Below are 60948 nucleotides of genomic sequence, written 5' to 3'. Positions count from 1 at the left end.
AAAATTAACGTAAAATAAATAAAAAACCAAAACAACAACAACAATAACAACAACAGAGAACAATTCTTGAAGCTATTGCGAGTCTGGTCCTAATTTTGGGAGTCTTATCGTGATTGTTGTGAGTCTGTCGTGATTATTGGGATTATTGTCGTGGTTGTTAGGATTATTGACGTATTTATTAGGAATCTGGCTGTGATTGTTAGGAGTCTTGTCGTGATTGTTGGGATTTTTGCCCTTGATTTTTGGGAGTTTTGTCTTTGATTGTTGGGAGTCTTGTCCTTGATTTTGGGGTTATTGGCGTCATTGTTGGGAGTCTGTCGTGATTGTTGAGATTTTTGTCCTTGATTTTTGGGAGTCTTGTCTTTGATTGTTGGGAGTCTTGTCCCTGATTTTGGGGTTATTGGCGTCATTGTTGGGAGTCTGTCGTGATTGTTGGGAGTCTTGTCCTTGATTGTTGGGAGTCTTGTCTTTGATTGTTGGGAGTCTTGTCCTTGATTTTAGGGTTATTGGCGTCATTGTTGGGAGTCTGTCGTGCTTGTTGGGAGTCTGGTCCTTGATTTTGGGAGTCTTGTCTTGATTGTTGGGAGTCTTGTCCTTGATTTTGGGATTATTGGCATCATTGTTGGAATCTTGACGTTATTGTTGGGAGTACTGTCCTTGATTATTGGGAGTCTGGTCCTTGATTGTTGGGAGTCTGGTCCTTGATTGTTGGGAGTCGTGTCTTTGATTTTGGGGTTATTGGCGTCATTGTTGGGAGTCTTGACGTGATTGTTTGGAGTACTGTCCTTGATTATTGGGAGTCTGGTCCTTGATTATTGGGAGTCTGGTCCTTGATTGTTGGGTGTCTGGTCCTTGATTGTTGGGAGTCTTGTTCTTGATTTTGGGGTTATTGGCGTCATTGTTGGGAGTCTGTCGTGATTGATGGGATTTTTGTCCTTGATTTTTGGGAGTCTTGTCTTTGATTGTTGGGAGTCTTGTCCTTGATTTTAGGGTTATTGGCGTGATTGTTGGGAGTCTGTCTTGATTGTTGGTAGTCTTGTCCTTGATTGTTGGGAGTCTTGTCCTTGATTGTTGGGAGTCTTGTCTTTAATTGTTGGGAGTCTTGTCCTTGATTGTTGGGAGTCTTGTCTTTAATTGTTGGGAGTCTTGTCCTTTGATTGTTGGTAGTCTTGTCCTTTGATTGTAGGGAGTCTTGTCCTTGATTGTTGGGAGTCTTGTCCTTGAATGTTGGGAGTCTTGTCCTTGATTGTTGGGAGTCTTGTCCTTTGATTGTTGGGAGTCTGTCCTTGAATGTTGGAGTCTTGTCCTTGAATGTTGGGAGTCTTGTCCTTGATTGTTGGTAGTCTTGTCCTTTGATTGTTGGTTAGTCTTGTCCTTTGATTGTTGGTAGTCATGTCCTTGAATGTTGGGAGTCTTGTGTCCTTGATTGTTGGGAGTCTTGTCCTTGAATGTTGGGAGTCTTGTCCTTGATTGTTGGTAGTCTTGTCCTTTGATTGTTGGTAGTCTTGTCCTTTGATTGTTGGTAGTCATGTCCTTTGATTGTTGGGAGTCTTGTCCTTGATTGTTGGGAGTCTTGTCCTTTGATTGTTGGGAGTCTTGTCCTTGAATGTTGGGAGTCTTGTCCTTGAATGTTGGGAGTCTTGTCCTTGAATGTTGGGAGTCTTGTCCTTGATTGTTGGGAGTCTTGTCCTTGATTGTTGGGAGTCTTGTCCTTGATTGTTTTGTTAGGAGTCTTGTCCTTGATTGTTGGGAGTCTTGTCCTTGAATGTTTGGAGTCTTGTCCTTGATTGTTGGTAGTCTTGTCCTTTGATTGTTGGGAGTCTTGTCCTTGATTGTTGGGAGTCTTGTCCTTGATTGTTGGGAGTCTTGTCCTTGATTGTTGGGAGTCTTGTCCTTGATTGTTGGGAGTCTTGTCCTTGATTGTTGGTAGTCTTGTCCTTGATTGTTGGTAGTCTTGTCCTTGATTGTTGGGAGTCTTGTCCTTGAACGTAGGGAGTCTTGTCCTTGATTGTTGGGAGTCTTGTCCTTGAATGTTGGGAGTCTTGTCCTTGATTGTTGGGAGTCTTGTCCTTGATTGTTGGGAGTCTTGTCCTTGATTGTTGGTAGTCTTGTCTTTAACTGTTGGGAGTCTTGTCCTTTGATTGTTGGGAGTCTTGTCCTTTGATTGTTGGGAGTCTTGTCCTTGATTGTTGGGAGTCTTGTCCTTGATTGTTAGGAGTCTTGTCTTTGATTGTTATGAGTCTTGTCTTTGATTGTTGGGATTATTGGCGTCATTGTTGGGATTATTGGCGTCATTGTGTTTTTTAAGCTTCTATGAGGGTTCGGAGCTTTGTCGTCATTCTTGTAGTATTGTATTTATTTATACTTTGGATTCTTTCATGTGAGGAAGCTATCCAGCTAGCTTACGGAACGTCGGTGGTTCTACTCAGGTGCCCGTTCGTGCCTGAAATAATGCACGGAAGGGCACCTGAGGTCTTCCTCCACCAGTAAAGCTGGAACGTCGCGAAATGACCTATACTGTATCGATGTGACGTAAAACCCAAAACAAACAACAACAAAAAATATAAAATATTCTTCGCAATTATTGTTCTTCGTCAGTTCTTGATGAGATGGTTGCAATTTTGAAAATGATTAATTTGGTGTATTGATTTAGAATATTTTTGATAGCAGAGATAATGAATCTGAATAATTTGGTATTGAGTTTTGGTTCCTTTGTTCAAGCATACTTTCGGTTTCAATCTCAAATTAGTGTTAGATTGTCAACTGCAGGAGGGCTAGATCTATTAAACTTTGAAACTTTAAAACTTAAGATAAAAATGAACGATTTGTGAATGGTTTGACGTTCAATAAACAATGCGTCATTTAGAACAAAGATATGTGTTCAATTCGAAATCTTTCGCATTGCGGTTACACTGTTGTAACGTATTTCATAAACAAATCTTCACCCCACCACGAGCCCATAATGTCCGACTACACCATTGACTTTTGGCAAATAGTATTATTTAGATCCTGTTATGGTGTACTATAGCGCCGAACTGTCTGGGAATTCCAACGGAAATAGTTGACATTGCTTCATGTAATCGTCAGTACCTTCTGTAATAAATTAACACTTCATGATTGTGAGGACTGATATTTTAATAATGATGTGACCGTTTTAACTGAAACATGATTAATAAGATTTCCGTGATTTAAAAGTACATACAACAATACAAAAACTACGTGACTTGATTTAATAACGGGTAGATGGTTTAAGGGTACGATAAATTCACACTGGTATCCTTGTATAAACTGGTACCTTTTTTTACATAATTATATTTCTAATCATTTTGACTGACGCCACATCAATTTACAATTCAATTAAACAATAAGATAGTGGGCGTTGATTGATTAATCATTTAAATTCATCTTCCTTTCTCTTATTCAATGTCCTTCGTTCATACACGTTTTGTCCTCTTCCTGTGTTGGTTTTTCTTTTTATTTCCCCGTTCGTAAATTACTTCTAGCATTCTTTTCTTCTCATCGCCTGGTTGTTGTTTTATTCCATTAGAATAATTTTGTCCAATAATTATTTGTTCGTTTGTTCTTTTATTCGCCAGTTATCTATGCACTGTTGTCAGATAGTTATCTCACGAACACTCTTTATAACTCTGTAATTACAAAAATGTATATTAATTCAGCACTTTGTAGGTTTCCGATGTTATCAAAGATATACCTCTTTCTGTGAATGATAATATTACTAACGTAAAATCAAAGTTTGTAATAATACGACAATTACACGATTATCGTCACGTATCGATTCGCTTCTGTAAGGAATATCGAAATCGGATATAACGCAACTTGAAATGTCGAACTCGAACTAGAAAAGTCGGTTTCTAATTTGACGAACAACGTCAAGGGTATGTCGAACTGGAATATAATCAACTCGGAAAAATCAAACTCGGATATAAAAGAAAAAAGCACATGTATATGGAAACATCAAATGTCAAACAAAGGCCTTAACAATATTTGTATATGTATGTACAGAACAGTTGTAAATGTCTGTTTCGTTATCCGTGTCTATAGTAAAGGATGCATTCTAAGTAGTAGCAAATAAATATGACAAAAGTGTAATAAATTCTTTATTTCATCTTTCCGAAAGAAAAAGGTGACTTCACATTATATTCAAAAGTAAAATTTAATGTCGATTCGTTTTAAATTCGAAATTGGTGTATACATTTTTATATCATAATTATATATATCAAACATACAAAAAACATTTCAACATTTTACAAATTTGGGAAGACCATTTATCAAAATGAATTCATAAAGACATAATATGTTTTTCTTTATCTATAATTATTTTTAATGAAAGAATGCATGCACATTTGACATTTATTTTTTTTACAGTTTAAGATATCTGCATGATTTGCTTTTAGCTATATGTGTGCTTATAGCTTAACCAATTATCAAATATTTAAGATAAAATTTTGTGAACATATTTGTAATACCGAAGCGTTTTTTACTAACTAACATCAAACGCCACGAAGTCAAATTTAATTCATTTTAGCAAATTGATCGTAAACATTTTCTTATTTTTTTCAAACAAATAACATATTTTCATGTCTACAATGCACTGTAGAAGATTATGTTATCTGCTGAAATCGACGTTTAACGTAAATCGATTAAGCAGACGACATAATGTCGTCTGGAGACACATTTTAACAACCTGGCCATATCGGAATATCAGATGTTTAAGATATGCTTTTTTATTTTTTCAATTAAGCATTGATAAAAAATAGTAAGTATTAAAGTACTATTACAGTAAATTATTGTCTATGCAAGCCACCTTGCGTCAGTAATCTTTGTCACGTCTGTACCCCCCTGAATTGCACTTATGCTAATTTTTAAATGCAAAATCATTGAAATCACTGATACAATTATTTACATTTTGTATGGAAAAAATGTTTGTATGACAAAGCGTTATGCAGGGAGAAAACGTAAAAAAGCTATTTAAACAACCATAAGTATTTTGGGATCACGTGACATCAGCAATATTTTTGTCAACATTATAAACATGTATAAAACCTACTGGTTTTTTTTTAAAGAAGACCCTATAACTATATCTTTGTATGCATTATTCAAGTACAAGCCGTAAGCATAAAGTACAAGTCAGTTTGTATGAAAACTTGCAAACAAGAATGGATTTGTCTTTTCCAGAATTGTTGGTCTCTCAGAGAAAAGATGTATTTGGTCCAAATAATGCCAGAATATTGTAAAGGGTCATAGATGGACAATAAAATGTATATATTATTATGTATACATTTATGTATCATGTACTTGAATAGCATTCAACCCACTTGTTCTTCATCGATGTAGGATCGAGTCCCACCAGTCCTACCAGGGACTCTTACATGTGAGGAAGCAGTCCAGCTTAGTTACGAAATATCGGTGGTTCTACTCAGATACCCGTTCATGTAAAAAAATGAAGTGGGGGGCAACCCTGGGGGTAATAAATGAGGGGGGAAATTCTGAGGTGGTTTTCTTCCCATAAGAAAGCTTGAAAGCCCGCCATTAAACCTTTAAAGGGGCCTGGAAAGGGACCCCCCCCCCCAAAAATTTCAACAAAAAAACCTTTTAGGGGAATTCAGCACAAACAAAAAAAAAAAATTTTAAGGTTTATTTATATTCCAAAGGTTTTGGGATTAAAAAAAACTCTATAGGGGGGTGTTTTCAAAAACGAAAAATTTTAATTAAAAATTTTGGGCCCATTTTAAAACAGATAAACTTAAAGAAAATCAGTTCAAAAAATATTTTACGAGGCCCTTTGCTAAATTTAAACATGTTGGTAATATAAAATGTTTTGAAACAAAAAGTTTCCCCCAAATAAAAAGGGATTCTTTATTTTTTTTCACATTTGTATTTTTTCTATTGTAAAAATGAATCAGGAATGCGAAAAAGACAAAATAATGTTGGAACAAAAAGAAATAACAAAAAATTTTTTTGGGTTTAAAATTTTTGAAAAAGAAAATCTTTTTGTTAATAAATTTCCCTTAAAGGAGCAGGGCCCTGTGTCCGGGTTTTTTTGAAAACAAGACCTCAAAACAATTTCGAACAGTAACCCTTCTGTTGTTATTTTTTACCATCTGATTCGGTGCGTCAAAACATGAAGCTTTAAGATAGTTAAAAGAACCCCACGCGAGGAAGGACAGGCAAAGGTCACGGGGTTATCATCTGATGTCAATAACAGAAGCTTTATAGATCTTAACTAAGTCAACATAATTGATTATAGAGATAAAAGATACCGCATTCCTTAAAACAATGCGAGCTGTATTCAGTGGTATTCGGTGTTTTTTTTAGACAGTTCAGTTGTATTGTTAAAGCTGTGTTCTGTTTAAAATTCAAGACCTGATTACAAAACGGAAGCGCACATTCATACGTGCATGCAAATATTTTTTGCAGTCGAAATATTTTACATTATACATGTAATAACATTACAGAAATACAGGTATTTTATTGGCAAGGTCCTGTTCAGGGTTAAGTCACAGTTTGAGGGGTGAGGACGGGCAGTGGGTTGTATGTGGTACCTTTTTTCGGTTGATCGATTGCTTGGCCGTTGCGGCCAATGGACTCTCATCCATATTCCATCTTTAATGTTTAAAACAATTGGCGTTAGCAGGGTTAGGTCTCTGTACATCTGCATATCAAATGGCTTTGCAAATAGCGTAAAGAGGAAATGCGTCTATCATACTTTAGCACATATACAATGTATTATTACCCATTTTTACATACATAATTATTAAGAAGTTGATTTTTGTTCTGTTGTATTTGAATTGAATTTCATGCCACACCCGAAACACCAAAAGTAAAGAATACAATAATTTTATGTAGCCCACCGCCACTTATATCTATTGCAGGACCTTGAAATGCATACCTTTTACATCCATGATAATAATGAATTGCTACGCACTATCTTATTTACCTGTTATGCTCTGTTATTCTAAACAGTGACAGAAATAAATTTCTATGCAGTTTTCTGTTAATTTGTTTACTTAATTAAGTAGATGAATTGCTTTCAGTCACCAGGCTAGGGTGTGTTAGGTACATTTATCTTCCTGTTTTTTCACAATGTCTGGAATATTTCACATTCATTCATTGTAGTAAAGATGATCTGGTTACACCCTGTACCTGCACGAGAATCACGTGCATATGTTTGTTTCTCAAGCACTTGGCATGCATACTGAAACAGAAGGATTATCCGACGAATTTAAATCATCTGAATTCTATTTATAGTAAGTTTGGTTAAATATGTGGTTTGAAGTAAGGTCTTTGAGGGCATTTGGAAATATTTTAAAACAAAACAAATACAAGCATAGCTATCTCTTTGTAAACATGTCAATAAATTCGCACATGATAATTTCAGAGGAAAAATCTCCTTATTTCGCATATTTCAATATGCACACTATTATTTCATTATAATTGTGCATTATTTCGCACTTGATGATTCTATTGTTAATATTCCATAATAGTAAGTTAATAACCATTTTATTAACATCTCTAACGGTCGTTTCGTATCAAAGTGGATAACCATGTTATTTATTGTAATCTTGCAGAGAGGGTGGTAACTCACTAACTTAGTAACTAACTAAGTAACTAACTAAGTAACTAACTAAATAACTAACTAAGTCACTCACTCACTCACTCACTCACTCACTCACTCACTCACTCACTCACTCACTCACTCACTCACTCACTCACTCACTCACTCACTCACTCACTCACTCACTCACTCACTCACTCACTCACTCACTCACTCACTCACTCACTCACTCACTCACTCACTCACTCACACACTCACTCACTCACTCACTCACTCACCATCTCACGCACTCACGCACTCACTCACTCACTCACTCACTCACTCACTCACTCACTCACTCACTCACTCACTCACTCACTCACTCACTCACTCACTCACTCACTCACTCACTCACTCACTCACTCACTCACTCACTCACTCACTCACTCACTCACTCACTCACTCACTCACATCACTCACTCACTCACTCACTCACTCACTCACTCACTCACTCACTCACTCACTCACTCACTCACTCACTCACTCACTCACTCACTCACTCACCACTAACTAACTAACTAACCAGAGCTGCATTGCCCCAGCAAGCCAGCCAACCAACCAACCAACCAACCAACTCACTCACTAAAAAATGTTCAATCGGAAAATACAAAATGTAACTAATAATTTATGTTACAATTCACAGGCAGTGAAAACCAGAAACTGTGCATATCGTACGCACTGTCAATTAGTAAGTTAGTGTTTCTGGCAATCTAGGCAACGATGAAGCTTAGTAAATATTAATGTTCTATTCAATGATAGTTTTCAATCAGATAAGCTCCATCATATACCCTAGACCTGGCATTTTAATACTCATTACTTTGCTTTCAATGTGTGTTGTCTCCATTTCTGACAAATTGCGGCCATTACAATTATCTCGAATTTTTTTTTTCTAAGACGACGATTTAACCATTTCATTTTTTCTTTGTTCTCTGAACAAATCTTAAACTGTCTAGACCAACCGAGACCTGCAATTAAGATCAGGTGATTTTACAATAGTAAGTTAAAATAAAAAGATAATTAAAAAATAAAAATGGCAATATATGTCATATAAATCTTTGATTTTGACATAGAGTGACACAATTACTACAAATTGGAAAAAAAGAAACAAAGGAAAATATTGCTGTTATACCAGTATTATATAGCGACCCGGCATGATCTGAGCTAGGGGAATAAATCGCGTTTATACATCATTATGTAAATCATAAAATTTGACAGAATTAATAGCATACTGATAGATATGGAATTCAAAATTGTACGAGAAAGTAGGTTCACTAATTGAATTTAATTATGGGGTTTACAAATTGCGCGTCAGACTACGATAGGTAAAATCGTGTTACTATCATATTTATGACGCCATTGGCACATTTAATTGAGACATTTTCTCAGATTTAATATCAAACACGAAGAGTTTCATTTTAACAAGCATTTTTTGCTATTTGTTAAAAATGATTTATTGCCACTACTCAGACAGACCGTGTCAAAATTAACAAACGTGTAGCGTATTTAAGAGAAAATAGTGTAAATTAATACTTCTCTTTACTATATTGCTGAATTTACAAACGTATTGCGTAAAATGTGGTCTGAAGTGAGGTTATCTTTTTTATTCCGGGTCCTTGGAAAGTACATGGGATTTCAAAATCAAAATACAACATTTGAGCTACTAACAGTATATGGAGTCCTGGCTCCAAGGTTTTAAAACCTCTTCCTGAGATCAAGCTTGAATCGCAGGATTTTCATTGGTCAATTCACATTCTGTGCCTGTTTCTGACCAATCAAATACCTGAGATCTGAGTTTGTGCTTAGACTATTTCTTTATAACCTCGGCCACTGAAGCTTCATCTGAAGGCACAGATCTGCAGGCCTACCTAGATCTATACCTGTAGCAAAGACTTATTACATTGGATACTTACAGATTGAGAGTTAAAATACTACATTATAGTTTTGTTGGTTATTATAGTTTTGTTGGTTCAATGTATGTGGCCGGAAGTTGTTTTTTTTACGAAAATATCCTTTTACCAAAATGTTTACAGTTTTGATAAAAAGTATGTCGCAAAACGAATTTAAGTGCCATAGGTTTAGGACAGGCTGATGATTCATACGTATACTAAGCGAGATGAAAACATTGATGAGGAACGCTTCCGGATACTTGTAAGAACGTCTGCTACGTCACAAATGTAGATGTCTTTTAACAGATTGCAATCTCGGATGGTATGCGAATATTCGGTTATATGGCAATGACCCATTATCATCTATGTAAATATGTTGTAGATGATTCTACGATATTGTAGAACCACCTTGATGGCATCCGAACATAAATCCGTCAGACGCTTGAATGGCACGTGAACTATTTCACATATGTCGTCTGTTATAACTTTTTTATAACTTGCAGAAAAAATAGGATTTTATTGTTCAGACGTCACCTGGAGAAATAGAAAATGTTGCCAACTATTACATCATTGATGTACACGTTGTAATATTAGTATGGAATGCTTTTTGAATCGTCATCATACTTAGCATTCTTCACATAAGCCATGCTGAACAACCTTTTTATATCTTTAATTAAACATGTCATTCTAAAAATAAAAAAACAACTTTGACGAGCTTGTTTGTGGTGAAGGCCATAGAAGTTAACATGTATATTAGATATTAGATGAATAAGAATCAGAACTGACTTCTTCCTTAGTATGTTGCTTTTTTTAGTGGAAACTCGTGATCTAGATAATGGAAGTTGGATTTTATACACTCTACTACAACCGTCAACTCTCCATTCTTAAAATCAAATTCCCTAGTAGGTACAAGAAACCTTATTACATGATTAAAGTTGGAAACCCCCCAGGGTCGGCGTGACTTCAGAACCCCCTCCCCCAAACATGCTGTACATGCATACATGATAGATATTTTTACCAAAACTGAACACTTATCAGTGACGTCTCTCATAAAGTTTTAAATACGCAAAAAGTCGAGAGGCTTGAATAGCGCATAAATAATCAAAACTATGATAAAAATTACAAAAATCAAATTTAAATGAATACCTCCTAGAAAGTTTATATATACTTGCAAAGTCATTTGTCAAACCGTTTTTTCCCCTTTTTTCCTTCTAGAAATCGGGGTATTTATACAATTTGAAAATATTTGTTATCAATTTTAACCAATCATTTAAATTATATAATACAAAACTACATAATATATTGACAGAAATGCTTTACAACTTTACAACTGAATCTGCATTTTAATCATGCAAATTATTTTCACTCCACTGAATATATTCTATACAAATCAAATTTAAAATTATCTTAACAAAAACTGTCTTAAAAATCATTTACATTCCATTATGTGTGTTTAAAACCCTTTTATTTTTTTCTTTCATCTAACATTAATGAAAGAGCATTTATTTGAAATATGTATATAATTTTATACATTTGTACTTGCGTGGTATCTCTTCACTGTCTTGTCACCGTGTGAGAGGAAAATGGCAACAAAAAACATGAAAGGAAATTATTAAATATTATAATGTTTTATTGTCATTATTTCTATGTTAAGAATGGCAGTAATGATATTTTTACTTTTATTGTGTTTGTTCTGTTGTGTTTGTTTCTTTACTGTGTTTGTTTCTTTACTGTGTGTGTTTCTTTACTGTGTGTGTTTATTTACTGTGTTTGTTTTTCTTAATGTGTTTTTACTGTACATTTATTGATTGTTGTACATATGTTTTTGTTTTACAACATGTTTGTTGTACATTTACAGTTTCGGTGTTACCAACAACAACTCCAATATTTAAACCTGAAATTAATAGGCTATTCAATCACTGTATTACCCCGGATATTTAAACCTGAATAACCTGGAACTTGTCTGTCTGTAACTCCAATATTTACCATGTTACCCCGGTTATATTACTCCAATTATCAGTTTAAAGAGCTATACAACTGAATTATGGACAATGTCATACGTTAAAATATTCATTCTGATCGTCGTCAGTATCATCATTATCCTCCTCCTCCTCATCATCATCATTAACATTATGATCATCGTCACCACCACCATCATCAACATCATCATCCCACCACCGATATCATCATCATCGTCATCATCATTATTCTTTTCCTCCTCCGCATCATCATCAGCAGCAGCAACATCATGATCATCATCAATATCATGACCATTAACACCAGCAGCATCACCAACATAATCATCACCATCAGTATCATCATCATCATCATCAGTATCATCACCAGCTTTCCCTAGCGCATAAAATATATCGCCATTGTCATAATGATCCTCATCATTTTCAACTTTGCTGTCATCAAATTTATAATCAGCATCCCCAAATATTTTGATAAATAAGCTAAATGTTCTTAACTTATGCCACCATAACAACCAAGTAACATGTATATACATTATGACCGGTGAAAGTTCTTGTACTTTTTCTTTAAATATAGTCAGTATGGTATTATCAATGGTCTGAATAACAAAAAGAGAAAAGTGTTTGTTTTAAAGTTTTATTTTTTCTCATTTTAGTAAAAAAAAATCATACTTCACAAATGAGACAATAAATAAATGAGCTATGGACAAAATGACAAGAGATAATCGTTAGATGTGACAAAAATCATATTATAAAATGTTATTTATTTTAAACAATAACCCATACAATTAAACATAACTATACATGATACCGCCCCACCAGGTGGTTAGAAAAAAAGTTGTACAATGTAAATTAGAACACATAAGTTTTAGAGGAGTATTTTGTGCAGTTTTATATATAACATTTTGTACAATTTTTACATTTACAATAATACTTATTGGTTTGTTGTTTTGTTGAAGAAATAAAACAACCCGTTTGATAAAAAGTAAAAAAATACTTTCGACAAAATTTCGAGAAAACCGTGTGTCTTGATGGTATGAAAGCAAAAAACTTGCCAAGAAAATTTATCTGGCGATATCACATTGTTACTTCTGAAGAATTCCTTTTGAAACAAAAAGTTGTTTGCGTTAAAAAAAATCATAAAATTTGAAAAGAGCTTTGGAGAAAAAGTTCTGAAAAAAGTTTAAACTAACTAAAATAAGTCATATTGCACATTGCCTATGCCTTGAGGCATAGTTAAGAAAAAGTTTCTTTCTTATTATCTACCATGAATTATATAAATGGATGCCTTCTGTAACATTGTAGTATATCATTTATATTTCTAAATGTTGTAATACATTCTCTCCGATAGGAGATCGTTATTCTGTTAGGGAACCTCCCACCCCATTCCATTCTACCACCGCTGTACGTACTAGTCTATAAAAACGACACATTCACCCATTATCCAAAAATATATATAATATTGTATAATATTCACTATTTCTAACGCTGTTTAATGTCACAATATATTAAAATACATTGGCATTCAAGATAACACTTGGCCAGGGTAATCCCAGTAAAACTGTGGCTTAGTAATTTTAAGTGTTATTCAAATACAGAAATCTTATCATTGTAAAAATAATTTCATAGCACACTTATTGCCCGTTCGGCAAATACCGAATTATTCCGAAAAAATACCGGAAGTCAATGTTAAAGCAAAAGCAGTACGGCCGAAAAAATCAATGTTGTCTGGTTATATTTTTTTTCATTTCGGATTGCAGATTTAATGACAAAAAAGCTATAAAATTATTATAAATAAGCATAGGCCAATTTGGTTCATGTGATTATAAGAGCTTATTCCAACATAAAACATAATTAAAACCACAAATTGAACTATCTGAATGCCTCAATATATTCAATGTACGTCAAAAGTAATGAACCATATCACCGAAATCATAACCAACAGTTTTTTTTAAAATTCTGGTGTATATCTGTAAGATAATGAAATGTAAGTTTCAATTCGTGTGAATTTGAATTGTTGCTTGAAACTTGCGTCATAGTCATGTGATTACACATAATGGCCACGAGAAATTCAAGATGCATTAACGTTTACTTATGGCTGTTATTCCCCACCATAGTAAAAGAAGGCCACTACTTTTAAGTATAGTATTAGTTAATATTACCCACAAAAACATGTCAAATATTATAAAATCTTACATCAAGACTACATGATTGAGCGCTTGAGCCATTTTTATAAAGAAATGGAATTACAGTTTTGGAATGTTAAAATCACTTTGCTAATTGTTTTAGTAACGATATTTACATCTTGTAGATTTGTATTTGCTTCATGAATTAATTTCCAAGCATACTTCATGACATGTGTTATTCCAATGATTATTCAATGAACGTTTAATTTCAAGACAACTGATTCTTGACTTGGAACAAGGTCAATGAGTAAACTATGTACGTTACTGTCGTCTGCGACTCGTCGTCTGCACAAGGCATTATTTTCACGCTTGTAAGGTTTCCACTGTTAAAACCAAACAAGCGATCGTTTTCACTGTCACACTCACGAGCTGGGAACCACACCCCTACGGGTCCGGTCCACTCGTACTCCACTCCTAGTGTCATTTGAGTTTATCGCCATTCAGAATACTGGCCGTCGAGTTTCTTTTATATCACAGATAGAGCTATACTGGGCACTACATGGTGGATTTATCTAGGGCTGCTCTCTTGGAGATGTTTGTCTGTGGAATAGAAAATAGAACAATCATATAAAATCAGCATCTTCATCCAATCACAAACCACATAAACTTGAACCTTTCAAGTACTTTTAATAACGCATGAATGAAATGTTTGAAGATTTTTTTAAACTATCTCCAATACATAGTTTTTCAGTCAGATGTTTATCTTACGTACTTAAGTACATCATCTAAGCATAATTATTAGAGATGATCTTCTCGCTATATCTTAATTCAAAACATGTGTGCCTTTTTTCAAAGAGGCAAACAAGCAATGCTCTCAGAAAAAATTCTCCTTTTTACTCAATTTTAGAAACATAGTAGGCACGTCTAAAGCAGATAATTACCTTTCATATTAAACTGACGTTTACTTTTTGCAAGACATGAAGATTTGCAGGATGACTTTCTTGAAAAATTGTTTCCATTCGTCTTGCAACCGGTGAACTTTTCACACTTATTTGTCTTTGAGTTAAAATGCCATCTTTTCGTTTTATTTTCACATTTGTAAGCGTCTACACTCAAAGATAATTCACAGTCTGGATTTTGAGCTACTTCCGCTGATTTAAAAGCTTTCTGTGCGTTCTTTCTCTTCATAAAAGGGAATCTACATTGCTCTTTGCAGTATAGCTTTCTTCCGAAATTGTTGCCGGAAGTGACGCATCCCAAAAATCGATCGCATTTTCCAGTCATTGGATTGAAATACCAGCGTCTTCGCTTATGTTTGCAGTCAACTGCTGCCATTGGGAGTGCTTGTGAGCAAACATCAACGTCATTTCCGGTGTTTTTACTCAGCCATTGGTCAGGATCATCTAACACCGGAAATTCCAACCAATCTCCATACTCGTCCTTATTTACAGTATGTACATGTGTTGTCTCTTCTGAAGTAGAATAAAATAATATATAATCGATGCAAGAAATAACTGTCTATGAAGTTTTATGATTCTCTTTTGTCGAACATGTCAATGTTTCGCGATGGTTTTTGAAATATAATTTGTTCAACCTTTTTTCAGATTTAACGTTCTACCACCGTTTCGGTTGTGAAAGCATTCTATATTGTTTACAGATACATTTAAAAATAGCTAAGTCACACACTCTGACGATCATTTATATGACCATTTCTCTGTACAAATTTAGTATAATTTTACTTTTATAACTTGTGGCATACGTTTTGCAAATCATACTTTTACCACAAAAATCACTCGATTATTAATAATTTGTTTGGCGACTCTATTTTGATTTGCAGGGATGTTTTACAAATAAAAACGTCTGTTAGGCCTACACTGGGATAGGAATGGTATGTAACGAATTAGTGTCTGGAATTAAATAGATAATTATGTTTACCTCCGTATTTTTTCTATGTAATATTTACATACGATGGATATGAATGATTCTGTTTTTATGATTACTTACAAGGCAATCGTGATGAGTTAATATATAGATAATCCGTAAGCTTAACACATAAAGAGGATGGCGATTTATTTTTAGAAAGTTTACGTGCTTGAGATAGTATATTAAGACGCTGCCGTACAACTTAATTTTGTTTTTGTCCTGTTTTCGTGTTAAACTAGGTGTAAAATTAATCTGTGAATAAATAGTACAGACAAACATTTTCTGCCAAGTAGTTGATTATTAAGGTCAAATTCGCAATTTTTACATATTGTGAAAACTTGTTATCAGATGAAAATGTTCTTGGATTGAAACTGAAAATTGGAAAGTGCAAACAAATTTGATAAGAAATTTAAATCTTATTTGATACATTTGATAAATTTGGGGAGACGAAAAACAGATATTTTTGACATATCAATTCACGAATCTATTTATTCTTATTTCTTTATCAAAATAAGTGACCTTAAAACTAGGTCAACTCGGAATAAAGCTAATACGTAACGATAAAAAGATGCATTCTTTACTTTGATGACCTATATAAGAAAAAATATCTAAGTAGTGCAAGAAAATTATGTTAACAACATATTAACTGTGAATTTATAATCTCTTTATTGTAAAAAGCGTCTTTTAATACTCACGGTAAAGCGTTTAAATTACAATGATCTAATGTAGCAGACGATCATTAAAGTGAAAAATACAAAATTGATCTAAGAGTAAGAGGAATTTTCACAATTAAATTTAATGTGACACAGTTTACGTACAATATATGGAAAGTTTCTGATTCTCTTAAATACAAACATAGTGTTTTATGTATCTTGGAGTCAGTATTTTCTAATGTTTATATAGAGAGTTGGGCCACTGTATACTTAAGGGGTGCACTTATAACTTCAAATATTAATCGAACCAAAATGTTTGTAAATGGTAATGACACTATGATTGTGACAATAATGTAAAATTTGACGTAAAGCTACCTGAAATCAGTTCCATCTTTAATAAAATGAATGTGGCCTTTTACCTAGCTTGCGAATTATTTTTATTGTTTTGCTATTTTGAACAAGTGTTTGGAAAAAAACTGTCATTAATTTTGTTACAGGTAAAATATATTAAGCTCTTTTGCACCAGACTTTTTATAAAGATCTACCTTTTATTTTGTCATAGGTAAAATGAGTTCAGTTTCACGAGAAAACCAATGTAGTGGAGTCAGCTTAAGGTGGAGGCCTTAATGTAACGTTTGACTTCCAGCTTGCTCAATGGGCCTTTTGTTGAATACAATGAACTGAATTCTTTGTGGATGTATATACAAACAACCCGGGTGTCAATCGCTTTGTTAGAAATTGATTTATCTACCCTCAGATGTGTTATTTGGCGGAGTTTGGCTATCTCATTTCTGTTATGAACAAATACTCAGCTATTTGAACTCCTAATATACCTGACCTAATCGTAACAATAATAGACAATTGATATCTATTTAAGAAAAAAAAATACTGGGAGTAAAGTAGCAATTTTTGAACACTTTTAAGGTTAACAATCCTAGATTATCTCATCAAGAAACTTAAACAAACAAGCGTTTGATCAAATTTCAAACGTCTGTATGATACCGATCTGATACGAGCTACCCGATGGGCCGTAGAAAGTTTTGATGTGTGGTAAAATAAACACTACCCTACGAAGTCGGACCCACAGTGTTCTTTCAAAGCTCAAAATCGCAAAATAATTGTAAAAGGTCAGATGTAAACATAATTTAAACTTAATTTTTTAGTGATAATAATATAGACATCGCAAGAATAAGTTTATTTCAAAGGTAGTGAATACCTCGTATCGCCCTTATAGTTTAAAGAATAGAATACCGTATCAATATTATAATAGCATTGAACTTATCACTTTGTAACTCGAGTGAGTTTTAGATTGTAATAGTGAAAAATAAAATGTATACAAAGTTCTTAATTACATAGCGCTTGAATACAGAACATTTCGCGCCATTTACGTTAAGATTGTAAATGGGGAATAGGATTTACAAACAAAAAATAATAAGAAAAAATAAATGAATAAAAATAAAAAAAATAAAAAAATCCAGTATTCAAAGAAGTAAAGGAAAGTTTCAACCAAAAATAGATAATTCATACTGAATAGTTTGCCAAAGGTGATAATGGGTGGCATCTGAGAAAGGTTCGTGAATTACACGGATATTTAAGACGTAGTTCACAACGTTCAAACTACGGAAGCAAAACCGAGACACCTATTTATAACTACATCAGAATAGTTTATTTAAAGACACATCTGTGTTTCATACTGGTATAAATACAGTTTATATAAATAAGCCCATAGTTTATTATCAATTCAAGGTCATTTAATGTGGCCCGCTGGAGCAGACGATCATTTTAATTGCGATTTTTACAATCCAGGACAATTATTCGTGTTTTAAATCGACAATAAATCATTGCGCACTGTTTAGCTATATATCTCTACATCTTCAGTGACTTTCACTTTTTATATATATCACTTGAGATGTGTATTTACTTAAAGAGAGATAGCTTTAATATTTCATAATTTGATTTAATAATCGTCTTTTGAATCATATTAAAGAAAAGAAGAATTGGATAGTTATATAAATAGTAAAAACCGCTGTTTCGATAGGCGTGCCGCGTTATTGGATCATTTCACAAATATGCACATTGACGCCTTTTTGTTAAAAATTCGGAGACTGAAATCTTTGTACGGATTTAAAATAGTCAAATAATGAAACAGAGTATGTTTTAGTTGAATCAGTTGCCGTCTTATTTACGTTAGGTCATAATTCTAGTACTTGTGAGGTATATTTATAACACTTTAACAACTCAAAGTTGTTCCTAAACGCCTGACCTTTAAAAGTTCATAACTATTAAATGACGTAAAGATAGGGTTTTCCTACGATAAAATTTCATGCTGTCTGAAAAACAAACAGTATACTTTTTCTTTAATGATACCTTATATTACTTCTTATTGTTTCTAAGTAGCATTTAAAAACATGGTTCACATTTGTATTGAATTTCAACTACACCCATCCATTCATAAGGGCAGTTACAAGTCCCCAGTGCGTCAGCAAAATTTATATTGCCTTACAGAAAAATATGCCTCAAACCGCAAAGTCGTTGTCTTGTAACATATGCCTTGTAATATATTTTATTTATTTTTATTATCTACGAGCCTGCGGAATGCTTCTTTTTCATTCGCATATATAATTACGTGATACGCTCGTATATAGTAAGTATGAACATTGATAACGTTCGATTGGTCAAGTACGATTTTTCTACTGCAGTTTAGTCTTTGTATTAGAAATGTACACCGTATTTATGGCATGATATTGAATTATTGTGATGTAACAAATTACGACATATTTTATTTTTACAATTATTTTTATCAAATAATTTTAATTAATTCAAAAGATTTAGATGCGTGGTTTAAAGCAAAATTGCCAAACTTACCTATACATTTTGTCACTGGACGACAAGGTTCCCATCCGCAGTTTTTCGGCATTTCAGCAAAACAAGTAGCTCCTTGCAGACACATAATGTTCTGAAAAAGTAGAAAATAAAACCCTTGTAAATTCCTTAAACTAATTTGGCATTTTCTCTCTGACAGAACGACGGAAACAACAACAACAACAACGTTAACTCCTCCTGCATTCCCCTCGAACAAAAAAAAAAACTACAAAAAAAAAAAAAAAAAAAACAAAAAAAAAAAAACAACAACAAACCCCCCCCCCCAAAAAAAAAAAAAAAAAAAAAAAAAAAAAAGAAAAAAAAAGAACCACACATCAAACACACAAAAAACTAACTTCTGACTATTTTCTTAGTTGGATTTTCATGTCATGTATATTTGATATTTATACTTCCGATCATACAATATATATATCGTATACATCATGTATCATATTATATCATAATTTATATCACTTGTATATTGTATATATCATCGATCAATCTTATCAAATTTAATGAGGCAATTCATATGAATAACAGAATGAGAATGCGGCATGACAAATGCATAAAAAGAAACGAACAGCTGGTGTATGTTTTTGATGTGCAGGAGAGATAGTGCACCATACAAAAAATGCACGTGAAAATCACTTTTAAATTGTTTATGTCATTTCTATTAATAGCTTACCCTTGTCTCATCCCAATTCTTATCTAATTTTCATCATTATTTCAACTTTAGAGAAGATATATAATTGTGATAAATTCAATTTTCAAACGATGTAAGACGTACCATTTAATCTGTTTGCTAACAGCTTATACTTGAATGATTTAATACGTTTACATTAATATATATGATAATCTAGATGATGATGATGATGATGATGATGATGATGATGATGATGATGATGATGATGATGATAATTAGAACAATGATGGTTATGATTATAATGACGATATTGAACATGTTGATTGTTATGATGATACTGATCCTTATGCTTATGATGGCGCAGAAGATGATGACGAGAATAACTTTAGAACATAAGATTATCATTAAATACTGATGTTTCTGCCAATGATACCAAACATAATGGTGAAGACGCAAATGATGAAGATTAGCACATAGAAGAAGAAGAAGAAGAAGAAGAAGAAGAAGAAGAAGAAAAAGAAGAAGAAGAAGAGGGAGAGGAAGAAGAAGAAAAAAGACGAAAAAGGAAACAAGAATAGGAAAAAGATAACATGATTATGACTGAGACGACGAAGAAGATTTAACAGAAGAAAAAGATGTTGATGATTATGAATACAATTATTATGATGATGATGTTGTAAATGATTGTGTTATTTGAACATAAGTGAAATATATCAGATAACTTTTGTAATAAAACATTTATGGAGACAGTATTATATATCAGCAATATTTAGTTTGTTTTGTTCCCAAGCATGAAAAAAAATTTTCGTGAAGAAAGTTCATTAAGAGGTTAATCTTCACCATCAACTCCAATTTTTCATAAACAGATCGTAAAAAACGAGGGAAGTTTTGAATACTTATAACACCATAAAGTCGTCATAAAAACATATAATGTGTGCATAATGAATGCGACACGTGACCTTGCTATAATAAAACATCTCCGATGAGGTTATGACCTTACGTTAGTTACTTTAATACATTGCTTACTGGCCATCTAATTTGACTAAGTATCCGAGGCTCGGAACAATCCGGGAGATGTTCCACCACTTTTGGAGTCGTTCAAAGGTCTAATAAGTGTCTGCATAACCGGGAGGAACAAAATCATGTCAATAAGACGCTTTTAAAATTAAACATAAGAAACGGAAAAAAAAGTTTGCTAAACTGATACGATCTTTTATAGATATAATAGATACAAGAGAGACTCATTTTCTCTCATGCCGAACCCTGTACTTCTGAGTTCTACGCGTGAATTTCGTGCTATATCAGAACGTTTTATTTTTTAATTAATATTTTCAGCTGTTCTAGACTTTGACGGACAGATATTGGTCTTATTCAAATTTCATTTGATTTAAGAGTACAGGTTGCTCAAAACGACAAAGGCAAGCGTCTACAATACCAATCATTACAATCTAATTAAATCATTTACGGCCTTTGATGTCGCCGATGCTGCAGTAATTAACAGATAACCCGTGCTTATTTCAGTGACTCTGATAAAGATAATGTGTTATTTCGTGATGGTTAGGTACAAAGTTCAACGATATTTTGTAAACTTAATTAAGCGCCCACAACACTCAATAGTCTTTTGTGCTACATCTACAACAAATTAGCCTATTTCTTTCGTCCAAAACGCGTGAGGAACTTTGACACCATTATTAAGGGTGGGACATAATTATCATTAAATCTTCATAAAATCGGAGTTCTTTTCCAGGAAATAAAAAAAATTATATAATTACTTCATTTGTTTTATTAAAACGTTTAAGGTTGTAACATAACATAAATTGCTTACGTAACATAACATAAAGTGAAATATATACGTATATTGAAGATATAAATACTATACTCAATAGTTGGTTCAAATAAAAAAAAATAAAACAAAGAATTGGAACTGAATCTGGTGGTATTAACAGTGGATAAGCGGGATGGTCTTAATTCTGGATCATGTAACCATTGACATAAAGAACAGAGAATTTAGTTCTTTAAAAAAATGGTCTTAATAACGGGATGGTCTTAATTCCGGAGTGGTCTTAAGTAGGGATTCTACTGTATTGCAAGACATGACTGTATTAAGTCATGTCCAGTAAACTTGCAAATTTCATATAAAATAGTTAACTCGCATTTATGTGACGTGAGATGGACAAAGAGTATCACCACATCAGATCACGAAAATTAATAAAAATCAAACAAGTTTGATAAATAATGGATAACACGTGATAGGAATGTCTTGTAAGTGATTAATTGAGCATGGACTTTCTTCTACGTGCTCTTTAAGACTAATTAAAGCGTTTAACGATCTATATGATTGTCCGACATTCAATACTACAGGTGTTCAAATAACTTTATTGAAATCGCTGTTGTAATAAATTAGAGCAATTCCTTAATCGAAACGCTCAAATTGCACATTTACTATCGCGGTTTAGGGGACAGTCACTGGTCAACTTTCATCAACAAAGGAAAATGAAATATCTTCATCTAGAGAAAGAGCTATAAAGACAGGCAAATAAACAGACAGACAAACAGACATACACGCAGTTCAGTAGTAATAAGGGACGCGTTGCATCGCAGTGAGTCGGAATTAAAGCAAGTTCATTGTGAGATGTAGAGACGTTTCAATTTAAAAAAACAAAATTCGTACAACATAAAAATATCATAAGCCACTCAATGCCCTACGATAAATCTCAAATGTTTTTCAAACTCTTCAAAATAAATTGTTTTCTTTCAAATGAGATCATGGAATTGACCGAAACTTTACGCAAGTGTTAAATAGGCCGAGCGCGTGTTTTTTATGCACGGACAGCCGCCATAAACATATTTTTAGAAGCAGCAAGGAGCCGCGTTGGTTTTTTATAGCAGGTACGTCATAATTGTAAATCAGCAATTTAACACGACCAGACACCTAGAAAATTATGTATTTATCAGATAAACAGAGGTGAAATAGTTCTCTGGCTGATTTTAGTGGCCTTCACCCTGTTCCCCTCGTGACCATGTTGTTGTTTGGTGTGCGTGCAGGGGTGAAAACAAGTCCATCAGTAAAACTGAACAACAAGTCCAAAGAGTGCTTTGATTTTTTTTCAAAAAACAATTAAAGAAGATTCTTGATAAATAATCATGATACAATTTGAATCTGAGTATGCGGCATAAACAGTATCAGCGGCAACAATAACAACAATTATGTGTTGGCTACAAATGTACTGTCATAAGAGCAACTGCAGTTCTACTTTCATAAACATTATGTTAAATTTTGTTAGTTATAAATTTTATAAATATTCAGAATAATAATTATATTAAGAATAGTCTTTTATTATCCAAAGATCTAAATAAAAAATGGTAAATAGCGACGGCCTGAATCTAATTCGTCCAATTCGGTGAAGAACAACAACAACCACGGCAGCACATACAACAGCAAACCTTCCAAACAAAAAAGAGTGACCTTATACTATTGTAACATTATAGTCAAGGTGAGGTCACGTTTGTTTACCTCCTTTCAAAAGCAATCTCAACCTGCTTCATCGTTAGAGTTATTATTAATGTAGGGTACAGACATTCTTTGAATAAATAAGGCGGGAGATAGTATCAGACATTTCAGAATCGAGATTATATGATATCTTCTGCAAAATATTATCTGTTGCTATACCAGTTCGTTTACCATTTCCTGAGTTGGAATGATCCATTGTGATCAACATACTGAAATTGAGCAGACGACAGTGCAATGTCTGCATACTTCTCCACCGGAAGTGCTAACAAACCTGGTTTCTTACTTGGACTGGCATAAGAATAGCTGTATTTGGTTTTATTTTTTGACTACCAGCGCTCAAAAGGGCAATAAAATAACATTGAATGTAGAAATGGCAAAGAACGAAATTTACATCCCAACAATGTTAAGGATGGACTTACGCCTGGATACAAATGTCAACACTGTATAAGAATTGTCGTCTGATGTAATGAAAATTACCCAATTGTTACGTTCGAGATTCAAACAGCCTCTAAAATTGTAAAGAATCACTGAAATAGTGAAATAAATCTGATATCGTTAATTGAGCGTCTTTCAGAACTGAAGTTCTTTCTATTTTCGTTCCGTAAAACTTGTATAAATAGTTCTATTTTTAGCAGAGAAGAAGTCTAACAGGCTTTGTAACACTCCCACGCATCACCAGTAAAAATACAAGAACTCGTAAATTGTACAATTGTACGTCTGATGGTTTCTCGTATTGACAGTTTGATTTGAAGGCACTTGTCGTCTGCTTCTTGGTATAAGAATTTAATTTGAGCCGCGTCACGACAAAACCAACGCAATGCGTTTGCGACCAGCATGGATCCAGACCAGCCTGCGCAGGTCTGATCAGGATCCATGCTATTTGCTTACAAACCCTATTACGAGTAGAGAAGATGATAGCGAACAGCATGGATCCTGATCAGACTGCGCGGATGCGCAGGCTGGTCTGGATCCATGCTGGTCGCAAACCCATTATGTTGGTTTTGTCATGAAACGGCTCATTTGTCCTTAGTATTTATCAAACGATTTTAGAAGGCTAGAATAGAATTTCGGAGGAAATATCGCCTTTTGTGAGCAAATCTTTGTATTTATTTATGTTTACTTAATTAAAGTGTCTTAAATTATATCACATAAAGACATACTATCAAAATGGGTCGTTACTGTTAAATGAGGAAGTGTAAGAAATAACACTTTTTTTTTACAAAAGTTATTAATAATCCTGTAAAACAATTCCGTTTGTAGAAACGGAACAAAAACACGCAGACGTCTTTTTCAATTTAAGTGTTAACCTTGACGGCAAAATCTTGTTAGAAAAAGATAAATGTTAATTTGCTAGTAGGAACTTGCGGGGGAGTATGCATGGGTTAGAAATATCACAAAGACATCCAATTAGCACTTCAATAAAACGCCCTAGTTTTTTTCCTGGTTGAGTTCCCGCTTGATGAGCATGAATCACCTACAGAATGTAAATCATAAAAAAATCTTTAAGTGTTTTCTCTTCAACTTAAAGCCTTATCATCCAAACCATTTAAAAAACAAGATTTTTTTCTTTCCCTTGACTTTTAAATTAATCTTCTCATCATGATAACGTCTGAAAGAAAGGTTATCTGATGTTTTGATGTTGTAACAACTATCCTACTTTTTTTATAATCACGATCTGAATCAGAACCAAGGCATCTTAGTATTGCCGCTACTGGCATAATTTAACCAGCCATTTTACTAAAAACTGCGAAATGAATCGAAATCAACGAAAATGTAAATGATTAAATGTTTTATTTCGTTTAATTAATTTCGTGAAGTTAATGTTTCTAATAATAGCTCCACTGACCGAAAAAAGGGAAAAAATTTACCGAATTATACGGTATTATACGTACGGTATCAAAAATGTGGCACGCGCCGCAGTGGCTTTAACTGCCATGTTGGCACAAATACCTTACCGAATTGACTTTAAGTACCGTTTTGGCACAGAAACGTCATTTAGGAAAGTACTCATTGTAAATGAAATGTGAATTACGGCGATGTTTTTGGCATAACCTTTGACAGGTAAACATGCTGACATTACAAGTTTGACCTGTGCTCTACATTCAACACAATGCTATTTTTTTCCTATTTACAAAACAAGTATGCGGTGTTATTGTTATTTTTTCTGACGTTTACTTCATTTTTATGACATAACGTGCGGATTGTAAAATAACCAATCACTCAAAATGTTGCTATCATTTGCATTGCGTACATTTGCGCGATTGATTTAAGAATATGTCATAAAAATATTTTAAGCCCGAGTTTATTTAGGACAATTCATTAACTGTAGATTCTAAGGATATTAGTAAAAGGTCAGTTAATTTTCATTATTGTTCCAGAATATAAAGCTTGCTTGTGTATTTGACACAAATTGCCTTTTTCAATATGCTATTCGAGACTCTTAAGTTTGACCTTATCTAAGTGGTATTGCAGCTCGACCACATTAAAGACAATATATAATCGGTTTAACGAAAAGAACGAATTAAACGGAATGTGCGAGCTTGTCAAAAACAAGTGCGATATGTTAATAAAAAAGAGAACCGCAATTCATTATAATTTTGTTTATGAACTAAAGATGTGAAGGAAGACGTAACGCTGGAAATACACCGAAGACGTGAACGCTAAACATACTTGTATCATAGACGTGAACGCAGGCCAAATATCACAACATTATCAAGAAAACAAGAACCCTAGTTGCACAAGACCTTTGTAATTCAATACAAGTAACTGGAAGCTAATGTTTTTCTAGGACATTTAGTCATTAAAAAAGGGGGTATAAGATCCTCATAGAATATTACAAACAACAGAAACCGAAGAATGCATCTCAAGTGAACGATGCATTTTTAATTCACTCTTCAAGGATATGATGCCTTGGGGTTTAGATAATAAATATGCCTTTTAAGCACCTACAGGAAACAAAAACAAATATAATTGAACGCCATTTTTAATTAAGAAAAAGTACATACATGACTGTACTTATGTAATGTATATTTTAGGTAACGATCCTTGTAAAAATCATTGCATTGCAAAATAATAACACAACCAATGCTATTGTTATTACAATAAAATGAAATCAATAAATCAATCAATCAATCAATAAATAAAAATGAACTAAACTGAAAATTACGTGAAACAACGATTAGTGACGGCATAATTATAACTACTATTAGCCGTACAAAAAAAATAATACCATTCGCATTTTATAGCATAATGAATTTTTCTTTGGAATTAATCGACATTACTGTATGTCAGCCATAAAAAGAGGCCAAAATGGTTTATAAATGCACGCAAATGTCAATATGTTAGTATCGCAGGAAGACAGGAAGTAATTAATTTACTATCTAAATGCTCTCTTAACAATAACATACATGTACCATGTATTTATTACCGCTTATTGACGCCTTGTCGTCTTTTCGCGTTTTCGCAAGACCAAGATACGACAAAGTCCAACTTTTCGTAGCGAAAATGCGAAATAAATACAAAAGTAACGACGTGGCGTAAATAGTCACCATATTTATTCGACTTTGAGTAAAGATATATCTATTAACTAAAACTAAAAATTCACTTGCTATAAAGATGATAATGATGAATGTGATGATGATTGTGATGATGATGATGACGATGATGACAGTGGCGATAAATGAGATGAAGAGGAGGATGCTGATAATGTCGAAGAAGAAAGCCTGAATTGGTAGTATTATTAATACCTTAGTGTAAGGTTATTTCAATTAAAATGCATTTTGAAATAAAATCACATAAGTTCACTTACTCTACAAGGATCAAAACATCTACACGTAAGTTTTCCCTCCACGTCCGGTACAAATCCAAACGGACAAGGATTGTTACATTTTAATGTCTGTTCTTTGTCCATTTTTTCTCGTCGTTCAAGAACAGCATTGTTGAATGCATGGCTGAGTACAGACTGAAATAAACAAGTGAAATATATAGGATAGACATTTTATATGGAACACATGAAATATATGTGTTTCTAGAAAAAAAAACAAATCGGCGAAAGTATTAAAAATCTATTTACTTGATTAATAACCTTGAGGAAAACTTTGAGCTTCCAGTACTCGGTCATGGAGACAATGTAAGGAATATGGTCAAGGTCGCAATAAAGCTTGGACGCATGGACCTTTGTTGGTCATTTATTTATTGCAAAGACACAAATCTTTTAATTTTAATCAGATAATTTACTACACAAAACCAGCATTTGATGTATTATAGTGTAAAACTAAACATGGAAAAGAAAGTATTTAACGTTTGTTTTCGGTTGGGCAAAATACATATTTGACAAATATTTTAGAACAAAACAAACAATAAGTCTTTTAAAATAATGATACACGAAAAGGGAAACATCTATTTTAAACAACAAGTTATACAATTATGACACGTTATTTGAGGTTTTATTTTAATAAGCTACTTAAATGAATGAGTGTTTTAAGTGAATGAGCATTTCTTCCGCATTTTATCATGACCATGTTTAGCAAACAATGCTATAAAATCATGATGCTAAATGAAGTATCATCATTCGTGATAATATTACACTCATTGTTGTCAAATACGTAAAGTTCTGTTATATGAATAACCCTACTTACATACACACATACACTTAACAATGACGCGGTGAGCTTATATGGTAAATAATAGCCCCACATACTTTTGTTTCAAGTGGAAATGATGAGTGTTTCATTGTGACGTAATATATAAACATTCTAAATTACAAAATATGGTGCTTTATAGTTTTTGAAGTAATATTGAGACTCAAATTTTCACTTTTCAAGAAAATAAGAAAAATGTACGCGTAATTGTAATTGCTTAATCTTTTCTTTTCTACAAATTCGTTGACAAACAATTTTTTGTAGCTCTAACATTCAAAACATGAGTTAACAGCGGTGTTTAATTATCCTGTAAAAATTGATATATATATACATACATTCATTTCTCCTTTATTTATTTAAGTTTCTTTTTTATAAACACCTGTTTACGCATATGAAATTAACACAGTCGTCAGCAAACGACAGCAGGGGTTTGGAGTCTCAAAGAAGCACGGGATACACAGCACAAAGAAAACCAGAATTGGGAACAAGTTGCTCCTTTCTCAAATTTCATTAAAATAAAATTTACATGAGAACGACTAAAACCTGTAACCCGGTTTTTAAAGAGACAGGTCAAAGTGTGACGGCGCGCCATATCAGCCAATGTCAACGTAACGGATTCCAATTTAAAATTTCTTTTTATCAAAGACCAAAAAAGTATGTTCCAAAACACCTGGCGGAAATTAGATCCGTTTTTTTTGTGGTTGTTAAAAAAATGAAATACAAATGAAATTTCTTAATGGCTTTTCGACACTTTATACCGTCATCTAAGCTTCATGTTCACTCATTTCAAGGAAAAAAAGGACAGAAACTGTCCAACAAACATGTCAATATGATAAGTGGTTTGGAACTTAAAAGAAGCATTTTTTACAGATAAACTTGTAATCAGAATGCACCACGTGTTATGCTGATTTCTGAGAATTTGGAGTTAAGTTTAGGCTAAAAATACCAGAGATGGTTCAATAATGATATGAGATTTTTTAACTGCTTTTATATGATGTAGTTATTTCCATCCACATACTATATCTACGTAAATAAATAAGACATAGATATTACAAAAAAACACATAAATACCAGCTCATCAGGCGGTGACCTTATAACATCGGTGATAACATGCCAACGTGTTAGCGTACAAACGAAAGGAATGTATGGGGGAAGTGTTTCATGGAAAATAATGTACTGAAACAGTCGTACCTAGACGTATAACTAAATACTTCTAATACTTAATTCTACATCAAAATTTCGAAGAATTTAATAGAATTTTCGAAGAGTTATCATTGATTATTACTGATTAGATATAAATTCATTGTCCATAATAATTTATTTGCAACTTTCTTTCTCGGTGTTGAGAATTGTTTCTTTTTCTTTCTTTTTTGTGTTTTTGTCTCTCTTTTCGTCTTTTTTTTTTGCTAGAAATAATAACTAGGAGATATTGTATTGTTGTCAGTCAATATGATAGTAAAGTAACGTTTTTCTGTTGTTGTTGTTGTTTTAAAACACGCATCTGTTCTTAAGCAAACGTGCAGACGTACCGACTTAGTATAAACATAATGAAATTGCATATTTGGTTAATAATATTAATATGAATAAAGTATAATACATAAACATGCGAAGTACGAACGTTTTGATTGTTATAAAAGTATCATAACGTTAAAATAAACTGATGTGAGGAAAGAGATAAAATCCTGAGAAATGAGATGGCCTACCCTGAGGACATACTTAAGCCCAACGACCCTGATATTATCCTTCGGAATGACTGTGCAAAATGCTGTCAATTTAAACATGTTAATTTCTAAATACACACACAAAAGAATGCGACGAGTCTTTCGACGATTTTGTCAAGTATTAATACTTCAAATCAACTAAAAATAAATAAGTTTCAGTATTTTCAACTGATATTTGATTTGAAGGGTTTAATACCGTTCAAAAAAGCTATATCACTATTTATTGCATTATTTTTTTTCAAAGTGGGTATACATTTCATAAATCTTACATCCATTTTAGTGGGTGAAATTCGTTTACGAGAGCCAAAAAGTACGGTTTATAATTCTGGGTATTTAAGGGGGAAAATCTGGCGAAGAGGCTTAATTATTATTCATCTGTCTCTCTGGAAAAGACAAAAACATGGTCATTTCGTCATAACAGATTCTTTTTTTCCATAAACCACGCAGACGATTACGATAATAGCATGGTGTTGACGGGCAAAGGTAACGCGTTTAGACATTACCATCATATGTGTAACCTCACCTGTCATATTTATATTTGTAACATGCTATGTTAGTGATTTACATCTTCTAATTGCTGATATATTCCCGAGTTTTTACTTCACACAAATGTCGTCTGCATCATATGATATTAATATTTCAACTGCCAAAATAGTTGGCGCTGTATTTCCCAAGGTTTAGAAGGGTCAATGCCTTTATTATACAGGGGGTCCGAGGTTTAAAACATCCGTACACTCGTTTGCGAATTCAAAGTTGATTAGAAAATAAATTATTAATTTACCTAATAATCATTATAGTTAAAAAAGCAGCTTTAAATCGAATATATTGCACATGTAATTCCTAGAAAGTCTCTTCTTGGAAGCATACGATGCCAAAAATTAGCCTCTACAAGCAAAGAAAAAAACACCCCACCATTTCTATTGCTTCAAAAAACGTATACGACAAAAAAACGTACTTAAAATGTACTGACGTAAATAGTAAATTCCAAACAATTACAAAACTTTGATTATTTCATATCTTTTATTCGCAGTGTCTCCATTTAATGGCATTTAAACAGTGTCTTCATGGTTTGGCATTGAGACACTGTCTCCAAATAATGACCCGGGGACAGATGTGACTTGCATTTGTATACAATATCTATCAAATAAAAGTATGCATATCGGTAAGAGTTCACAGTCAATAATTTCAGCAGGGGGTAATTTTAGAATATTCAAAATAACTTAAATAGCTTTTAAAATATCTCAAAATGCAGTGCGTTAACATTATACAACGAAATAATCTACGTTTAAAGATACTGCGTGACCTTGAAAATCATATGGATTAAACGGTTGTATTAAAGGGGTGCCGATGTAATGAAAGACACAAAATAAATCTAGAACGCTTTAACATAAGATTTAAAGAAAAACACATTTGAGAATAAACCACAATTTATTTGATTATAAAGAAGAGTTTATTGTTGGTAACAACATTTGAATTTATAATTTATAAATCCATTCAAATTGTTGCACAAAGCCCTATCGACACAAGATATGGCTTTTTGAAATGTGAACTTTTACAAGGGTCATGTCATGTGAACTTATAACTGGTTAAATAGATTTTTAAATAAAGATGGTATGAACTAATAAAGGGTTATGTGAACTAATAAAGGGTACAGCGAACTTATAAAGGGTCATATGAACTTATAAATGGTTATGTGAAGTTTTAAATGGTTAAATTAATCTATAAAACTTCCATAGTTTCAACATTAAACTATGGATGATCTGCTATAGTGTATGAATAAAACGAAACCTAAAAAACATGAGAAAGAAAACCACTACGAGAGCCCATAAATTTCATGCTACCCTATCACTTGCAAAGTTTGTATACCTTCTTATTTCTATAAATCGCAGACTTTCAGGCGTTTTCATCATTACAAATAAGAATCTATCATCCAGCTTTCACTGAATAATTACGAATTTTCAACTTTTCTGTTGTTTTTTTACTCAGCTAAGACAAATCGCATAATAAAGCGTTTGACAATGCACGTTCTGCAACAATCTGCATAATCTGGGAAGACATACTAAGAATAGGGCCATGTTTGATATTGGGATCGTTCTTTTTCATTAAGAATCCCACTCTTGCCCAGTTAAAACATTGTACATGAGATTGTACGCGTTAGGTGAAGAAAATCAATCTGATATTACTTGATTCGATTAATTCAACATTGTTTTTAAGAGGTAATATTTCCTGGTTCATGTGGCGGCATAAAATACTGGACAAGAGTTGCAGTCCTCATTCACCTTTGTCGGATGGTTTAGTATGACATTAGTTGTTGTATTTTTTGTATGATTATGTTGGGAAAACAACAAACACGAGATTTTCTTTCCATTCAGGAACTCATATCGTATTTGATGTCGCTTTATAGGTGACAATGACTTGATGATGGCCGAGCTAAAGGCAAGCCCGTCATTTACGGTGTTAGGACACGCAATCTCAGCTGATGATTTGCATGCTTCAGCAATTGTCAGTAGTGCATTGATAAAAAATGTTGATTCTCTTTGTACTTCTTTGACATACTCATTAGCAATCTTTCCCAGGTTAATAGTGCGAAAATACTTCAAAATAGTCTTAAAATATATGATCAGTAGCGTTTGCATTGCACGTGATGGCCTAATGACAGGTGCCATGGTTTGCGGACTTTCTGATTATAAGGGTTACAATAACATATGTCTGAGAGGGGATGTTAAGAAGTCATAAGTAAATTACGTAGCTTATCTTTTCTTATCTTTAAAACTTCGGCGAATTTATCACAATATTTCGAGCACGTGCTGTACATGGTAAAAATGTCACGCTGTGAGCTGAATAACAAAGGCAAATTCCAGGTTTATCTTAATTTGTTATAAGCGTCCTTAACTTTCGACACTCCGCGTTAGGTTCTTTTATTAAAAAAAATGTTATTTTAGGTAAGTTACTGAGATTGGAAAAAAATGGTCTACTTTTGTATAATAAAACTCCGACTTACCGCTTTTTATAAATAAAGTTAACTAGGTGCTACACTAAAAATATTTGCATATTTTATACACCTTATTTGCATAACCATGATAAAATGGTAATTGGTTTATGAATTAAATTGGGCTAATCTTTCAGCAAGAATGCGTTCTCGACCAAATATTTACATGTAAACTTATTTCATTTTAAACACGCTTTATTTTTATTCGTTTTCAATGAAAACATATTTAACGGTATTCCGTATCGAATTCAGTTTTAATACGGATGCGTAATTTATTTTCTCAATAAAACATGTTTGAATTAACAATGTTTCGGGTTAGCAGGTATTTACTCAACAGATATAAACTACTGAGAGGTACTTCACATAGTGACACGGAATTCCATGATGTCAGGTGTAATATTTACTAATGTCTTATTTAAAGGATTGAAAAGGTATTTTTGAAATGTCTGAAAAAAACCCAGGCCGCATTTTTTGTTCGAATGTATGTTTATATAAAACAAATGTTACTAATAATGTACTGGGTGTTGTCACGTATCAATTGATTTAGAATATTTTATATTAAACTTTTATTATTTAAATCACACAGCTTTATGATAGTCGGTTTAAATCATGCTATCATAAACAAGTTAAAAAACAACCCCCCAAAACCCCAAGGCAATCTGAATACAAAGTACAAATAACAAATTAGTGTATCTAATATATGCAAGTCCTCTTTGGTACAAGAACGAAACAAAATCATAATAAGTTGCAAACTAAAAATTAACAAAGTAAATAAAATGAAATTAAATCTTACCACAAATAGACTGCACCCATACAACAAACAAAAATATGTACATGTAGATGATTTCTCCATTGTATTCCAAAACATTAATAATTTTCTTTCTGTCAAACTAAATAGTCCTTAACGTATTGTAACGTTATTGAAACTCTTATTATAAAAATGTATCTATCCGTTAATACTATTGCATTTTATCTATAATTCTACGTATATATCTAAACCACGATTCGTATGTATCAAAGTTATATTGAATAATGACTTGATGTGGTGAATGTCTGTTACTTTATACCCACATTGGGTCTAACACGCTACGTAGCCACATGGAATGCTTAAAATTGTAAATAACGTATTATAGTGTTTATAGCGATACGCATTACAACTTTAATTCAAGGTTTTTTCCTAATTTGGATTTGACATGTGACGTCACGCGGTCAAACACGCCTCCTTGCGTTTCATTGGATAAATCCAACCGGAAGAGCTAATTGGCGACCAATCAGGAAGCGTGTATCATCAGCTGTAAATAAGTGAGGTCATTTGCAAGTTTACTACGATACTACGAAGTATTTTTAGCAGAGATTTATTTTTGAGCGTTTACGAATCGAGTGTTTTCGCGTGCCAAGGAGACGCAAATATGTTTGAGCAATACTTCAAATTAAATCATAGTAGGATGTATAATATCTATAAATAAGACAGATGGTTGTTTGTACTTTTTAAATGCTAATTATTTCCAGATAGTAAACTAAATATATTATGCGTGCTAGCTGTAATAAGAAATTCTACAAACATAGTTGTTGTTGTCCCGAAAAAGTAATAAAAGAAGAGGCATCACTCGCAGTTGTATAACTTCAATGTAGCATAATTATATCAGCTTTAACATTTGTGTTGGTTTTATTTTAAACTTTATAGTGGCAGATCCTAACCTTAAAACAAGATGATCAACCTCTTTAAACATAAGACTTTGTTATTTTTGTGTTAAAGAATAGAATTATTTCAGCGTTTCTTGTCCCCCCCCCCCGCTTTAACCGTTTGAAATTAGGAATGCGCCGTAAAACGAGCGACTAGGTATGCGCCGCGTGTTCGAAATGATATCAAAACAAAGATATATCTACTTGGCATCTGTAAGTTGCCCGTTTCAGTTTCCGGTGGCGTCTATAGATGCGCGTATGTATTTCACACGCTCAGCTTCGGAACTTAGAACTTTATTACTTGCCCGCATAGATAATAGATTTATTTTATCAGAAATTAGGAATCAAGCGTAAGTTTTATTCATAAATCTGTGTGAATTAAGTAAGATAGGTATTTAGCGTAACGTTTATGCATCTTGATGGAATGTTTTTAATAATTCATAAAAAAAACAACAACTAAAAAACTCCCTCACTCCTAATTGGTGTTTCTAGCATAATCAGGTAAGTATTTCAGATATTCAGGTTGTTATCTGTTACTATTTTTACAACTCCCATAGTGTGGTAATGCTTTAATTCATGAATAAATGATGTAATTTGTTGAATGAATACAATATCGTAAATAACTGTCGGAAACTGTTAACGTCTATGAATAATAACACAAGATTAAAAGCAGAGATGAGAATAAAAAAAGGGGTAGGGAGTGAGGGAATTCGCCTTCACAAATAAACAGGTTTACATTCCTGTACAGTGAGTTGATCTGTCTGATTCATGTCAGCGAAGGACATAGACGGAAGGCTTATCAGATAAATACTTTTTGCTCCCAGTAATTGTTGCACATGACTAACCGATGGCTTGTTTTTTCCTATCATTTTCGTTTTGCAACAAATTGTAACACCTGGATAGCACAACAGGAGAGCCTGAGTCAGAAACTTAATTTCAGGAGTTTTCGAGAGATTTTAATCACTTTATTTATTTGTAAATTGACAACTCATAGGGTGAAACTTGCAAATAAATTCTTGTTTATGGTGAACCTAATGCTTGTTTTTTTATCTTTTAATGTTAGAGTTTAACATGACGAAGTGAAAATGAGAAATTTTATGAGAAAGCTTTATACTTGTATATTAAAAAAAAAACAACAAAGAATTTTCTATTTTGAAAGACACGTTTATGTTTTTCTGTAGACCACCTAGATATGTAAAAAGAAGTACACACTATGTAGATACAACATTGTTTGGGGGACAATTAAGTATGGGTAAGAGTTCGTATTAAGACGACCGTAGGGAGTCTTATCGAATTCTTACCCATATAACTGCAAATCGGCTCTTACAACTCGATATCAGATAAAAATATAGAAAGTGTCACCTCTTTAATTAAGCATAACATTATTTTTCCCCAGCAGTCACGTACAAACAAAGATGGGGTCCAATTACTTAATCTGGCATGTAAAACAAGTATGGGTAAGAGTTCGTATTAAGACGACCGTAGGGAGTCTTATCGGACTCTTACCCATATAACTGCAAATCGGCTCTTACAACTCCATATCAGATAAAAATATAGAAAGTGTCACCTCTTTAATTAAGCATAACATTATTTTTCCCCAGCAGTCACGTACAAACAAGGATGGGGTCCAATTACTTAATCTGGCATGTAAAACAATGAGTTTTCAACAATACCTAGTATTTTTGATGCAATTCATTCCTGTCATATCAAACAAAATAATGTTTTGCTTACTTTTCCTAGAAAATATAAAACAGTCAGCAATTAATAATTGACACTTTTCATAGAGTTTTAAGGATATCAAAAAGTTACTGTGTTCACATTTGTCTCTGCGAGCTGAGCTCCACGTGCATTATCTATGTAATAAATTTGAATGTATCCTCACATTGCTACAGTGTTATCAGCCTTTTTAGAAACACCTGACCTGGCTAATTAAAATATGCCAATCACAATTTTCAATATCAGCACTGGTTTCTTCATGAAATAGCGGCTACACTAATTACTGCCGAGTAAGAGCCGATTTGCAGTTATTGAGTTTTTAACAATACCTAGGATTGTTAAAGCAATTCATTCCTGTCATATGAAACAAAATAATGTTTTGCTTACTTTTTCTAGAAAATATAAATAGTCATCAATTAATAATTGACATTTTTCTTAGAGTTAAAAGGATATCAAAAAGTTACTGTGTTCTCATTGTCTCTTAGATCTGAGCTCCACGTGCATTATCTATGTAATAAATTTGAATGTATCCTCACATTGCTACAGTGTTATCAGCCTTTTTAGAAACACCTGACCTGGCTAATTAAAATATGCCAATCACAATTTTCACTATCAGCACTGGTTTCTTCATGAAAAAGCGGCTACACTAATTACTGCCGAGTAAGAGCCGATTTGCAGTTATATGAGAAAAAAAAATCCCTCCACATTTCTAAAAATGTACGAGGGTCGAGGTTTTTTCCCCAAACTTGCGTATCATCGATTATTAATGTCACTCGGCCAATAATATTTTAATGTAATTTTAATTTGAAAACAAATGTCATTCTTTTCGACGTATGTTTGGCAAGATTCGGGCGCGTAAACGCAAAATTCTGTTCTTAATGCGAATTTTCTTTCTTGTACATTCTTATGGTCGGTTACCCGGCCACGGTATATATTTCTTAGATAATCTAGTATGTAAGGAAATAACTTATATGCTATGGGTAACCGACGACGGCAGATATTTCCGGTCTACGTCAAACTCAAACATCGTTTCTTCTGTTCACGTTCATATCCTGAACAACAAAGACAATACTTTAAAGGAATTTTCCCTTTGGGTTAAAATTTAAATAAAATTTACAGTTAACTCTTTACCCTAAACTTTTCTCTTTATATTTTACACCGAGCCCTGTTTAAAAAGGTTTTTTTTTATGAACAATCTTTCACTTTTTTTCAACCTTCCCCGGTAAAATTATACCCCTATTTTTTTAAAATATAAATGCCTTTCATACACGAATAATATCACCGAGTTACTTTGATACATTTATAAATACACGTAACAAGAGAGGTAGATCGTATGCATTAAAGCTATCAATTAAACCCCGAATGAAGTGTTTATCTCCCTTTAAACTTAAACGCATGTGTTTTTTTCTTTTTGATAAGTGGCTTAAAAGTACCATTAAAGCTGCGAAACCGCTGCAGTAAGTAAGTTGTAATGGCGTTAGATAATCTAAATCTATTTTCATATTAGTACAATATTATAAATACCAATTTCAACACGAACTTCGTATATGTATAGCGATCTCAGGCAGGATAAATTGCAGACGACATTTCTATTTAACAACTCGTTGAAAATAGGAAGAACTGAGAAAGATTATGACACGTACATGTCACGTTTTCCACCCTTATCAAGGTATCAAAATATAAAATAAATCTTCGAAGAGGATTCGAACTCTTGATTACGAGGCTACACCCCATTCGCTCTTATATCTATTGAATTTGCATGGTTGGGTAGCAAAACGCACTTTTATCAAGAATCAAGTGCATCGAAAGCACGTTGTTTCTATTTTTAAATGATGCCCGTCACGCCTGTTGAACGATATTCACGTCAATTACGTCATTCCCTGTTTAAGCCCTTTTACTTTTATGGACTGTTATCAAACGCCCATCTTTATATCATTTCATATAACACTAGAAATCGCACTCTTATCCAGCTGATTGAACTATTCAAAAATGTTGAAAGGAATTTAAGATATGCATTCTTTCCGCATATAACAAAATCCCCGTGTACGAAATACCTGTGGCTAGCATTATATTCCAATTATTTGCTTATAAAGTTGGGTAATCAGCAGCAGGGACTCTTAAAAAATGTAATACTACTTTAAAACCACGAGTTAACCATACGTAGCGATACGCGCGCCTGGTTATCTGTTATAAAAAAAGAGAATTTATAGCTTTATGATAGGCAAATATATCACATATCAATTATCTAAGACACGTTCAATATTCTCTCCAATAGGCCATTAACATTAAATGAGGTTGAAATTTTTTGATGCGTTTTTATATAAATATACAACTATTTATAATTAGCATGGTGAACAAATGTTTTTGGTTAAAACGTTACATAACAGTCAGTATTCCAAAAGTTTGGTAGGGCTAAACTAACATATCTGATGATCCGAACACGAGAATACATTTCACTTCCCATCCCCTATACCTGCAAGACAACCTGCGGTTTTCATACCAGTAATTAGACGCATCCTTACCTTCCCTCAACTTGTTCAGAAGCCTGGCATAAATTATGGACATCAGCATTGTACGCCCAAATAATCAGCAATGATAATACGTCAGTATTGTTTATATACAAGCCTGTATATATCCCATATTGAACCCTCCTGTCATCCAGAGTTGGGTCGAAAGTTGGTCAACGGATAAGATCATTTTCGCTACGTGGTTTAACAAGTAGTAAATAATGACTTGCATTTTTGGATTAAAGTTGTGTTTAAAATGATTCAGCAAATGACGATATGAAAAAAAAGGCGGATACACTAGTTCAGATGGCCCATGAATTTACAGTTTTCCTCTCAAGTGGCACGCTTAAAGTATCTTTGTTTCTTTTGACGGACCCATTTTAACAGGTGTTGTCATTATACAGGAGCCTTTAAAATGCAAATGAACACTTTCTGGATGTTATTTTCTAACAAATGGTACTTTTTCATCACCATTACGTTGTATGTTTTAGCTGAAACAGCTGTATTTGTTTTATTATTAAGGGCTTTTTTAAGGCCAAAAGACGGTTGGTTATTTTTTTTTATCTCTTTTAAAGTACATGTTTATTCTGATTTTGCAAGTATATTTTGTAGAAATCCTATCTATGTTGTCATAGTAACCTGTTTTTGTTTTAAACCTTTTTACAACTCCTGTGTTTGAAGTTGTATAAACACGCATATATGTTTAGATGGGAGATATATCTGTACACGCCTTTGTGAGATGTTTTCGTTGTTATTTTAAATCTATTATGGGTGATCATGACTTGGCCAAAATCAATCGCGAAATCTTTGAAAAGGAAAACACCCCAACACAATTGTTAGAGCCTTTTCTTCATTTGTCATACTGGTAAATGTATATACGATCCGGGTGTTGATGTTTGTGCATTCACATATTGAATGACAGTGATGATAATAATTTTAGACATTTTTTGCTCATAGTTTAAATCATAGTTCAATACGTCTCAGTCTTATTACATTATATTCTAACTTTAATTTCGGCATGGGTAACTACCTATCGACACTTAAATAAAAAACTTCTGATGTTATTAAAAGCCGAAATAACTACTAATAGCTACTTCGAACACCATCGATAAATAAAATTAATTTATTTAGTTCGTTGACGATTGACAAAAAAGAAAGTGATCAAATATATACTAAACAAGAGCCACCGCCGGGCAGGGGTAACGCTCGACTTTCTTTTTACTTTTTCTAAAAGCAAAGAAATAAACGGTAAAACAAATATTTAAAAAGCAAATTAAAAACATTTTTTCTTTCTTTTTTATTTTGATATGTCTGTGTAGTGACACTTGTCCAAGTGCGAATAATTTTCATAAATAAATGACAAAGTTAAAAAAATATGAGCAAAATGCAATCATCTGCCCTTGACGGTCAATGTCATTTAAAGGTCAAGATAATATCTAAATGATTCAACATGTCCGTTTTGTCACAAGTCTTGTTTTGTCCGCGTATGAATTGAATTCATACATAAATAACAAAATTATGACAACTTAACCAACCTCCAATAATTTGAAAACGACGGTCAAGGTCATTTAAAGCTCATGATCAAGGTCAGTTCAACTTTTTAAAAGGTCTTGTCCAAAATTTTGTTTTTATCTAGGTATGGAGATAATCCATTGATGCATTACCAAGTTACGGCCAATTATAGCAATTATCAGTGAACATTCAATAATTTAACATTCAAGGTCATACAAGAGTAAAGGTCAATTTGAGTTTGATATGTATACATGAAGGTCCTGACCTTAAAGAATGTGTTCTAAAATTTATGGAAAAAAGTTAATTTCCCCCAAATTTTAAAAAAATATAACAAAAATTTATAAAGTCCCAAAGTTTACAGGGGGGGAAAACAGAGAGAATTTTGCTTTATTTGACAAGGTCAATTAAAGGCCAAGTACATATTTAAATTATTCAATATGTTTGTTTGGTAGCTTGTCTTGTTTTGAACAAATATAAATCAAATCCGGACTTAAATAACAAAATTATGACAAATCAACGAAAATTCTAATATTTGACATTGACAATCAAGGTCATTTAAAGTTCAAGGTCAGTTCAACCTTTTAGAAGGTCTTGTCCAAACGGTTGTTTTGTCCAAGTATAAAAACAATCCATTTATTACTTAAAAACCTTTAAGGTCAAGGTCATAAATGAGCCGTGGTTAATGATATATGAGTTTAATATACATGAAAGTCTTATCCTAAAAATGTTGTGCTTTAATATGAAGTCAGTATAGCCAGTTACAGCAAAAAGAAGAAAATTAAATTATTTGACCTTCAAGGTCAAGATCATTTATAAGTGAAGGTCGAGGTCTATCCTGGAAAGAGTGTTGTGTTCAAGTTTGAAGACAATTTATTCAAAAATAATAAGTTATAGCCACTAATAGCAAAAACAAACAAAAATCAAGCAAAATTAGATATTTAACATTGAAGGTCAATGTCATTTATGAATGAAGGCCAAGTAGTTTGGTATACTTGAAGGTCTTGTCCGAAGGGTTGTTGCAGCAAAGTATGAAGACAATACAAGAACTTAAAAAGTTATGATCAAGGTTAAAATTTGAGGACAGTGGGCAATGGAAACGCCACCATGACAATACCTCTATCTTTTCTTTTCTTCGAAATTCATCGACGGATCTCTGTTTCCGTAACGAGGAGCTTTTGTTCATTTGAAATTTTGATAAAGAGGATTTTGTATGCCTGTCGGGAGACTTTTTAAAGGTTATGCTGCCATTAATTACCATAGGGACATTAATAAGTCAATGGACTGACCTAATGACAACAAGCATGTTAGACAATTTGGGTCTCATTGATACGAAATAAATACCAATGTTATCGTCTTTATTTATCAATTCATAACCAGAAATGATAGAAATGACTTTGCAAAACAGTTGTTTATATGCCATTATCTAAGTCAAAAAAAAATAAAGGTAACAGTTTTATACGTAACAGGTTCTTGCAAATATAACTTTATTATGATCCCAGATGGTTGTAAAGATGTCATAAAAACAATCTTTTGAAGTCAATAAATGCACACATTGTTAGTATTAATTCAAAAGTTTTTGTTTGCTTTTGGATTTTTGGTGTGTAAGAACATTTTAGTCTTGGGATTTTGCAAAACATCGTTTTATGTTGCCTGTAACATTGTTGTGTTTACTCAACGCTTTTCCATTTGCATACACTTTATGTTCACTTACTAGTATATTACAATACCTACTTTAACATTATTTTTTTTTATGTACATTTCTTGTATTAAGAATGCCACTAGAGGTCTCGGGATTTGCAATACACTGCTTTTAGGTTGCTTGTAACGGTTTCGTGTTAACTCAACGCTTTTACATTTGTACAAACTTAATCTTCATTGATGTATTTAAACCAACTTTAACATTATGATTTTGGATGTACCTTCCTTGCTAACTACGAGTGAGTTTGTGTACACGTTTTCACATAGTTGACTGTATTTAGTTCTTCGAGGCTGACATGTTATAAACATTTTTGTTCACTTTAGATTCTCATTTCGTAATCTTTTTGCCCTTCCCCCTCTCCAAATCTTTTTGACCGTAGGCATCTATAGTTAAGTAAATCTATAGTTCGTGCAAAAATATATGCGTGGGTACGATATATTACATTTGTATTTACATCATTTAATATTTCTTATCACATGCAACACATTTAGGAGACAATTCCTACTGTATTTACATAACTAGTCCGTATGTTCTTGACTTCTACCTCGGTATAAATCTTTACGACATTTCATTGTTTAACACTCTATTAGATCCGACAATTATAGTATTTCCAGTAACAGAGGGACTATATTTGTCCTTTGTTAGACACTGGTTCCACAACTAATTGACATTAATAGACATCTTGGAAATGGACACTCATCACAGTTTACAGCTTCTTTTTATTTATCTACTAATTTTATGTTGCCATGAACTATGGGAAAAGTTATTTCTTTCCTAAGTACATATTTCTTAAAGTCTACTACATTCATTTCCATATGATCATGTCCATCAAAAACTGTTTTAAAGTGTAAAAAATGGCTTTACATTTGAAACTTTTTATAATTTCCAATTAAACTTATTTAAAAAAGAAAACTTGGTTATGTGTGGACAAAGGGCAGATCTGGAAAAAGGGTGATCGCTCGGAAGCAACAATATTACAGTCATGAAAATTACACTCGGTTTGATTGAATCTGTTTACCGATTGTAATTTTCATGTAAAAGTGCAACATCTCTCAGGCCCCCTGGTACCGGCTTAAACGGTATTCAATCTTCAACACTAACGTGCTGGAATCAATAATCCCGTTATTTGCTTATGTCGATGGAAGGGGCCATATATATGTTGCCAATTCCAGTTACATGAACGCACCCGGTAAAACCTAGTTCATGATTACCACGCACCAGATATCAGTTTGCTTTATTCGCATTTGGAGGATGATCGCTTTTAAGAATTTACCAACAAAAAATAGTTTGAGAAAAAAATCAATATTACACTTTATGATAAATGTATTTTTCTGCAGATAAAGAAAAGCTTTAACTATTTAATGTTAATATAATTAATTACAGATAAAACAGATAGATTTTCCCGTTCCATCTCTTGTCCCGTTTTGTGCTCTGCACCCCCACCCCATTTTTTTCTTACACCCCTTGTCCCTTTAACTCCTGTAACCGTCCCTTTTAGTTCTTATCATTTTAGCTATTTCATATCCCTCCCTTCCTTTTACCGCTCTTGTGTCCTCTTTGGTGCCCTGCTGGTGTGATTGTATTCTGCGTTCTGTGAACACCGCCTAGCCTTGTTGATTTATATTATCACTGTTTCAGATACCTGACAGATATCATATTGAGTTATTAACACAATGTTCCTCTAAAACTCCAACGCTTTTATAGTAATGCTGGAAAAGAATAACCATACAAATATAAAAATCCTAAATTTTAAAATAAAAGGCCAATTATTGATAATGTCAGCACATTTTATAATTTAAGATAACCGTCTTAGTCTATTTGATATGTCATTTAATTCAACATGTCTTTATGTATGATAATAACTCTAGATGAAACTGCATATTCTCAGAATCTATATCATTGTTTAATAAAATAACTTAAAGAGAGTAAAAATACAAGAAGGCCCATAATTATCTTAGCAGATAATAAGAGATGATTTATGAAGGTACACAGAGATGTCACGAGTTAGATAGATTGTCTGGAAAGTAAACCTTTAAATATAGTTATTAAACATTATAATGGTTACAACAGTCTCTTTTAGTTGTTATTTTGATATATTTTTTATGTCTTCCATATTTCTGTTTACAGTTAGCTTTCTTCTCCAAGGACGACATACAAGTTTTTAAATTGTAAGAATGTATTTCTCTCCATATCTTAGAATGAGTTTATAAGCCTTAATAATATCGCTTTGTTAGTGACAACTTGATGGCCATAAAACTAGCAATACTGCAAGGCAATAAAATACCAAAGTTAAAAGTACAGTTTCATTATAAAAACTTATTTATTCTGAATATCTTTTCATAACTTTCTTCGAATCTTTAACTTTGCCTTCCTTGTTGATCTTGTATGTATATCATATTTTGACCAAAAAGCAAAATGTACAAAAGAAGCAAACTAAGTTGTTACTTAAACAACTGATTTTATTGTGTTTTAATATTTTGAACACATTGTATCATTTGACTCTCGTTGAATGATTTTAATTTTATGATATCTATAAGTTATAACTTACAGTCATGACTATACTATTTCATAAAACCATATCACAAAAGTGTTTTCTATAAAGTGATATCATAGCTGTACCCATATTCTCCTTATCAGAAATATAATGTCGGCTTGAAAAGTATTGATTACATAATACTAACGTTTCAATGACTATTGTAATGATATGAAAACTTTCTCGATGAAATACACACGTTTCTTTTTCTTATTCTGTTTTTAAAAGTAAAAAAGAAGAGGCGATTAATCTGAAACTTGTAGGCACAGATATACGTGGAGACTCTTTCTATTAGTTCTTCTATATAAAAACAATCATCACCTTGACCACGACCCTTAAAACAAATTTAAATCACGAACGTGACTCTGTCTGAATCATCACTTAATTCTACGTTGTTTTCCTAAAACTAATACTCATCTTTACGACGTTTTATTGTTTTATGTCCTAATGAGACACAAGAACTATTTTTAGTAACAGATGGACAATTTTTGTCCCGTGAAGTACTTTGGTTCTAAAGGTAATTGAAGATTATCAGACAAATAGGCAATCAACAACACGTTTAACACACATCTTTGTGTTTAGATACAATTGTCTTGCCACCTTGAGAATAATCTGAGAAGTTAACTCATTGCGAAAGGATTTCATTTATTTATCACATTTCATTAACATGTAAAAATCAATCAGTTCAACAAATGATTTAAAACTAAAACTAAAATTAAAATAAACTTGTTTTCAAAAGACATGTTTTATTTGTCTGCATTTCATTAACGTTTAAAAACATTCATTTCAACTAAATGATTTTCAAACTTAAACTAGAATTAAAATTTTAAAAGATGAAACTAAAATAAAATCAGCTTGGTTTCCAAAAAACATGTTTTATTCGTTTGCATTTCATTGACGTTTATAAACAATGTTGAATACACTGACTGATAAAAATCGAAAAGTATTCAGTTTAGTTTATACAAATTTATTTGAGTTCGATTGTGTTGGAAGCTGCCAGCTTATTGAAACACTCTCGAATCCGTTCCTGGAACCAACCAGTACTAAGCAATGAATGTATATTTTACTTGCTCAAGGAAACAACGGCTTGCCCCTGACATGGTATTTGAATAGCAGAACACAATTAAGAACAAATGAAATTCTAAATTTTGACCCCTTATGGAAATTTGTTAGGTATACCATTTTCGCAATTGTGCAAAACATTATTGAAAATAAACTATTGATTAGTAAAACACTAAATTAGATGAATTAATCTTTGTTTTATCATGGTATACTGTGATCTCTTTTGACATCCTTATATTTTGTTCTCCAGTAGCATGCACCTTGTTTATATTTTGCAATGTCACACATTTAAGATAATCAAAATATTATACAAATATGGACTTTTAAGCTGGTGAATATGATGTGATATGTACTGAAAAAATTAATATTGACCGAGGCGAAATATCTGTTTTACTATATAATTTATAAATATATCTTTTATATGGCTTATTAAATCTGCCTTTGCCTACGTCGGAAATCAATATTTTTCCGCTTGTCTTATTTTTCCCTAAATTGGCCCTATCTTTTAATTGAGCGCATATTAGTGTTCTTTAAAATGTAAAGACCGTAACTAAAATAGAGTAATTTTATTTTTATTTAAAGGGACTCCACTGAGGTTTATTAACATGATGGGACTGGAACTTTTTTTCTAGATAAATTTAGCATTTGATGTAGGTTTAGACCATTAATCTTGTGCAAAATTTCAGTTCATTCGCGCACTTCGTTTTTTCAGTATATTTATTCAAATTGTAAAATGACCCAAAATGAAAAGCGTTTAAGCACTATTCACTCAAATCGGGCTAAGAAAAGCATAAAAGTATGATTTTCAATTTCTTTCAAAGTATATTTCTTAACTGTCTTTGCATATATTTTTGTTTAAAGTGCTCCGGCTCATCTATGTAAGAAATTCAAATGTTATGTTTTTAGGCTTGTAAACCTCAGTGGAGTCCCTTTAAGAGTCATCCAACTTTTTTTTTCAGAATAACATATAACAATGAACTTGGCGTGACGTCAAGTCATAGTCTCGCGTCTTTCGGGGAATTTTCTAGAAAAATTTATCTTTAGAAGAAAACCTGGTGAATTTACTCTGAAAATCTATTTTTAGGAAAAAAAAAAACAAACAGTGAATATACCCTGATTGGCGTCCACGCCGAAGCGCGACGCCCCTTATGGAATGAAATCAGATTTTTTGAAAGGGAAATTTTGCAACTTCTCGGGCCTTTTCGTCGGTCATAATAGCCGATCATTCCGATTGGTATGAGGGTGTTTGATTATCAGAAAATGAAAAGTCGCGATATGTACAATGAATAGCGAACTGAAGAATTTCGCAATGCAAACATATTCAAATGAAATTATCTTATCCGTCAAATAATCTTCGTGTGTTTTATTAGTACACAGTGGGTTATTATGTATGGCTGTACCAATAAATGGAATGATGACTTTAACATTGTGAATGTCCGAAAATCTATTTATAGAAGTAGTTTTAGTTAAACGAAACGGTCATTTGTGTCATGCTATGGTAATAAATAACGAACTGGAGAATTTTGCAGGAAATGAAATGCAAACATATTATGTCTTTCGTCCGGCCATTCATAAATATTATACAATTCTGGTAAAAACCAATTAAGCATTGAAAAGTTTATAAGAATATCTGGTCATCAGATGTCTACTAGTTCATCTTCACTTGCTGCATTTCTTGCTTGGGTGCCTATTGATGAATTGCATCAATGCTTTTCTTGTATTGACCTTTTATTTATTTTACAAAAAGTTGCTTGTTAGCCAATCAGGGAAAGGCACTTCAAAGCTATTTATAGATTATATAATACTTTGAAATATTGCACCGGCTTAATGAAATATTACAATATGACGCAGTTCTCAAAGGATGTATTGATGTAAAGTGTATCTTTAGCCGTTGAATAAAACACAGTTTGAAAAACTCTGTCTACGTGTCTTTATAAAATCAGTTATATTCCATATTTAGTCCAGAATAAAACAATGCAATATTATTTGTCCGTATAGCTAAGAAAAGGTATGTCTGCGGCTTCATTTTCTGCCTATAAAATATTGTTTTAGAAAAAACATTCGTTACTGTCTATACATATTTTGACAACGCCATCATGTTTGTCCACATGTTGTCTGAAGGCAACCGTTAATCATCATTTAAGTAAAATGATACAATCAATTCACGTCCCAACATCAACACAACTTGCTTCACACAAGAAGTAGTCTTATGAACCAATAGACATATTGAGATATAATTAGATCGAATCTTAAGTATTACCATCATGCACCTTTTAAATTTTATATATTTTCATTCCATACTTTTAAATCAAGTATTGTTTCCCAACACAGTATGCATTGTATCGTCATCCTTGTTACTTAGAAAAAATGCCTTTTTGAAAGGCCAATCGGTCAAATCCTTTCGTTAACACTTTAATCTGTTTTATTAGTACAGCTATATTAAGAAATAGGATAAAGAGTGAGCACTTAAAATACCAGTTATGTCTCAGAAAAGCTTTTATTTAATTTCTTGAAACCTTTTTATTTTTGATGTCATATCATGGTTTCAAAAACGTTACTCATTAGCCAATTGTCTGAGTAATCTTTTGCTCCTGTTTTATTTTGGCAAACAGTACGCTTATAGCGAATTAGCATTATTATATAGCCAAATAAAGCTCACTTGGATAAAAGGATAACAAAGTCAAATGCAAGTTATTGTTTAGAACATTACAATAACCATTTCAGTTAAAAGTCAGTTACGGTTAAGCAAGACAATTAATGAGAACCCGATTAGGTCAAAGAGGAGATGTGTTTGATAAGGTATAACACAGAATTTTGTTTTCAAACATAAAAGGATCGATTGATAATCAGGGATGTCGTAAATTGGTACAGGACTTTTTTTTTATTTTTTCCGCAGTAAACTATGGGCAATAATAAATTATGTCTGACTCGAACAAACATTATGAAACAAAATGTTATCGACAATTGTAGATTAAATTGTTATGAGCCGTATGCCACATAATTGCATGTTGAAGTTGACAGATAATCCGGCAAATAGAAAAAATAAACCTTGGCATTTCAACCAACACCAATCTTCGTGTTTCCGCTGCGCTTTCCTTTATGAACATTGGTGTACTGTTTCATTTTAACCCATTACTTCATATACACGCCTTTTAACGCCTTTTTCACCCCCCCCCTTTTGTTGTCTCAAATGATGAAAAAATGCCTTATTTAGGCCCCAAACACTTGTTTTTGTTTGAGAAATGTTGTTAAAAAAAGTAACCTCTTTTTCGGCGCGGCCCCCCAACCAAAAGATACATCAGGGGGTTGCCAGAAGGGGGATGTGTTTGGGGGTGTTTGAAAGGGGGCGGAGTCCCCCTCATCGCCAAGAAAATTTTGGACTTGTGAGAGGCTGTAAATGACCCCAGATTGATCATAAGGTAACGTGTAACCAACGCTGAAAAGCATTTGACTCTATCTTAATCCATTGAGAAGTGGCAGCACTTTGAAATCAATTTTGATGGAAAAAATCAACGCAAAATAGTGATTTTTGGCAATTTTGAGATGTCCCCTCGTTGCCATGGTAACAGAAAATTTAGGCCTGAGCATGTTGTTGCAAGGGCAATGATGGTCCAGTCAACATTTGTGCCAAGTTTGATTAGTGTTGAAGCAGTTTTTCTAGTATTATAGCAATTTGAACTTGTAACGGGAGACTTTTCAATGAAAACAGCCATTTTTCACAAAATGCTCATGAAGTAATGGGTTAAGACGTACGTTGTTTGCAATGAAGAATGCCATGAGTAATTTTGTATATACGTTTACACGTAATTGACTGCATTTAGTCCTTCGAAGATCCACATAAGTGTAAAGATTAGTGTTTACATTTTTGTTCACTTAGTACCCTTTATAAACTTCTCCGTTCAAAATCCTTTTGACCGTAGAAAATGTATGATTATATTAATCTATAGTTTGTACTTGGAAAGGGATATCTTACATAAATACCATTTAACATTTCTTTCCAGATGAAACAAAACAGAAAGAACGACCTTCTGTATTTACCTTAAGCTATTGTCCCGTATATGTAACTTACGACTTTAATGGAAGTTCAATGAACGTCTATATATATTCAATAAATATTTATATATATATTATAAACATTTCATTGTTAAATACTCAGTTAGATTGTGCAATTATAGTATTTCCAGTAACAGAGAGACTATTTTTGTCTCTTGTAACACACTGGTTCTACAACTAATTGACGTTAATGGTCATCTTGGAAGTGGGCATTCATCACACTTAAATTATCTGTGAAGTTATTTATTTCCTAAGGTCATATTTCTTAAGTCTTAAACCTTCTTCGTTTCCTTATTTATTTCCGTTATCATTAAAAAGAATACTTTAATATGTGTTAAACCCGAAACTTCAAATTAAGGCCATAGTTCAGATCAGTCCTGGTTTCAGTCTGTACACTAGTTTTCTTGTATTACTAATATGTTTACGACTGTTATGAGATGGAACTGAGATGATTCCATAGCAAATATACATGTATGTTTGAAGGAAAAAGTAGAAGCATGTGATCGATGCAGTTGTTTACTGAAACGAGATGTAGATCTGTTCAGTTGTATATTTTGAAATTTTTTTATTTTAATTTTAGCCAAGATTTAAAGGGTTTTCCCGTACAGTTTCCCAAAAAAAAAAATTTTTAATTTTTTAAATTTTTAATAGACCCTTTTTTTAAAAAGAAAAAGAAATTGGGATTTGGGCAGGAAAAATTTTTAAAGAACCCTTTAAATTTTTATAATATAGTATATTTTATTTCCCCTTCATAAATAAGGTACGATATTTCTGAATTTAAAAATTCTTTCAAAAAAGTGATTTGGTTTATTTTGGAATATTTTCTAATCCCATAAATTATTAGAGATAAAATTTTTGGTTTTAAATTTTAAATTTATTCTTTTTTTTTACAGGCAATGTCAAAAATATTTTTGATTATTTTTAACTGAAAAAGGATTAAATGATCTTTAAAAATTTTTTAAATAATTCATTTTTTCCCTTTCCCCTTTATTAAAAAAAACAATTTTAAAAAAGAAAATGAAAGGTGATTATAGTCACGATACGTTCAAAATAAAGGTCAGATTATAAACATTTTAATCCTTACTAATTTATAGAAAAGCTATGTCTTATTGCGCAGCTTCTTATGATACAGTAAAACCGTATTTGTTAGTGCATAGGTGATTCATTACAACCATTCCCGTCAGCTTGGGTTTTAAGTGTTTTGGCAATTCGTCTTTCCCTTTTGTGTGCTAAAACTTTATAAGTTAATGATTCATTGCTTCATGAATCCAAATTATAATTGTTTTTGATGCAACTTTTGCGTGTCAATAATTTTTAAATATATCAGGTATGTTTTTTTTTGCCTTTTAAGACCCCGTTCTTGTCGGTTCTTCAATCAGTGTTGGTATAAGCAAAGTGTGCTTATTGTAACTGCAAAAATAAGCCAACCTATAAATTTTTGGGGCATGTTCATATATTTGGAACTTATTGTACTTGTTTTATAGATCTTTATACTGCGTTAAGTTCGATGACATGGGGTCAGAGTGAATGGTTTCAACAGTCTCTTTAAGTCGTTATTTTGATAATTTGATATGCCTGCCTTATTTCTATTGACAGTTAGCTTTCTTATCCAAGGACGACTAACACATATTTCAATAGAAAGTACGTATTTCCCTCCATAGTTTTGAATTTATGATATGGCTTTGTTAATGACAATAATGCAAGGCTAAGTTAAGTGCAGTTTCATTATTAAAAAGTCAGTTGTGGTGAGATGTTTCGTAACTTTCTCCAAACCTTTAAACTTGACTAAAGAGCAAAATATGCAAAAGAAGCAAACTAAGCTATTACAAATGATTTGATTGTGTTTTAATCTTTTGAATACCCTTTATAATTTGTCTCTCGTTGAATAAGTCTTATTTTATAACATCTCTAAGTTGAACTATTTATAACTTTACCATTACATAAAAACCATATTCACAAAAGATGTTTTCATATCTAGAATTACAAATAGCAGTTTTCCCTAACTTTTTTTCAAATTTTCAGAAATATTCATGTTTTGACTTTAAAAATTTTTGGAAACAAAGGGTTTTCCCGGAAGCATAAAACACAAAAGAATTACAAGACAATTGGGAAAAATTTTGGTTTGATTTGAGTTTTGTCATGATGGAATAAAAATAACGTGCAACAAAACCCTCACGTCCCCTAAGCAACGGCCTTGAGTGGTACATTAAAAATTTTTAAAAAACTTAAAAAATTTGGCATCTTTAAATCCCCCAAGGACCAGAAAAAAAATAAAACCAAAACTGAAGTTTTAAGTTAAAGGGGGAACTTTTTTTAGGGTGACACCCCAGAAATTAATTGACACCTGCTGTTTCTTGATTACATAATTATAATACTATTGATTCAATATCTATTGTACTGGTATCAAAACTTTCTCATTGAAATACACACGTTTCTTTTTCTTATTCAATTTTCATTTTTATAGGTAAAATTGAAGAGGTGTAGTAAAGTAAAGATTAATCTGAAACTTGTAGGCACCAAATGCGTGGGTACTTTCTATTAGTTCTTCTATATAAAAACAATCATCACCTTGACCACGACCCTTAAAACAAATTTAAATCACGAACATGACTCTGTCTGGATTATCACTTAATTCTTCGTTTATTCCTAGACATTTTCCTAAAACTAATACTCATCTTTACGACGTTTTATTGTTGTATGTCCTAATGAGACACAAGAACCTTTGTATTTTTAGAAACAGATGGGCAATTTTTGTCCCGTGAAGTACTTTGGTTTTAAAGGTAATTGACGGTTATCTGACAAATAGGCAATCAACAACACGTTTCACACACCTCTTTGTATTTAGATACCATTCTCCTGCCACCATGAGAATAATCTGAGAAGTTAACTGGTTCCAAAAGGATTATATTTATTTATCGCATTTCATTAACTTTGAAAACATCACTTCAACAAATGACTTAATTTAAATAAACTTGTTTTCAAAATGACAATCTTTTATTTGTCTTTATTTCATTCATATCAACTAAATGATATTAAAAATACAAAACTAAAATTAAAATTTAAAAAGATAAAACTAAAATTAAACAGGTTCCCAAAAACATGTTTAATTTGTCTGCATTTCATTAACGTTTAGAAACAGGTCTTTCAATAACACTATTTTTATACTAAAATTGAAAAATAAGACTAAGGCTTTAGTGCTTTGTAATAATAATAATAATAATAATAATAATAATAATAATAATGATAATAATAATAATAATAATAATCAAAAAATAATAATAACTATAACAATATTGATAATAATAATGATGATGATGATGATAATAATGTCTATTATTGTACTTTTAAACTTTAAATACGAATGTTACATGAAAATAAAACAATGTTAATACATTTACTCTCACAAATCGAAAAGTATTTGAATAGAAGAACACAGTAAAGGAACAAATGAAATACTAAATTTTGACCTCTGATGGAAATTTTGTAAGAATACCATGTTTCAATTGTGAAAAAGTATTTAAATTAAACTATTGATAAGTAAAACACTAAATTAGCTGAACTACTTTCTATTCATCATTCTTTGTTTTGTCATGGTATAAAGTGATCTGTTTTGACATCCTTATATTTTGTTCTCAAGTAGCATAATATACATTGTACATTTGCCTTGGCACATATTAAAGATAATCGAAACAATCTGAAACAATCTGAAATGGTCGTGAATTTCATATTGCCTAATAGAAATACCTATGTATTTTCTCTTATTACAACATAACGGAGCGCTCAAATACGGAATGCCTTTAGGGCCATTGCCTATGAATGTGTTGATCTGAAACGCGATAGTCGATAGTACGATGGTGAAAACGCGAAATCACGAAACTACGATGGTGAAAATGCGAAAGCACGATGATGAAAACGCGAAAGTACGATGATGAAAACGCCACAGTACAATACTACGATGATGAAAGCGCGATAAACTATCGTGTTTTCACCATCGTACTGTCGCGTTTTCACCATCGTAGTTTCGTGATTTCGCGTTTTCATCATCGTACTGTCGTGTTTTCATCATCGTACTATCGCGTTTTCACCATCGTACTATCGCGTTTTCACCATCGTACTATCGCGTTTTCATCATCGTACTGTCGTGTTTTCATCATCGTACTATCGCGATTTCACCATCGTACTGTCGTGATTTCATCATCGTACTATCGCGTTTTCATCATCGTGCTTTTGCGTTTTCACTATCGTAGTTTCGTGATTTCGCGTTTTCACCATCGTACTATCGACTATCGCGTTTTAGATCAACACATTCATAGGCGATGACCCTAACGGCATTCCGTACTCAAAGGATGTATGCATAGATCCCTGAACTGTCCAATTCTAATTATCAGATTAGTGGATACAACAAGAATTTCACCACAACATATTTGTTAACAAAAGAGCACATGTCAATGTTTGTGGTTAAATATATTGTTATTCAAATGAAAAGTCAGAGTAGGGATCTATCAATTGATAAAAGACATGTTATTCTAGAGTATCTTTAACCGATGAATAAAACACAGTTTGAAAAACTCTGTTTACAAGTCTTTATAAAATTAGTTATATTCCATATTTAGTCACAGTTAAAACAATGCAATATTATTTGTCCGTATAGTTCAGAAAAAAATATACGTCTGTGGCATCATTTTCTGCTTATATGATATTGTCTTTAAAAGGAACATGCGTTACTGTCTGAACATATTGTCACAACACCATCATTTTGTTCACATGTTGTCTTTAAGGCAACCGTTAATCACCATTTAAATAAAATGATACACTCAATTCACGTCCTCTAACACAGATACCAATCTCAACACAACTTGTTTCAAACAAAAAAGTCTTATGAATACGTTTTCAAACTTACGACGTCAAAAATACGAGGGTTGTCCCAATATTCTGTGACAAGATTGTTTAAAAGTTAACTAAAATAGGTACGAATTTGATATTTCAATATGTTTTAAACCCATATAATTGAAACATTTTCACAAACGTACATAGAAAAATATCAATAAACAACAAACATATGCCGTAAATACCATGGCAACTATCTGAATCGCGGAGCACGTCAAACGTCAACGACGGCGATAAATCTATATAAGGCGCCTTTCTCAAATACTTTTAATGGCTTTCAACGCAAAAATGGTGCAGCTTTACCCATAAATGATCAATTACAGACTTTAATCATGTGGTTGTTAAAGTCTGTTGAATGCTTGGATGGCATACATTATTTTTTTGCTACACGCGAACATCCGGTCTGGTTGCACCTGCTTTTGGCTGTAGGAAATTGGCGACGGAGATTGGTCTTCCTATTCATGCTTTCCTTATTTTCGCTTTTTGTAGTGAAGAACTCTGGTTCCGTTCATGCCTTTAGTAAAGGAATGCTCAGGATATGTTGCTTAACTGTTATATTTGTTTAAAATCGTAACATGTGTTATCTCGAAATAGTCAAGAAACCTGAATAACCTGTTCACTGCGTCGCAAATTCTTCGAACGTCGCCATTTAAACTTTCCTATTTTTTATGATATATTTTCATTTATCCTGTTCGTTTCTTAAGTTATTTAACTAAATTTTTCTGAGATGATGTAAACATAGCAGCAGAGGAAGCCAACGTGGCATTGTGCAGACACATCATCAGATATTTGAAATATACGTAATTAATCTTAGCCTATTCATAACAAAATACAAATTATTTGATGTGCACCGGCAACTCAGTCCAATGTCGTTAATACTAAAAATTTCTAAGTAACTAGAGTAAATATTTTGTAAATGATTTGTTGTAATGTTAAATAATAACCTTAACGGTTTTATGTGTGAATTATTATCTATTGGGGTTAAAAATGAACCGTCTTTAACATTTGTCACGGACTTTTGGGACAACCCTCGTATGATATTGTAGACGGTAGTCATTATGATTACATAGCGGATATTTGTTTGTTTGCGTGTAAGATGAAATTTTAAAAAGAGTATTCTCACGAGTAGTTGAGCAACGAGTTAGAATACTGTTTTTAAAGTTCTCGAGATGAAATAAAATAACATCTTACACAACACATTTTCTTTTTATTTTATGCTAAAAACAAGTTTAAAAGAAATGTTTTTGATATTAACTTTAATATTAAAATCTGTTTTCGCCACTGCAGCTGGTAGCCTCATTTTAGTCGAATGTCTCCTAAGGTACAAGAAGTCTTGAGCTGAAAAATAAGTTTGACAATCAACGTTAAATGGCGATTATATTTATTTCATTAAAAATATGAATGATCTCTTGTTTTATTAATAAAAACAAACAATGCTTGTAGGTAGAAGAAAAAGTCACACCATCCGACCTTATTTCCGTTACTTACGGCGAATTTATATTAGACAAGGCTTACATCAATCAAATGAGCGCAATCAAACCAAGCCTGCAACATTTTCAATTTGCCGTGTTGGGCTTTCTTTAGGGATTCTGTATTTATCTATTTTGTGTAATATAAGCGGCCGCCAATTTTAAAAGTTGTGTTATAAATAAGTGTTGAGCGATGTGTAAACATTCAAAAAGCGGCTAGGAAATTAGAAAAAATGTAATGGTTGAAAAGCTGCCTTACGAACGCTGGGTTTTCAAGTTTTCACATTGCAAAAGGCAGTTATTGCTCGTAGGATACTTAAATATGCCCAAATGTCATCAAGAGCAGTTTTGCATGTGGAAGGAATTGTATTTTACAGACTGTAAAAATAATACAAAAAATCTAGAGACGATATTTGGTGATTGGTTATTTGAATGAATAGAAGTAAGTTTTCTTCTTTTAAATACATTTGAAATGTAAGTTATTTATCAATTTCAGCTTTGCTTTTCTCTAAACAGCCCTGACAATGTCAGAATTGTAAGCAAAAATAAAATTGAGGTACCTAGTGGGGGAAATCTTAAAAAAGTTGTCTGGACATTGAAAAGTGTGGAATTATATTTTGATAATTTTCACTGTGAAATTATCAAGGATAAATCAGTCATCCACTGAAAAGCATAAAATAAATAAAAATAAACACTGAGTAACGTCGTTATTACGTCAATCAACGTGTAGTTTTAAAACACATAAAGTTGAATGATTTGAAAAGAAAAAATAAAAGAAATCATTATTATATATTGCTCTTTTCTAAATCATCATGTGAATAAACATTCACATGATTATAAAAATAGATCATAATTGTCCATTTTGACATCAGAACCGGTAACATAGAGGCAACGCCTACAAAGTGTAGATTCATATAAAACGTTTTGACGGATAGTTCAACCAAGTTTAACTTTCTTACAAAAATAATCGGGTCTGAAACATTTTATACTAAACGTATAATTAAACGCGAACATAGTTGATGATTACGCCAATGACAATCTTCTATTGACTAAGCAAAGAGTGACAGAAATAATGTTCATTTTAATTCTAGGCCTGAATTATGAAAAACAAGATCAACAAGAAACGGTGGTATTCAATGAACGCACCAGCAACACAGGACTACCGGCAAGGAAGCTAGCAGGACAACAAACAGGAACAGGACATGGCACTAGGGCAAAGCACTGAAGGGGTTTTAGGATCTTTTTGGGGTTGCGTTCATTGGACGCCGCCTTTCCTTATTGATCGTATTGATCATATTTTAATCATAATGCTTAGCTCACTGGGATATTAAAATATTGTTCAGAACATTACAATAACCATTTCACGAAAGACTTCTCTGTAACAATTTAGCGAGAAAATTAATGAAAACAGTTTCAAAAACGATTAAATCAAAGAAGAGATGTGTATGATCTTGTTATGAGTTATAACACAGAAATTTGTTTTCAAACTATACATACAGTGTAAAAGGATAATCAGAAATATCGTAAATTGGTACAGGACAGAAAACTTTCTTATTTTCCACCCAAAGTATGCTAAAAGCAATAATAAATTATGTCCGAGTCGTACAAAACATAATGAAACAAAATGTTGACACTTGTAGATTTAATCGTTATGAGCCGTATATCATACAATTGTAGCAATGTTGAATGTGGACAGATAATTTGACAAATAAGAAGTTAACTTTGACATTTCAACACAAATCCTCGTGCGTCCACTTCGTTTTCGCTTCTGTATATATTGTATGTACATTGGTGTACTGCAATCTACTATTTCATGTTTTAGATGTACGTTGTTTGCTATGAAGAATGCCACTATGAGTGGCAATATACGAGTATATATGGATTGAATTCAGACCTTCGAAGATCCACATATGTGTATAGATTTGTGTTTACATTTTTGCTCACTTTAGTACCCTATATCAACCTTTTCTTTTCAAATGTTTTTTTTAGAAAATGCATGATTATATAAATCTTCAGTTTGTACTTGGAAAGGGATATCTTACTTCTACATAAACAAAATTTAACATTTCTTTTCAGACGCAACAAATACAGAAACAACGTCCTTTTGTATTTATCTTACTGTTTCGTATACCGTAACTTAGGAAGTTCGTGACGTCTTCTTATTTATAAATCTTTACAACATTTCATTGTTAAACATTCAGTTAGATTCGTAATTACAGTATTTCCAGTAACAGAGAGACTATTTTTGTCCCTTGTGACACACTCGCCCTACAACTTATTGGCGTTAATGGTCATATTGGTGTATGTGAAGTTATTTATTTCCTAAGGTCAAATTTCTTCAGTCTTAAAGCTTCCTCGCTTCCGTATTTGTTTTCGTAATTATTTAAAAGAATACTTTGATATGTGTAAAACTCGAAACTTCAAATTAAGGCTATAGTTCAGATCAGTCCTGGTTTCAGTCTGTATACTAGTTTTCTTGTATCACTAATATGTTTACGACAATGAACTTATTTTGTTATGAGATGGAACTGAGATAATTCCATAGCAAATATACATGTATATTTGAAGGAAAAAGTAGAATCATGTAATCGAAACAGTTGTTTACTGAAACGAGATGTAGATCTGTTCAGTTGTGTACTGTTGAAATTATTTTTATCTTAATTTTAGCCAATGGCTTTATGGTTTACCCTGTACAGATTCTTAAAAAATCTTAATTTAGTGCTCTTTATTTTGAATAGAGCCGTTTTCAAAGAAAAAATATTCGGAGTTGCTATGCAAATAATTTAAATGATACCTTTATATATAAATATATGTATATTTTATGATTCAGACCCTTCATAAATAGGGTACGCACTATTTCTGAATTTGAAATTCATCTAAAAGTGAATTGGTCTATAATGGAATATCTCTAATACCATAAATAATTATGATGATAGAATTTAGTATCATACGTGACAACGAAGCACGTAGGAATTATATATGGATGTTCTTGGTAAGTGTTAGATACATTTTCCGATATGACATATGAATAAATATATACCAGATAATAGTGTTCTAGAGCAAAATATTATTATCAATCATAAATATGTTCATAATAAATCCCTTTAGAACTCTACCAACATTTTGTTTTCAAGAAATATTTCATACGATTATCAAAATTTTTTTTATCAATATTTGAAATATGTCCATTCTAGACCAACCGTTTTTAAAGTATTGAAAGACATTGACACCAGAATTATCTTGTCCTGGTCATTTGATTTTCCAAATTCAGAAATTGTAACTAAAGACGTGCATTTTTGATTTTCAATTAGAAGCAAACTTATGTTAACAATAACGATTACAAAACACGTGTTTTGATTAAGTATAGAGGATAGTGGTAAAGGCAAGTTACCCACCACATCAACTTAAAATGTAAAAATGGATATATTTAAAATTTTGAAACATCTACAACTGTGTTGTCATAAGGCGTGATTATGGAACGTATAAATGACAGACTTTAGTGCCTTTCCAAAAGAAACTGTTTCCAAGTAACATGATAAATTAGCACTATCTAGAAAAACAACGGATGAGCCGACAACTCTCATTTATTCTTTTTTTTATCAGCCAATGTCACACAAAAATATAATTATTTGAATACGTTTTAACTGTACAAATTTAAACATGCTTTATTTTCAACAAATTTCATTACCAATTTGTAAAAATGCAAATGACGGTGAATATAGTAACGATAATTGATATAAAGGTCAGAGAAAACACATTTAAACTATACTAATTATAGAAACAGCTAGCTAAGTGCCACTTCTTATGATACAGTAAGAGTATTCTAGTGCAAGGTGATCATGACAGCAGCCCCCGCAGCTTGTTTTAGTGTTGGCAATTCGTCTTTCCTTCCGTGCTACACTCATAAGTATGATTCATTGCTTTATATCGAGAAGCCATTATAATTGTTTTGATCACTTTTGCATGTCATAATTTAAATATATAAGTATGTTTTGCTTTAAGAAGGTGTCGGTTTTCAACAATGGATAACAAGTGCTTTAGGGTAACTTCAAAGAATAGCCATCCCATGTTCTATATTGTTATCATCTTTTACATTCTTGTACTTGTAGGTAGAAGGTATAATACTGCTTAAGTCGATGGCAAGGGGTCAATAGAGATGTTGCCACTTTCATTATGTCATGAATGAATTCGATCAAACCTTGTTAATGTTTTTCATGCACCAGATATGAAATTGCACTCTTTGTATTTGGAGGATGATCGCTCGACAAAACCAATATAATACTAAAAGATAAGGAATAAATTATTTATTGACAATAGTGATTGTTATTAGAATATCTTAATATTGTTGTTGCCTGTTAATCCGGTTTCATCGAAATATTAGATTGGATTGAACTCTAGTATTTGCTATACTTCATTTCTAAAATATGAACTGAACTGAATTACTTTTTCATCCTGTATAACAGATAGTTTTATAGTCAGTATAAAAGTATCAACAAAATATTGTCAAAACGTCAAGACTGCATAGTTGCATTTACCTGACAATTATTATGTCTAGAAGATAATGTCAGAGCTATCTTACAGAAAAAGCGTGCATTAAAATATCCTTAATTTCAAAATAGAAAGACATATACTGATAATGTCAGCACATTTCACAGTCTATGTTTATATATGTTATTCCTATCATTACGTCATATATAATATATAATTATATATTTAGATGAGACGTCTGCATGCACAATGTAAAAGAATCTGTGTAATTATTCACCATATAAAATACAAAAAGGCTATTATAAGCTTACATAAGGGATATTTCATGAACGCACACAGTGATGCCACCAGTTAAATAGATAATCTAGAAGGCAAAAACTTTCTTTAAATTTAAACATTGTACTTTCACTAGTAGATGGCATCAGTCGTCTGTTGTTGTTATTTGTGGATAAGTTATTTCTGTTTACAGTTAGATTTCTCCAAGGACCTCTAATTGTGCTGACGAAGTACCATTTGAAAAATGCATTGTTTATCCCCTTAAGTGCATCAAAATAAAGTTACTTTTGAACAGTTGTTTAATAACTGTAATTACGTTTCCTTTCATTGTCAAGAATTTGTTCATTAGCATTTAATTTGATCTGTTTCATTATTATAATACTCTTTCTGCTGAAGATCCTTCGTAATTTGCTGTGAGAGCGATGCCATTGATTAAAAAGCAAAATGGGTTTAAGAAACAAAATGAGTAATATAAAAAGGTGAAAATAAACTTTAACAAATTTTTGTTTGTGCTTTAATTT

At 32.5% G+C, this 60948-nt stretch overlaps 2 protein-coding genes across 2 annotated transcripts; both read right to left on the bottom strand.

Moving 5' to 3' along the window:
• Nucleotides 1-1086: 1086 nt before the first annotated feature.
• Nucleotides 1087-14084, bottom strand: LOC132724005 (muscle M-line assembly protein unc-89-like). Its single transcript, XM_060708818.1, has 3 exons — nucleotides 13926-14084; nucleotides 11562-12073; nucleotides 1087-2203 (listed from the first exon to the last, which is right to left on the bottom strand). The coding sequence occupies exons 1-3, from the start codon at nucleotides 14082-14084 to the stop codon at nucleotides 1087-1089; spliced, it is 1788 nt and encodes a 595-aa protein (XP_060564801.1).
• Nucleotides 12102-33644, bottom strand: LOC132723995 (BPTI/Kunitz domain-containing protein 4-like). Its single transcript, XM_060708804.1, has 5 exons — nucleotides 33336-33644; nucleotides 27001-27153; nucleotides 19042-19132; nucleotides 14542-15072; nucleotides 12102-14200 (listed from the first exon to the last, which is right to left on the bottom strand). The coding sequence occupies exons 1-5, from the start codon at nucleotides 33408-33410 to the stop codon at nucleotides 14169-14171; spliced, it is 882 nt and encodes a 293-aa protein (XP_060564787.1). The 5' UTR covers nucleotides 33411-33644; the 3' UTR covers nucleotides 12102-14168.
• Nucleotides 33645-60948: the final 27304 nt, after the last annotated feature.

Source organism: Ruditapes philippinarum, unplaced genomic scaffold (assembly GCF_026571515.1).
Source record: "Ruditapes philippinarum isolate M1 unplaced genomic scaffold, ASM2657151v2 ctg1682_1_1_1_1, whole genome shotgun sequence".
In the NCBI taxonomy this organism is placed as follows: Eukaryota; Metazoa; Mollusca; class Bivalvia; order Venerida; family Veneridae; genus Ruditapes; species Ruditapes philippinarum.
Note: the sequence above shows the minus strand (reverse complement) of the source record. Positions and strands in the feature narration are given on the sequence as shown.

What these genes read in the sequence shown, in the direction of transcription:
- LOC132724005 (XM_060708818.1), bottom strand. Translation starts at nt 14,084, where the DNA reads ATGACACTAGGAGTGGAGTACGAGTGGACCGGACCCGTAGGGGTGTGG. An exon ending in ACGACGAGTCGCAGACGACA is followed by an intron (nt 12,074 to 13,925) that starts GTAACGTACATA and finishes TTTGTTATTCAG; the next exon opens with ACCATTGATAATACCATACT. An exon ending in ATCAGAATGAATATTTTAAC is followed by an intron (nt 2,204 to 11,561) that starts GTATGACATTGT and finishes CTAACAATCAAG; the next exon opens with GACAAGACTCCCAACAATCA.
- LOC132723995 (XM_060708804.1), bottom strand. Translation starts at nt 33,410, where the DNA reads ATGTTTTGGAATACAATGGAGAAATCATCTACATGTACATATTTTTGT. An exon ending in ATGGGTGCAGTCTATTTGTG is followed by an intron (nt 27,154 to 33,335) that starts GTAAGATTTAAT and finishes TGTTTATTTCAG; the next exon opens with TCTGTACTCAGCCATGCATT. An exon ending in ACGTCAGTTTAATATGAAAG is followed by an intron (nt 14,201 to 14,541) that starts GTAATTATCTGC and finishes TCTATTCCACAG; the next exon opens with ACAAACATCTCCAAGAGAGC.